Source organism: Hyalella azteca, unplaced genomic scaffold (genome assembly GCF_000764305.2).
Source record: "Hyalella azteca isolate HAZT.00-mixed unplaced genomic scaffold, Hazt_2.0.2 contig12009, whole genome shotgun sequence".
NCBI classification, from domain to species: domain Eukaryota; kingdom Metazoa; phylum Arthropoda; class Malacostraca; order Amphipoda; family Hyalellidae; genus Hyalella; species Hyalella azteca.
The window spans coordinates 536,552-597,499 of NW_025941981.1; the positions used below are offsets into that span (position 1 = coordinate 536,552).

The 60,948-nt window shown below is 39.9% G+C and overlaps 2 protein-coding genes across 2 annotated transcripts in view; both read right to left on the reverse strand.

Annotated features, from left to right (window-relative positions):
- LOC108675675 (fibrillin-1) overlaps nt 1–9,498 on the reverse strand; it is a 36,550-nt gene extending 27,052 nt beyond the window's left edge. Inside the window, exon 1 of the mRNA XM_047883096.1 lies at nt 9,178–9,498. Within this exon, the coding sequence (XP_047739052.1) occupies nt 9,178–9,498 (321 nt within the window). The remainder of the gene's footprint in view (nt 1–9,177) is intronic.
- A 21,017-nt stretch (nt 9,499–30,515) lies between these two features.
- LOC125178706 (histidine-rich protein PFHRP-II-like) lies at nt 30,516–47,096 on the reverse strand. The gene is made up of 3 exons (XM_047883097.1): nt 46,591–47,096; nt 32,866–32,924; nt 30,516–30,976 (listed from the first exon to the last, which is right to left on the reverse strand). The coding sequence occupies exons 1-3, from the start codon at nt 47,094–47,096 to the stop codon at nt 30,516–30,518; spliced, it is 1,026 nt and encodes a 341-aa protein (XP_047739053.1).
- Between the last annotated feature and the right edge of the window lie 13,852 nt (nt 47,097–60,948).

Genomic DNA, 60,948 nt, shown 5'->3' on the forward strand with positions numbered 1-60,948 from the left:
CCGATGACCTTGTGGACCGCCCACTCCTTGGCGCTCTGCCCACGCATCGACTATCCTGTTCCGCCTCTGAGGTGACTAATCAGAACTGAACTCTGCCATAATCAGCTCGGCGGTAAGTGAATAATCAGAACTGAACTCTGCCATAATCAGCTCGGCTGTAGGTGACTAATCAGAACTGAACTCTGCCATAATCAGCTCGGCTGTAGGTGACTAAGCAGAACTGAACTCTGCCATAATCAGCTCGCCTGTAGGTGACTAATTAGAACTGAACTCTGCCATCTTCTGCTCATCTGTAGGCATCTCACGCCGAAGTTCCGCCACAGCAAAGCATAAGTTCTACCATCTTAAGGCAGTCCACAGGCAGATGAACTTAGGGAGGGAATAAAATTTGGAAGAACCACATACAAGTCTATATTTTTAAATGGAAGTTCTTTGAGTACGTAATATCAAATGGTGGCTAAAACACTCGTAGACTTCAAAATACAAAAAAGCAATATGCTCGCAATGCAGTAGGTACTGAGTATAAGTTGAATTCCTAGTCTCTGAAGTCAGAGGACGACCGGTAGTTAAGATCACATATATTAAAGCAGCTAGTTATAGGTTCGAAACTAGCGAATAGTTTGAAGAACTCTGGTCGAAATCGGCAAGGGGTCGGGTAGAAAAGAATCTGCGACAGACCAAAATAGCCCCTTCAAAGATGCTAACACTATATTGTTATTATTATTATTTTTAATTAATTTATATTATACGTACATTGTCATAATATGCCAATGACGATGTTGGAGATTTCTCAGTTCGATAGAAGATGGCTCCAATTTCTAATATCTGTACATTGGTTGCGTGTTGATTAGTTTGATTTCCACCACAAGAAATGTTATGTCCATTATATCTTTCTCAAAAAAATGTATTGTTAGGATAAAAGTAATGGCAGTAGTTAATGAACGACATAAAAAAATTTTGGTTAGATGGCAGGTTTAGCATGGCACTGATTTCCCTCTCATGTTACAGTACGCTTTGAGTTTGTAAGCAAGTGAATTTCAGCCGCCATCAGAAGAATTCTGAAGCCAGCGGCACAAGCTGGCAGTTAAATGAAACGCTTGAGTGCAGCGGCTCAATTATAACAAAAAGTGCGGCGACCTTGAGGCGAGTCCAGCACTGGAGGGTGAAGGGAAGCGTGTCTGCCCCGGGCACTGCAGAAGAGGTACCAATTTACCGAGCTGAACGATTTTGCCCCAGCATAGAGTGACCGCGTGTGACATCACAAACTTAAATAGTTCTATGTATTTGTGGTTCGTGGAGTATAGATACAAATTAATGTAGCTTTATATCAATAATGGGTGATATTATTGAGAATCTCACGTCTTTATTGATGGATATGAGTTTGGTTGGTTGATTTTTTCGAGCACACATATTTGCCTTCAAAGGATTTCGGCTTCAAAGTCATGACTCGACAGCATGCCAACTCGCTTCAAGAAAATGCAATTCACAAACCGCATCACGAAAAGAATAAGTCATCAGGACCTGATAGATTAAAATTATAATAGATCAAGAGGTCGCAAGCAAACACCAAAGTGGTAGAACCACCACCAGCGGAGCGCCTCTTGCATGTGCAAGGCCATCAGGAGTGCAGCCAGTCGGGCAAGTAAGGTTCAGACGCCTCCTCCTCGCAAGTGAAGACTGCGATCCTACCTCTCACAACTCATCAATAATCATGCTTGATATATTAGATGGTTTTCATATTTTTCGAATGTTACAAAATATGAAATCTTTATGTAATACCAAGCGTTAGGTCAAGTGAAGAGTCCAACGGTTATGTTTTATCGTAATGGCATTTTCAAAAATCATTTATATCATGCTAGCAAAAAAATTATACCCAGGGAAAAATCAATACAAGGCGTTAGTTACTCATACAAATAGAACGTCTAAACTCATTGGAACAAACGGCTAGTGAGAGTACGTATAGATCGGCCATTCAGAGTGTAGAGAAATCCATGTCAATTGCCTTTTTTCTGAAAAGTTTTATGTTTGTCGCTCGTTAACTCTATTCTAAACCTTCCAAAACCTAAAGAGACAAAAAACTAAATTGAAGTCTTCAAAAATACTGCGAGAGCAGATACGGTCGACCTTGAAGAAGGAAAACTCAACGACGAGCACGACCTCAAATACACGAAAAGAAAAAAACATCGCAGGCTGCTTCGCTTCGTGTCACGGATTCGTGAGATTCGTCCCTGCAGCGCATTGGAGTCGCCGAATTAAGAGTAGAAGATACGAACGGATTCTACTCTGACCCTGACTTCTACCCAATAACCTCAACGGCTCTACGAATAATTACGAGTAAGACAAGTATTGTTGAGAGTAGCTCGACTCATTCGTCAAGTTCATTATCGTACAAAATAGACGTGAATATCCCTGGACAGAGATAAATAATCGATGCCTTACTATGATTATACTGGGGAAAAATGCTGAATATTAAACCATCCCTGTAAACTGGAAATCACTAATTGGGGTAATATAGGTAAACAATTAAGTACAAAAACGAGTGGGAAAATTGACTTCTCGTCCTCGGTTGATTGCCCACGTTAAATGGCTGTACGACTGCAACACATTCGACGTCAGACAAATAAAATTGGCAGAAAAACCCTCTTGACTGCAACTATGCAGCTGCTCTAAAAATTATAGCTACTGGACCGAATAAATAGCTAGCAGTTGGGCATAATAAAAGGCATGTATACTTGCCTTCCAGGAAACATAATAATAATCGCATGAAATTCAATGTGAGGAATATTTTTTTAATAAAATATTCTTTAGAGGATATTTTTAATATTTTACAGACCGGACTGAAATATATTAGAAAAAATTCATGGAGTTTACTTTTAAATAATCAAACCATTACACACAATACAGCCCTGAAGGCAGCATAACCGTGAAATCACCAGCAGCCGATCAGGAATTTCAAGTAAACTTTTGCTCTGGCAAAAAGTCCGACTGGATTATGCGTAAATAAAGTTTTTGCCTCAATGTGGACCGTGACTCATTACCTGAACCTGCGTGCGTCTTCTGGAAGGTCAAAGTGTTCATAAATTCTCACGATTTACTCACACGATCACGTCGGCAAGTGGAAGATGGCCCACTCAAGAATGGTAATATAATACGAATAATAATTTGGCAACATGGACCGCAGTGTGAGTGGGAAATGTGCGCCAGACATGAGAACTAAAATGTTGCCGAGTCTATAAGGTTAAGCTGCGGATGTCCAATTTATTATTCCCTTGATAGAGGAAATAAATCAGTTTCTTAGAAATGCTAACAAGATATAAAAAAAATCGTTATGAAGGTTCGGCATCATAACTTAAATTTAGTGGTTGAAGTGTGGTTTATAGTCAGAAAAACATTTCAGGGTCATAAGAAGAATTATATACTGAAGCCTATAGGTAAATCGCACGCACGCGGGATCCTCTATCCTGACCAGGCTCCACGAACATTAATATTTAAGACGGGTTGTGCAGACCGCCTAGTGTCAAGGCCAGCAAGCAAGCAAGCAGGCACTGATGAACAAAATGTAGAAGAGAAAAAATATTTCAATTCAATTACAGGGTCCACTTATGCTCGGTGGGAACGCAGGTTCGATGGAGTCGGCTGTTAACGACTCAAGCAAAGGGGTTAAACATGCCAATTGATCCGGAAACTTATGGATCCTTGAAGTAAACTGCAAGCTGGTTCACAAGCACGAAGTTCCCCACGGTCTTTTTCAAAAAGTTTAATAAAATGAATAAAATATACATTCCTCGATTTTTTGATGATTATACACCATCATTTCTTTCGGCAGAACTCGGATAACACAAAGATGGAAGATTACGGGCTCCGCACGCTCGATGATTACCTTTTTTTCAAAGCGAGACCCAACATTTTCTCCTTAAAATGAAGCGATCGTAAAGACGACGCCTGCGATTAAAAGGTTTGAGGTGAGGAGCCACGACGCTGACGCTAAGTTTATAACGTCGAGCAAAGCCTATGTTTTTTCTTGGCTGTTATTCGAGGCAGGTCGTAAGCGCAGCCAAAAAACAGCATTCTGTACGTGTCCTTTGTATAGATCATCAAGGAACATTTCTAACCCAAGTAAAATAGCCTTAATCGTAAGGAAAAATACGTTTAATACAGTGGGATATGAGAATTCCTCTAATAACACAGGAAACCAAAAGTTCAAGCGACCGCAGCTCCCAATCATCTGTTCGGTAGCCTACGGTCACAAAAAATACATCCAGTAGCCAGAACGTGCGCAGGTATTGAAACACCGTCCCCCTTTGGAGGGACCGGCCTTGGGATGAGGCGATAATGAAGGTCTTCCTCAGTGACTCCCGCACTGCATATGATGCCCTTCCGGCTCGAACATTTCAGTCTCGTCACGCAGAACAATGCTCAATTCAGTCAGAGGGAAAAAACACTAGAGGGAAATACAGCGGCCTAAAAAAGGAGAATTGGAATTGAAACCAAACAATACATGATTAGCGTTTGGAAGGATCCTCTATATATCGATAAGAAATAATTTAAGGAGGAGCGTGCAGCAAAACATAAACACAGATGCATTCACACTCACACGTCGGTAATTGGTTCCTGAGATTGTGTGTGCGCTTCCTTTCTAGTTCTTTGTGGCTCAAAGTTCTTCATAAACGAGTAGCGATTGTCTACAACAAGTCAATTAAGTTAAACAATGCACTGATAAGCAGCGCTCAATGAGCTCCAAACCATGACATTACGAAAGAAATTATTCTTATAGCAAATGTATGCCTTCAGAAACCGTAAGCGCACATTAAAGAGTTAAACTGCTACTCGAAATTTTGGGTAGAATAAATGCTTTTCGAGATCAAACCTAAATGCTTTTCAAACGTCGTAGCAGAGGTGGAAGCCGCTTGCTTCTTGATTGCGTGGTAAAAGTAATACCCAGGCACCTAGAAGTCGTCCTGAGCGTCATATAATCAACGCCAGAGATGGATTATATTTTCCTAAAGCGACGATGACGCAACGCAGCCCAGCCGTTCCCACACTCGCGGGCTAATCAGGGTCTGCATGATAAACGTAATGAGTTCCCCTTCGCTTCCTGACCGCTTTGCTGGAGGGTAGCACAGACACGAACTGCATTAGTCGTTTAGGTAGACTTTTACTTAAACTCAAGGCAATTAAAACGTAAAATTATGCAGTCAGATAAAAATTAAGTAATTTCATGCATTCTGGAATCTTACGGCCATGAATGACTGATGATTTCGAGCTACCCAGTTATAAAAATGCTAGTAATAAAAATTGATTAAATAAGAAATAAATTACATAAAGTTTAGAATAAGGCATTTCAAGACAAGAAATTGAAGCACCCAGCGATACCAGTGTGCTGGTGAGTGATCACGTCACAACTCCGGGCAAAGAGGCAAGCAAAGCAAGCACCGGCACTATATGATAGTCACCCTTCGCCAGGCAGCAAGCTTCCGTGATCGATATCAGCTTCCAGCGCTCAATTGAGAACAAAAACATCAATCAATTATTAATTGTTCAAGTGATTTAAACATATTAAAGAAAATTTTTCCTCGCACTCCAACATGAGTTGAGATATTCACTTTCTGTGGCAAGCGTTATAAGCTTTGGAACTGCTACGATTTCTCTTGCCCTCGGCGGCAGTAAAATAAATAAAACTGAAAAAGTTGCCGCCCAAATCAGGAAGGGTTCGTGAGGCGAGGGCGGGCATCCACAACGGGCTTGGAATATCCGTGACGCGGCATATCGCCAGCGTTCCGCTTTCACGTGCTTGGGCGGCAATTTTTTTTAGGGAGCATGGAATGGCTGGTGACCCTGTGTTCTTTGTGAGGGAAGGCTCCTTGGGGCATAAAATGCAGCATGAAATGACGAACAGGACTTTCACCCAATCATGCGAGCGCATGCGCATTGACAAGATCTTGTCACGATCAAAAAGTGGACAAAAGTGTCACGATCAAAATTATTGCCAAGTTCTTTTAGGTGTGAAACTTGCATCGGCTAACATTTGATTGCACACTTTTTAACTTTAAACTTTCTTTTGAATGTACCAACTAATTGTTATTAAGGCACTCGGGAACATGTAATATGGCTTGGCCAGCAGATGGAGGAGTGAAATTTGATCACGCCCGTTAAGTTCCAAAAATTTGAAGATAAGATCAAAAAAGTAAAAATTTCTTTGATCGCAGTTCAAGATGTGAAGGATAGTAGAAAGTCTCAAATTAAATTATACAACAGATGTTGGGGCGCGGCTGCTGCGGATTGCGTCTACGTTTCTCAGCGTATTTTTCCTCCCTTCACAACTGAAGCAGAACGAATGAACCCTCGGCCGGACATACCAGGCATCGCAGCGCTGGCTTTCTGGAGCGGACCTTTTAATTTTAGTAGAAAATCTTGATATTAATTAAACTCAAACGTGAGCAGTGATCGGAAAGAAAAAAATATAGTAAGAGTTGGCAGAGTGGAGATGAGTGATAATAACAAAATGGAAAAGTGATCGATAGGAACCTTAATTTAAAGATGGAGGCGGAATTTTTGGCAAAATATTATAGTTTTTCAAAAAAATTTTTGCAAAACATTAAATGTTCTCAACAAATCTGAGGAGATTGTTAAACTGAACGAAGATACCCATCAGCATAAAGATGCCAATAAAAATTCTATTGCACAAGATAAAAGAAACCTGCGTAATAAAATATTTACTCGCTTCTGCCCTTAGTTAATCTAATAAAAGATCTGCAGACAAAACTCCTCACTCAGAAAAATGAATGTCCCATAGTCCTAATGGTGCTACACTTTCTTACCCACAACACGAACAGAGATAAAACATAGAAGTAATACGACCAATATTACAGGGGGCAAAACTGGTTCATGATGACCCATACAACGCAGAAACCGCATCGCTATTTGGCCAAAGTCCCACTCATTTATCTGAGTAGGTCTACGGCGGCTTGTGCCTGTACTAACAGCAGATTGTAGCGCCTGCAAAAACTCGCAACTGAGCCCAAGTGCCAACAGCGACCAGCACAACAAGGAGAGAAAAGCAAGGCGCGTGAACGCTTTCACTGCCCGCGAGTACAGCTGCCTTAAGACAGCTCCAGGTGGGACCAGGATATGTGATAAATACTAGTAGCTATAACCGAAATGGTGTGATGCTTGAGGGTGACAATGTAAGAGAAGTACGAAACAAAATATGTCACTTCATTGACCTTTTACGTAAGAGCTGCAGACCAAAATCATGTTTGTACATTATCCAGGAAAGTAAGAATAGTCATTCCGACTGCCCATTTTGCAGGTAGCAGATGTAATGCATACAAGGTGTGCTGTATAGTGAAACCGAATCAGTGAGCGCACGGCTGTACAGTGAGAATGAACCAGTGAGCGCACGGCTGTATAGTGAAAATGAACAAGTGAGCGCACAGCTGTACAGTGAAAATGAACAAGTGAGCGCACGGCTGTATAGTGAAACCGAATCAGTGAGCGCACGGCTGTACAATGAGAATGAACAAGTGAGCGCACGAGGCGGACAGTGAAACCGAATCAGTGAGCGCACGGCTGTATATAGTGAAACCGTTGACCCACATCGGGCCGCTGTCGCTGCAACGCAATGCGGCCAAGCGTGTCGCACAGCACGTGGGTATACATTTACCCGCGAATCAATCGAAAATTAATCAAACTTGAACGTTAACGAAATTTACGGTCATACTAAAGTATAAAGAAAATTTTGGAGTGTGCGGCTATTATGAACTTCCGTGCTGGAAATCAAATATTGTTATGCAATTATTAGTGTTTTCTATGGAAAACTCGCTAAACAACGAAGTATTAAACAAATAATCAAAACTTATATTTTACATTAATTTCAGCAAAAAGATGGATTGATTTCAGCGGAAAAGGATCAAAAACTTATTATACAAAATTCGCGAAAAAACACTTAATTTAAAAGGAGTCATACTTGAAATTATATCACGTGCAATGAAGTACGGTTGTCCACTGACTGCACGTCGGCTCCCTCTGCAGCAACCGTAATTTCGCCCCCAAAATGGAGCGGCTTAGGCTCGGTTTCTCCCGTCCTCGACTCGTAAACATTCCGGCGAGCAAAAACTAAAAATCTGACTCGTCTAGAAACTTTCCTTGCTGGAACGCGCTCAGTGGAAGAAAATTAAAGAGGATAAGAAACTGAAATGAAATGGCAGCTATATACACATTAAACGCAGAGAAAAATAATATACCAGGAGAAAAAGGCAGTGGGCACATTGATTGAGCGCGTGACTTAACCAAAAGTCAAGAAATTTGTGAGCGGGCAAGGAATACTTTTAAAATGAATAATTCTGAACCATATTTTTCCTACTGAAACATAGAAAAAATCTCTATTTCCCTGCAAAGCTTTTCATCGTAGTTATATTTTCAAAATTTAGAATATTCACGCATATCATCCTAAATATCAGCTTCCATATTTATTAAATAAATCTAAGTGATTAAAGTTCTAATTACGTTAATCGAAAGATAATGGTCAACTTTAATTGCATTCAAAGGACTTTAAGTCGTTGAAAGCAATTTGCATTGTTAAAATATAACTTTTTGCTCTTCAACCGATCCCGCGCAGGTTTTGTTTGCATTCTATGTTATTGCGAATAAATAAGGCAACAATGTTGCAATAAAGTGCGCAAGTATTTTGCTGGACGCAAATTTGGAACAATTCGAACAGCCTTTTTACTTAAGGAGAAATAAGTTTTTGGTAGGTACCTATAGGTAAGAAAGCTTCTATCTGAATTCAAGGATCATTACATAAACTATCGTTTAAATAATAGATTAATAAAATGCACAGTACAATTCAATGCAATATTACCGAAATGTTTTCCAGACATTAGGTCTGGTCTGGAAGAGCATCAGGTGATAAATAAATTTTATTATCAATGAGCCATTAGAAAATTCGCTTCCATATTCATGAAGGAAATGTTCTGAGCTAAACTAATCCAAATGAATTTTCAAATTCAATAGATAGCATCATTTAACTATGCGATTAATGAAGCTTAGAATAAACAAATTTTATATAAAAAAGAATAAAATAAAACGAAAAATACAAAAACAAGATCGACAAAAAGGTTATTTTTGCAAGTTCCGTGCGGCTTGCGTGCTCAGATGCATAAATGGAGCATCAAGTGCCTGAAACGACCACACAAGTGTCGAGACTCGGCTGGTCTGCCGAGGCTCTTGGCTGGTCTGCCGAGACTCTCTGCTGGTCTGCTGGGACTCTCTGCTGGTCTGCTGAGACTCTCTGCTGGTCTGCTGGGACTCTCTGCCGGTCTGCTGAGACTCTGCTGGTCTGCTGGGACTCTCTGCCGGTCTGCTGAGACTCTGCTGGTCTTGCAAAAACAGCGGTGCTACAGATCGGCTGGAAGTGCCGGCCACCTTGTGACCATCTTTCAGGTCCCAAAGAGTCAACTTCGGCTTGAGATCACAATAAAGTTGACCGAATATACTCATCTTGTTAACCTCATGTCGAGCAAGAATGAGCTCGATCGTGTTCCCTCCCAAATGTAGGAAAATGATTATTATGATCCTTTTCCTGATTATTATATCACCATCAGCCTAGATGACTCATAGGATCCTGCTCGATGAGATGAAGCCAATTTAATTTTGCCCTTCATTTCCTAGGTAAGGTCAACAATTGATTCGATAAGTTGATTATCAATTAAAATGGAGAAAAATAATGTTCCGATGGACATATTTTCCAAATATATCAGAATTATTCATGCTTAATAGAGCCAGCACTCAACCCTGTATGTTTCCTATAAAACTTGGGTACATCATCTTGATTAATGACACAATTTGAAGGCAGTGTGCAAGACATACACGAGTCTCATCTTTATTAAATAAATTGTAGTGACTAAAGTTCTAATTACGTAATTCGAAAAAGAATGGTAAACTTTAATTATATTCAATGGACTCATAGTTGTTGAAAGTAATTTGCAAAAAGTAAAGAAGAATTCACATCAACTCCCCCCGGCATCAGCGACAGTGCCGATTTGTCTTTGTGCATCTCTAATTTACTTACTGAATGTGAAACGCAATATTCCACAATCAAATATTCCTACAGTAACTGCATAATACTTGTGGAATTTCTTCGCCGAATGCGCATTCTTTTAAGTATAATGCACAAGAATTTTAGAAGAAGCTCTTTTCATCAGATAAATTATTTTATAAAGTGAGGTAATTGGAGAACATGGAAGCTGTCGGGGAGCTTGCATCAGGAAGGGATCTTCTCATCATGTATTCTGCCGGAGTACAGACCTTGAAGGCAAACAGACAGAAGCAAACTTCAAATAAGCTCCTCAAATTAACTCCACATCTGCACGACAAGCAAACTCCACATCAGCACGACAAGCAAACTCCAAATCAGCACGACAAGCAAACTCCAAATCAGCACGACAAGCAAACTCCACATCTGCACGACAAGCAAACTCCACATCAGCACGACAAGCAAACTCCACATCTGCACGACAAGCAAACTCCACATCAGCACGACAAGCAAACTCCACATCTGCACGACAAGCAAACTCCGCATCTGCACGACAAGCAAACTTGACATCTGCACGACAAGCAAACTTGACATCAGCACGACAAGCAAACTCCACATCTGCACGACAAGCAAACTCCACATCAGCACGACATGCAAACTCCACATCTGCACGACAAGCAAACTTGACATCAGTACGACAAGCAAACTTGACATCAGTACGACAAGCAAACTCCACATCTGCACGACAAGCAAACTCCACATCTGCACGACAAGCAAACTTGACATCAGTACGACAAGCAAACTCCACATCTGCGCGACAAGCAAACTTGACATCAGTACAACAAAGTCCTCGTCATTACATCAAGCAAATGTATACAAAATTCATTGAAATACTAATGAAAGATCTCAAGAACACACGTCGCGAACGCACAATTCGATATGTCACGACATAAAATTTCGGAGCGAATCTTAAATGAATTCTACCACTGATCAAAATAATTTTCTCACTTTAACACAGCTTGCACTCCGTATGTTGTTGTATTAACCAAAATTCTTATGCAGGGATGAAGACATCATACGACACCTATTTTTAGTAGGAACATGTTTTTTCGAATAGCCCAGAGAAGTGGCGAATTTTCGCACTGCAGGAGTCGTCGCCCTACAAATCATTGGAGCACAGAGCTGTAAACACAGCCTGGAGTAGACATACGATGTTTTAATCGCTGGTCCAGAAGACATGTCGTCAACCGCAAACTCCTAAGAAAAACTCGGGCAGATATAGGAGAGCTGGTGCAGCAACTACCTACATATACACATCCAGGCCTGATCCTCTCCTTCGGTCACACTATCTCTGGCATCTTGCAGGCTCGAGAACACCTATAATCAGCAAGCCCCTCATATCAGCAATTTGAAGGTCAAAACAGCTAGTTCAAAATGCGACGATAAACAGTAAATTCATTTTCGATGACATCTTTCTTCTGAAATGTGAGAACATTTATTAACTATCTTGCTCAAAAACAGATAAATATGAATTTAATCACAGAAACTGGCTAAATTCGAGACATGAATTTTTAACAACGCGGTTTCTTTCCTTAAATCGTGATACGTTGCTAGCCTCATCGAGACAAATGGCGGGAACCATGACCCTGAAACGTACGTGTTCAACGCCTGCGTCCTTGGGAAATCATCCTGAAGTTCGGCGAGCTGGAGAGCCGCAAACCAGGCGATGATGTCAGGCGAGTCTCCTTTTAAATGATCTTCATAACCCGACAGAATATAATGAATTACTCGCCCCACACGCAACATAAGACGCCGAGTTTGCTGGTGCTCCCCATAGAGCTGCTTCACTGAAATGCAATTTTTGCACACTTCGTCATCGTGATAATTATTTTCATCTATTGGAGCCAGACTAAATGATACAGTTCTCCGTAATCTTACATTGAATGACTTCTACTGAATGACGCGCGACTTTGTGTTTAAAAACGACTGAAAGATCCGAAATTTAAATACTACCACACTTCACTATCTTTAGCTAAACTAAAGAATGAACTTAACGTAACTGAACCATGTAAATTTATTTTTCACTTGTCATGAATTTAGGCTCGATTTTATAGGTTAGTTTTGAGCGACCTTGGTAGTACGACTCTTCAATGACTGACAAGTGCGACAGAAAAGAAAAAAATCACGGGCGCACAAATCAGTCGTAACGATCCCAGGCAGCACAAAAATTCCTGTAAATATGAAGGCTCGCAAAATTCATGGCTAGTCATTGCTCACTAATTGAATAAAGCGCTGTCAATCACTTCCTTTATAAATCTGCCAGCCGAGCAGCAAAATCGTTACCGAAGTACTCGGTGTTTGCGCTATAAAATGAGATTCTCAGTAACCTTAATTTCAGTTAAGTATGAGTTCTAATTACTGTCGGGTGCGGAAATGACATGAAACTGCAGCAGTGAACGTATATATAGGACTAGAATATTACGGAGGCGTAAAGACCTCGTCCCAATTTTTTGACAAAGCAGCTTTGCTATTGGAAATAGATTTAATCAATGCTCAGGCGTAATATCTTGGTAAATTAAGCGGAACGCGCCTAATTAATCTAGAATTCTAAACATGATTTGAAAATTGAATTAAATTAAAGGTAGTGCGTTCTTTTCATAGATGAGTGCTTCTATATGCCGGTAAAGTCGACATTGTTAAAGCTGAGTTAATACATCGCACTGCTTTGTCACGGGCCAGGTGCGCAGACGCGGCGCTCACTACAGGGAAGTTCTGGACGATAAAATCCTATACGAGGAATTAATTACCACCCTCGTCGTCAGTGAGCTGTCTGGGCCACACGGATGCAGTTAAAGAGGAGCAAAAAAGGAGCAAAATGCTTCCAGAAAACTCATTTCGTCCTTAATGCATTGGAAATACGGAGGAATGTGGGACTCATAGATCTGTTTTTTTGTGATCAAGTGTTAACTTGAAAATTGAACTTTGTCCAATTATAATTGAAAATTTTCAAGGTAAAAGCCTCGACGATCGAAGGCAATCAACTAATTCAGAAATGAACTGAAGTCGAAAAGCAGTGCTTAACATTAACTTAATATAACATAATCTAATATTATTGCAGTGTCTACCCAGACATCGATGATACAGGCCCTTGGGTTACAAGCTTTTATCCATTACGAGAGAACTAAATAATTCCGTAAGCCTCTTCTTCTCGGCACCACGTCACTGGCAACTCAAAGGACGTCGTGAGCGTTGACCTGCGGCTTCATGGAAGAACTTCTCGCTGGGTTAAAGTGACGTCCGAGAAGCGGCAGATCGGGGGCAAATTACTGCAGTTTTTAGACGCCGACTCATGGCGCTCGCGGCGGTATGAGCACCTTGCCGGAGGACCTGGCAGAGGCCCACCCGCAGCTATTCCTTACCCGCAGCCATTTTCCAACAGCCAGAATTACCCACCAGCACCAATTCCCCCCCCCCCCCCAGCCATTCAGCAACAGCCACAATTCCTCACCAGCACCAATTCTCACCTGCAGCCATTCCCCAACAGCCATAATTCCCCACCAGCATCAATTCCCACCCGTAGTAATTCCCCACCCGAAGCCACAATTCCCCACCCGCAACAATCAGCCACCAGCACCTGCCAATAAGCCGGTAACGAACAGCAAGAATGAGCTGAATTCCAAAGATTTGTGCCACTGGTCAGTGGCACCAACAATCAGTTACCAGATAATCAGATTGCAATCAGTTACCTACGGCAAATCATAATCTGTTAATCACAATCCTTGGCTACGAGTAACAGAGCAACCTAGTGTATACATACAAAGCTTTGGAGTGGCTTTGCAAGCACCAATCATGGTTGCGAATAAGCTCAATAGCCCCTAATTTACAGTACATTGCATCTTTTCACTCTGAGCTATAAAGATAGGTAGCTTGCAAGCATGATTCACCAGCACCTATGAGACTATATTGAAAAACATTCAAGTGGTTAACAGGTGTTCTCGCTGTGCAATAAATCCTGAGGAGCAAAGTGGAGATAAGATCCTCCATTGTATATAGAAGGTTAGCTTGTATAGAAGCCAAGGAGGATGAGGACTAACGGCCCCTGGACAGCGAGGTCACGCTGACGGGTCAGCCAGGTCAGCTTATCGCTGAGCGTGAAAGGGAGTCTACCAAGTAAAAGTTTGCTGAACATCTGCGATGCCAAGCAACTCCTTGCATCGAAAGTACAAGTGAGGGCTACATTATACCGATAAAATAAACATAAAGTGTTGTCAACAGCTGCCATCAATAAAGTAACGAACGGAAAATTTACTAACGCTTGGCTGTTGGCAAATGAGCAACTGTTTTGAATCGCAAAGAAAGCGATCGTCATGAGAATTTTAGGGATCCTGGAAGATTGATATATTGCGCTGACCAATCAAAGTTAGTACAAGCAATTACGAATTGAATTCGCAAAGCTTTATGTATTATCTTCTTTCTAGAAGCCTTGAACTTTTACGGTCACGTCTGGCATGCGCGCATCAGGGGGCAGGAGCGGCACGCCCGATCACATCCAACCCCCTAAGACATCTACTAACTACAGTAAAAGCAAATAACAAGCCAAATGGATAGTCTTTAAGAAGATAGTCTTAAAGAAAGACTTGCAATTAATATATAGTCTTTAGGAAGTAGTCTTAAATTAACAGTAGCATCTCGGAAGGCTGCTCGCAATCAATTGTAATTGGTTCATCAGCAGCCAGCGATCACGTGACGTCTCAACGATCGTGATGGTTGGAGTAAACCTCACAAAGACGCGCAGCTATTAATAACTTTGCGATAAGCCATCATTTACGAAAACAAGTGAATTGAATTTCACGTCAAACAATTCATTATCCGAGGCAAAATTAATTAATATCTTTTAAAATGAAAGGCAGGCTAAAAAAAATCTTCCCGGTAACTGTGATGAATCGCAGCAAGGAGGAATATTTGTCAATGCTTACAGAAAATTCTGCATTTGATGCTTCAAAAATTGTTCTATGTAGTTGGATAAATAATATTGATGATTGTTGATCAAACGTTTGGTTCAAGTTTATGAGTTGACAGAAAATTTACGAGAGCCCGTCGCGAGGTGATGTATAGCCTTGCAGGTGGTACAGTTGTAGGTGTATCAGCAAGTTACAAAGGGCTTGGTCCATTTCTCTACACAGAGAAAAATGAAAGGAGGGAACGCACCATCTGGAGGATGATGCAAGCCACACGTAAGAGATTTGCTCAGTTATTCCCAAACCTGAGAGAAGGAAACTAGGTCGTTTTAGTATCACTGTCGTCTCATTACGTACAAATTAAATGAAGCGCACAGGAAAAGAAGTTCATTAATAAAGCTGTAACAAGCTTCTGTCATCGGACACATCAGTCGTCTCTTATGTTATTCGTATGTGGAAGCCTGGTGACTAGGGTTACCGTCAGTACATAAAGAAATACGTCGTGATTTAAATTTCTTACATAAATGTGCACTTAATAAGTACGAGTGAATTATGTAAAAAATGACATAGGACCATGTAAGCTCATCGATACACATTTCGCCCTAGCTCTGCAACAGGTGATTCAAATCGAAGTCAACTCGTTCGCCGTGTGATTTTAACCCTGAACAGCTAAACGGTTGTGACACCAATCTGAGAAAAACTATTACAGTTATGAAAAACTGGAATACCTATTATAATAAATCTTCTATAAAATAGTTTATCTTTATAATTTCCAAAAATCACCTTAAAAAAATACGTGAGAGACATTTCAGTTGTGAGAAATATTAAAAATATCCTACTTATCACTGTGAAATCTCGCGTCTCTAAAGTGGAATATTTTCAATGAATTTCGAGTTTCGCAGCTCGATCATGCAATTTTTAAAATTTCATAGGAAACAATCCATCGAGCCGGAATCTCGTAGGTTTAAAGACGACAAACGAGCTCTAGTGAGAGTGAGTAGTGGCAACTTGAGAAGTGGGACCCGTGGGGGGTCGGGGGCTAGGGTAGTAGATATATTCCGCACCTGGTTGTAACTAGGCTTTCGTATAGCTAATCTTTTAGAAGGAATTTCTCACCTATGCATTTATAGTACATATATACAGGAATAAAAGACTTATTTCAACGACATGCAAATCACACCAATGTCGGAGAACCAGTTCAACCAGACCGCGCGCTGCAAGATGACCGCCTGACTAGGTCTCGATTAGGTTAGTCAAAGTGAAATAGTCACTCAATTCGTCAACGTTGCACTCCTAAATTATTCGGAACGACATCAAATGTAATCATTTAGCACTTTCCACCAGCGTTAAAATAGAGTTTGAAGAATTCATTTGCAGGCAACACTCCTTGATGAAGGTTAAACACGTACTGACATGTTTCAAGGCTCTGCGCCAAATTTTACCCTAAATTATATTAAACTCAAATTTAATACCCCTAAAATTACGAATTTTACCCGCTATATTTAATTTGAGATGAAAGTTTCATTTCCGAATATATTAGACTGACCAAGAATATTAATCATTCATTGGGTAGTTACCTGATATGTTTCGTTCTTATTAATTTAGAATTAATCGTTCATTACCCGAAGTCAGGTTTTCCCACTTGTCGTGCCTGAAACGGTGAACAAAAACGACATTTTTCGAGCTCTAGGGTTTTGCTGCTGTAATGCATCACGAAGTCAAGCTTGACGAAGTCACAGTCAAGGTCATGATGTCATTCTTACAATACCGAAAGACGGGTGTGCTTTGGATGATAATGATTTTGAGATGTGTTAATCTTGAAAGAAGGGTTCTCTCAATCCTTATTATCTAAGACTTACTTTCTATAACTACACGTTTTTATAGATAATTATTCAAAATTGAAAACAAAATAATTCATTTTAATTCAATGTTTGTAATTGAAAGATTTTCAATTTCTAAAGCAGGATGTTCAGACGAGCCTATCTTTAACACCAAGGTAGACGATGCCCAGGCTGGCGGAGGTGAGAGAGCACCTGATCACCTTGGCTGGCTTTTCCATGCGGAAGAGATGCCTTCCTCGATTTTACTTTAAGAGGATTCTGTTGGTTCTAACTATAAATGCATTTGTGAAATACACACTCTTTTGTAGCTGGGTGAAGATGTTAAAAATTGTAAATTAACTGGCAATAATATTTACTTCGAAATATTATGCGTGTTTACAGGTGATTATGAGTTGTTGAAAGACGTTCGATAGTAGACCATGAATATACTGACGGTAAAATTAGTCACCAAGCGTCGAGAATTGTTAATATATTCGTTAATATATTCGTGGCAAGAGATCACTTCGCTGGAGTTCCTTGAGCACTCCAATAATTTATATCAGAATTATTATTTCGTAATCAAAAACTATGATCGTTACCTGGCCACGCATTCACTTCTGTTGGTATTCTTGTATTCGATGCAACACAAAATTAGACTATTCAACATAATCAATTATTGAATGTAACCAAAGAAATATTCATCTGGAATGACCGAATTTTGAAAATCATCTCTACAAAACACACATTTATCTATGCGCTGACCGCCTAGTTTGAAAAATATACCATATATCAAATAGAGCGCAAATGCACTTTTGGCAAATGTATCTTCATGGCAATATATCGAATCGAAGTTTTTTAATATACAAGGAGCTTTCTTTATAGTAAATTGATTGAAATATTTCGCCCCAGATTCGCGTAACTATGACGGGGTTATATTTGTGCCTTGTACAATGTGCAGTGAAACTCGCATATCCTGGCGTCGTGTCTACAATGAGCAACAAAGTAACGTTCTCCGCTGAACGTGTCGAGCTGATCTTCTCAAAATATATTTAACCTCATTCAATAAAACTTAATTAATTCACTGTATTAGCCAAGTGACATGAAACTAAAAAACAGAATTTCGTGCATGTTGTGTTCATCAATGCATGAATAAATTGAAGATCAATTAGAACACTCGACTCACTATTATGTTTAAGAAATAATGAATGATTCCAGCAGGTAATTTAGCACAAGTTTGGGAACGTTTGCTTTCTGGAATCAAGGTCCGGGTTGTGGGGTGCTGCTTCCCACGAGAGGCGCGTGAGAGCCTCCCAGGCGACACAAGGCCGGCGGGGTGGTATTATGGTAATTTTATGGTGGTATTATGGTACCTTTATGGTGGTATTATGGTACCTTTATGGTGGTATTATGGTATCTTTATGGTGGTATTATGGTACCTTCATGGTGGTTTGATGGTAACTTTACATTCTTCGCAGCAAATTTGATCAGCGCTGAATTGTATTGATATTATAAGTGAATGATGTGAAATACGTTTATAAATTCTCGCTCTTAGTGATAAGACCCAGTACGGGTGTTAATGATTGAATGACTTCTCTTTTTCTAGGGAAAAATTTAGTTGAATAAGCTACATTCTAGAAAAACGCTGTTTGAAACATTCACACTATTTGGGTTCACTTTAGAAGGCAAAACTGCTGGTTTAATAAAATTCCGCTGCTTTTGTTGACAGGGAAAGTAAATGAGAAAGGTTGCCAGATAAATAAACAGGCCAATAGCCAGTCGGCCTTAAAAGATCGAACATTAAGAAAACGAGGGAAACTGTGCATTTTATGTATGAAAATGTTGTTATTATGAATGCATGAAGCGACTAGAGATGTCGGGCACATTTGTCATGAGCGCTACACGGTCTCCGGATGTCGAAGTGAACGCCTGTAAACAACGAACACCTGTAGCGGGGTGACAGAGAAAGGCTTCGGCGGAAATGCTACATAACTCAGTCCATATGCCGGTAGAAAATTTTCTATTCACGTCATTAATATTATAACAGATGGATAATAAAGTATAACAATAGCATAACCGTGAAGCGGGTTCAGTATGGTGCAGCAATCAAGCTGCGGCCGTCGACCTGACATAATACATTCTGTAAGGTCATTAATAACGTTCATTATACTTACATTACTATTTTATTCAAACGAACGTTTACCGGCATTTAGGAGTGAATATTTTCACGATTATTGGTGTCTGTAGAAATATTGTGACAATGTTGCATGTATTTACTTATGCCAAGATAATCAACATCTTTTTTCAGAAGAAAGCATTTATGTAATTATAGTGTTAGGATGATACCATAGGATGATATCAAACATTTTGAATTATTTTTTGTAATTAGAGAAAATTTTGGTGTAAAGATCATGCATCAAGCTAAGTGATAATCATCATGTTTCACAGATAAATCATACTATTTGGCCTTTCATTAGATTCTCATGATGATATTCCATATTTTGAGACCTCGAATTAAAAAAAGGCCGGTAAGCCCATTAAGTCAATGAATATTCATGCAGTCGTAGAGTTGCCAGCTATGGCAGCACAGAGCCTACATTATGGACGCTTTATTCAAAGCGAGCTTCTCGGCTGCGACCCAGCCGGCTTCACGCTAATATTTAGCATGGCATGTTATACGTGAGATCTCAACACGTTACTGAATTAAGATTAGAATTACTGTGCGTCAAGTAACATCAGAATATAAGACATCCTGTCGCAAGGAGCCCGAACTCAACCACAACACTAACTTGTGCTGATGAACAAACTTCGACGGTTCGCGCTTCTGTGTCGGGACTTGTGAAGCGGTGAGGGTTGTGGAAGGGAGCATTACGACCTATTAAAATAACTAACCATCTTTTGGTATTGCATTGCTACTGATTTGTATTTTAAATAGGGTTAAAATGAATTTCTGTTTAGTTCGAAATTGACATAAAATCGATTTCGGTCGGTTCATTCGAGCCTCCTTCCCATTTGCGGAGATTGACGCTTGTTAGCAATATGAATGAATTTAATCTGTTTCTCGTACCCGAGACTGGCTTGCCGCAGCTGCTCTAGCTGCGCCGCGTAAGCATGACCATTTAAACGCTCACGACGATGGAGTCATACAGACAGGCAACTCCCATAAAGCCTTTGTTTCGCAGTCACAAGAAGTGGAAACAAACTTTCCATTTTTGAAGGTTAACCCAACAATGCAATCAGTGTGGTGTTGTCTGACGTGATTGCCTACCGCTCTAGTGTCGGTCACATAATGAGATGTACCTCAAGAAAGATGATTTCGGTTTTCGAAAATGAAAATGGAATCGATATATTTTTTGCAATTAATTTCAGAAATTGATCGTGGACGAACGAGCAAATAACGAAAAATGATATTGAACTTTTATGAATCTCTGAATAATGATTTCTGTTGTGAACACTGGCATAGGGAGCACAATTTTACGTTATCGCAAGCTTGCTATACATTTCTGTACTTTATAAGTATAGATAGCATTCTTTACAAAGAACTGCCTTAGAAAGATGTACAAATCAGCTAGTAAAACTATGTCGCGACGCAGAACAATTGAAGCTAGTGAAAGGATGACTTCATTTGAAGAGTTTGGTGCGATTGCGTGAGATCTGCCGTACTTGGTCACACCGCAAGGTTGCTCGCATCATAATGAATCCGCCCACGCAGACATGGGCGGAGTATCTCAACTCTACAGCACGAAAAAAGCAGTGCTGCTGAACGAGGAAGGGTCATTTATATTGTTTGGATCTACGAGCAAAATCACCTCTGACTCTGGTAGCTAAGAACATTAGTTTTCCGTATGATATTTATAAATAAATTCATCTCGACTGATGCCAGGCCCTATACTAAAAAGTTATGTTTTTCAAAACATCTCATTACCATCAAAGAAATGGCAATCAAAGTTTTAGTCATAATGTAATTTACTGTTAAGTGTTACTGCCACAGTGAAAAATTTCCCAAAAAATTGAATTAACATTTTACTAACTTGCAAGTGACTAGCCTGAGGGTAGCGTGTCAGATTGATCACATGAGGTCCCATCAGCTGACACTCACTCTACACGCAGGGTCAACTGCTGCCCACGCACCACGCGACTTTCCCTTTCTCTTGCAGCTTCATAACCGCGCTTTGCTTCCTTGCCCAACTGTTGTTCTTATCAAACCTCTAAGTTATAATAAAACAAAAATGCTCGAAATTTCGTCAGAGTTGCGATCCATGACTGTGGAATTACTATGTTGTCACTTAATTTGAAATTAATGAACTAAACATTACGGGAAATCTGACTTGAAACCGAATTCAGCATGTAAATTTAGTAATTCAATTATAAAATAAATTTAAACATGATTCTCTAAACAGTAACAGTAAGCTCCCAACACAACAAACACGTTTACAATCAGTGGCCGAATAATAGCTCTGTTCCTTAATTAACATTCCCGACTCGTGATTCTAGGCATCCTGAATAATTCCTGCAAAATAAAGACATTTGCATTCCTGTAGCAACGAAGCATCTGCCTGGGACTGAATGGTCCTTTCTGAGTGTCAAGGGAGACCAGTTGCAATCGAAATAAATTTCTCTCAAGTATCCAGAAACATGCTTAGGCCCACACAGAGCTGCGATTTATTTGCAGTTAGCACGTGCGATTATTTTGGGCAAAGCAACGTGATTCATCTAAAATAATTTTTTTAGGGAGCGTGTTGGATTGAGAAAAAAAATTTTAACACCATCACTGATCAATATTTGTCATGAAAATCTTAAACACTCTTTAACAAAGATCTAAACTCGTTTAAAGAATTTGTTGGCGAAAAAACAATGCGAAGTTAACAGTGATAAAAATTAAACTTCTGCATTAAAGAATCAGTTAATGTGAAAATATATTCTATTTTGAGCAATGAATTTACAAGACTAGAATATTATTGTCGCTCGTTTTATCTCAAGGCTACAGTCGACATTATTTTGGTAAGTTTGGTTGTTAATTAGGATTCTGAAACACGTTAAACTTATTTGATGTTTTGGCTACGATGATGCCCAGCAGCCTTCTGAAGAATGCCGTAAGAAGGTTCTGCATTACGCAAGTTCCAGAGGCCAACCTCTCTGATCTGCAGCTCAGTGGACATTAATTTCTGGTATTTCGTTAATGGTTCTTAAGAAACGTCACCAGCAACGCTGAGCTCCCGATGATGCAATGAGAAATGTCCGAGTAGAAATTGTTTGTGAACCCCAGGAGAGTTGTTGATGGCTTAAATTATAACGCCGTTTTGGATAAACAATATTGCATTGGAAATAAAAGCTGAAATCAATATCGAATGAATTCGTGCGAAGCGAAACGAGCTGAACGTGAGTAGGATCAAGATAAATGCAGGCGAAATAAAAGGTCAATCGGATGATCGTGTTTCGCACATTTTTCAAATTATTTTCTTTTGAAAATATTCCAAACTCGCTGCCTCGTCCCACGATCATCCAACACATATCACGAAATGTTAAAGGCGAGAAGAGGCCAAGTTGCATCTTGAAGTGCGTTCGGGTACATAGATGCAATCAGAACAAGAGAAAAGTGTTGTGGCATGAGCGACGAAAGAATAACGTTAAAACCTCACACGAGGTAACGACCCAATAAATCTGTGTTCACTAGCATAATTAATGCCTCCTGATCACTGGATTTCTTTATCATAGTAATTATAGAATGGTTGGATCAGTTTACATTAAAAGTAATCATTTGTATACTTAGGAGTTGGTTCAGATAATATCAACCATATCATGCATCCTCTTTTAGGCCGTGTTCTTCATTCCTTGTTCTTCTATAGCCATAGAGGTAAAAGATAAAGAAGTGGTGCAGATAAACTAGAAAAAGGATAAGTGAATGAAATAATAGAGTAGGTAATGTGAAACACTCGACTCAACATAGGGTTGAAGTTCTTTGGGTATACAGGATGAGACCGTCACGAGGGGTGCTAGGTAGTCTGGAATGCTGCGATCGAGGCTCGTGGGTCGGTGGCTCATACCAATTCATTGAAGGAACTTTCACTCCATGCCAGACGCGCAGAGAGGAGGTAGATGCTGCGGCTGCCATAGGCGGTTGACGTAGAAAACTTGATTATTTATTGCGTGGGTCGGATTTTCCGAATTTTAAGATGATCGTTGGTCCTATACGATGATCGTAAGCTTTGCGGTACGATCCTAAATGATATCAAGTTGTTCAAAAGTAGTGCGATGAACCTAATTCATGTGTTGAGATGAACGTAAGTATTTGAGATTACTCGAGTTCACGACTACAGTAATATTAAACACTTCAATAAGGTACGCAATTTGTCACAGGTATCGTCAAAAAGTTCTGTTATAGTCAGGGATTGAATCCAAAAATGACATAACACAATAATTATTATTATTCCAGTACGATGAGCTCATTCTGTGTTGATGGGAATCATTTCGAATATAGAGTTGAGTAATTGAAGATAATTGTAAATTTTTGGGCTTTTTCTAAGTATAATAGGAAATATCAGCTAAATCGAGAATATTTTTTGCTTCAATTATTCAGAATTAAAACCGATCTTTATGTTATGTTCTAATTAAGGCGAAAAGCACATATTGCGGCATCTGATTCGTTCTCAATCCTCTAAGTCTATCAATAGCTTCGCAACAAAATGGGCTCACACCATCGAAAGAAGGATGCAATGTTATAATTCTCATGCATAAATTCATAGAAAACGAAACTGAACTTCCTTTTAAGCGGTCGAGCGTCCAGTAAAACCGAGGACGGGCCAGCCGAATGAGGCGAGAAAGTCCGGCGATCTCATTAGTAGGACCGACACACACGCTCTACTGCAGTACACTCAGAGAAATTAGGAGAATTTGTCCAAATAGTGATGCAATCTTTGCCCTTGTAAGGGTCATCCTACTCATTTTGGTCAGGCAAAATATGTATCAGTGCCACGTCCGCTTTTCACTCGTTCTGTGGTCTAGAATGTGGATCAATATTTAGAAAATATGAATTTTTTTAGTTTAAGCCATGCTATACTTTCCTTTTGCCAGCTCCTGGTGCATACAATGGGCACTGAGCAAACGTGGGAAGGTCAACGAACGTCGTGAGCAGGGAGCTGCATGTAGGTCCCGTTGCGCACTGCATGCCACTTTTTAACGTATAAACTTCGCTTTCGAGGTCAAATGCTCGAGCTGGGCATCAATGCTACATTCACCTCCATAGTCACTGTCTTAAATCTATTCGGGTTTGTCAGGCACCTTCGTACAGCTGGTGATGACAAGCTTGACAAGTATTATATCTATTTGGCTTTGTCAGACACCGAAATGAAAGGCGTTCATTAAATTTTTTTTCTTACTGCTGTATCACCTATAACAAAATAGGTTGATTTTATTAGTAAGACATGATAATTTGTATACATATCAAGTCATTTTGAGCTGATAGAACATCACTTACAAACATGGAATAAGTTTCTACTAAAACATTTTAAAATGAATTTCGTCAGAGAAAACACAACGACAATTAAAGTTCGATCAATCAGTATGTGGTTGAAAACCTACTGTTTATTACGCAAGCATTTAAGCTTCAGTTGACAGTGAAATGCTATTCTAATTGACAGTCAGATGAGTTGACGGACTTTAAGCCGATGGCAGCGTCGTTGCTGACGAAGATATGCATGCATGATGTTGCACGTCTGTAGGCCGATGCCTCGTCATGCGGTCTCGTCGTAGCAGGTGGAACATGCATAGCACATGAGTTGCATTTCCGAAGTTGTACACAGTACAGTTCTTTTCTTTTGTATACGTAGTATAGCTCTTTTCTTTTGTTGCGAGGTGCAGCCAAAGTGTAGGGAAAGCTCACTAGGCAGCCGCGCTCAACGCGTTGCCCACTTCAATATTTATTTAAGAGAGTGCGAGAGTTGAAAATTCTCTAGTGGCTCACTGTAGGACTTTCTCTTTAACGATTAAATATAACTCAGAACTTGAACTAGAGATGAGGAATCTGACATTTAAATACGAGTTATAGGACATCTGTTTGCAGGCGATGCACAGCTGGAGGTCATAAACCTTTAATTCGGTTCACTAGAGCAAACTAAAAAATGTTTACTTCAAGTTGAGAAAATGTCAAGGCTTCAGCTGGCCGCAAACATGGAAGAATATTTGGTGATGAGCGCTTTTGTGCTGACGCGCTCACAACGGCCACGTTTCTAATTAGTCAGTTTACTTATTAAATCATTTAATACGAGAAAGGGACCACACTGAACACAAATAATATTTTTAATTCAGGTAAAATAATAGATATGAATTAACAGATCTTGCCAAGCTGCGATGCTAAATTTAAGAAGAATTGATCTTAAGAAGAATTGATTTTTTTAGGCTGCCTATTAAAAGCTCGGCGCTGCGGACACTCCTGAGACGATGACCATTGTTCCTGGCGAGGTCGTGCGCTCTTCCAAGTCTTGAAGTGTCCATTGAACGATCCCAGCTTCTGTATAGCTTTCTGATCCGCTATTCCATGTGAAAGAATAAAGGATTTCTCAATTAAATGGTATCATGAAACTTCGTGATACTGATCGATTAGTCACAATTGTGAATATCGTCGAATAATTCCGTTAGAACTTTGCTCACGAGTCTCCAAATCATTATGAACGCTGAATAAGGTTTCTCTTTATAAATTTAAACAATTGCACAATTGCATTGAACAATCTATGCAGGTCGGGGACGCAATTAATCGTTCAGTATGGATAAGCATACGAAGCCACTATAGAGACTTTCTTTGATAGTAATAGTAAAATTCTGTAAGCCCACGGCATGTCGTCATTCGGAAAATTACGACAAAAGAAAGCAGGGAGAAAGGAAGGAAGAGGAAGAGAAGGAAGGAGCAAAGCTCGGAGAGCAAAGGTCTGCGAGCGAACTGGAGAGTTTGACTTCAAGGCTCCCATTTGCTCAGTCAAAGAATCTGCTGGCGATAAAAGTTTCGAACAATTGCGCTCACGAGGAAGTCGTTAAAGACATCGGTCAGCGTGACTGATGCTTAAGTGATGTGGGTCACATAACGACCTGTCCAGCCTGACATTAAATGTCACTTGAGCCAGCGAGGCGGAGACTTCATTTAACTACATTAACTCAACTCCAATCCTTGATGAAATACTCACAATGTTCTATAAATATATTATTTCCTATTCCACGAAAATTGTATCTCCTCGGAATTACATTTTAAATATTCCTCATTTGTTTGATTACTGGCTGCGCAAAATTTCTGGACCAGAAAAACGTTGCTTCGTGTATTTTAATATCCAGAACTAGCGGAAGACAAAGCCAAACTTCCACCAGCATACTCTTCCTTGGATCTATGGGCCACAACATCCATCAACAGCGGCGCTTTAAGCGCACTCTAGCTTTTATGGAATAATGCGCACGGTGGATACATTTTTCCAAACTCAATAAAAGAAAATTCACTGAAGCATCGAAAATTTCTTCTGACATTAAAAGTTCTGCGACGATCAGCTAATTAGAATGGGCTTTCAAAGTTGATTGTTCAGATCATTTTCATAAATTTTCTGAAATGAGACTGGTCGAATCTCGACACTAGTATCTAGTATCTGACTAAAATAACATCTCTCTTGAGTTCTTTCAACTTGTTCCAGTGGATGATTCAAGTTTGTGCGTCAACCCTTCGTTGCGGTCGATTAAGTATCGCCGGTCAGGTGCCCCAGTCTTTTTGACCTATCGTGTCTCAAAAACATTTCTGACGCAGACCAAATGTCAAAACCTACAGCTACATGCTATTACAACCTACAGCTATCAGCTGTTACAACCCACAGCTACCAGCTGTTACAACCTGCAGCAATCAGCTGTTACAACCCACAGCTACCAGCCGTTACAACCTACAGCTACCAGCTGTTACAACCTACAGCTACCAGCTGTTACAACCTACAGCTATCACCTGCAGCTACCAGCTGTTACAACCTACAGCTACCAGCTGTTACAACCTACAGCTACCAGCTGTTACAACCTGCAGCTACCAGCTGTTACAACCTGCAGCTACCAGCTGTTACAACCCACAGCTACCAGCTGTTACAACCTTCAGCTACCAGCTGTTACAACCTACAGCTACCAACTGTCACAACCATTTTGAAGGCTTCAGAATGGAAGATTTTTAGTACTGCTACTGTAATTTTATTTGAGCGGAAATTCAACGTGTGTCTTGCACCACACCCACATCGTTGCAGTTCGGTTATCCAATATTGGGAAATAAGTTACGAAACGGAAAGGGTGCATGGGTCAGAGGGCAACTTGTTCGCTCCTGTGACCCAAAGCCTGCGGTAACCGTGACCGCGCCATCTGATTCCCATGCAAACACAGAAATCCGACATGCAAATTCTATGACGAAGAACCAAAGCCTTATAAAGACACTCCCTTTGCAAACACAAATTGAAGGAGCACTTTTTAGAGTAGAAACTTTTTTAAATGCTTCGCTAAGCAAGACTTCGGATAAGCTAGAATAGCAGACGATAGTCGTGAGTAAAAACGAGTCTCCGTTTTCCTTTAACTTTGAAACGCAATCGATATGGGTCAATTCCAAATTTGAGCAATATCAGTTGCAAATGAATTAATCAAGTTTCCAAGCTTAGGATGCTATATAGGCTAGGTCAAGTGTCAGAGTTTTGGATGCTATCGTAGGTCAAGAGCCTCAGCTGAAGGTGCATATAGGTTGGATAAAGTGTCACAGCTTAGGATGCTAGGGTAGGTCAAATGAACGAGCTTAGAATGCTAGGGTAGGTCAAGTGTCACAGCTTTAGGTTATAATGCTAAATGAATCATGCCCTTGTGCTCTAGCCACGCCCCACAAGCGGTAACATGGGGCCAACCTATTTCACTTGTTAATGCCCTGCCCATCTGCAGCTCCAAGCCGCCCTTTAAACTGATATGCCAGGGCCTAGAAAGCCAAGTGAAGTCATTAGCATGTTTCAAGAACATTGTTGTTCAGTGAGATATCTCAAGTATAATATAATAAGGCTTCTGGAAGAGGTAAAATATCGACATAAACAAGAGGTCACTGGATTACACCAACTTGAGTAGAGAAGAACGTCCAATTTCATTCATAAGCGATTGTTATTCCCGATTTACGATGATTGAAGAGTAGATGAGTAATACTAGTCTGGTAGCTGGTAATCTGGTAGTAATAGTCTGGTAGCTGTTAACGTGGAAGACTATTGTGGTAGCCGGTAATCCCTGAAAATGATATTTTTGCTGGACGGGCTTCCGCACGACGTCGTTCATATAAAACGCGGTTTAGATACTCATGTCCAAGCCTGGCCTCCAAACTCGCCATTGCCGAGAGGGAAACGACTATAAATTCCTGGACGCAGCAAAAAACTGGAGCATGAAAGAATGTGTTCATAACGCGCCGCTGTATACATGCGAGTTCATACGATGTGAATATGGATGTCGATGCGTAAAATATAAAAAAAAATTTATGTGTTTTCAATTAAACTCGTTCAGCTTAATGTACAGTACTGTACTTGATGAATTTAAATCTTCAGGGCAGACTTCATTTATATTACTGACGCGAATAAATGCATGGCTTACTTGCTAACAAGTGAATGAGATTAAATGTCTTCAAAATAATTCAAGAAAATGATAAAGGAACATCAGGCGAAAGCAAAGATCCAGCATAATCCCGAAGGCAAAGAAAGAAAATACGATAATATATTTGCAAAAAATATTGCTGCGAAATAGCCTATACTTATAGTCTGGTACGCAGAAGGCCCGAGGATATCACATAGCTTCACTCTCACTGACCTTGAGCAATCTTTCACACCGCAACTCTAGCTTGCTCGGTCTGATTCGCCGCTGGTCCAGCTTAGCTTTAAACGTCAAAACCTTACCAAAGCCGCCAGGCTATAAACGCGGGGTGTTGTATTAAAGCCTATAGAAACTGCGGTATAAATTTTAATGTAAATAGCTACCGCCGGATCGTTATTTCGGCTTATATTATTGGTGAGAGTCGGGTGAGAGGCGCGGGTTAGTGAGAGGAGCGGGTGAGTGAGAGGCGCTGGTGAGTGAGAGGCGCGGGTGAGTGGGAGGCGTGGGTGAATGATTGAAGTTTAGATAGAACATAGAATAAAATAGAATGAAATATTCTTATTCAGACGACCGTCGGCCAAACGTCGGGCAGCCGCGCAAAATATTCATATTATCGAAGAAAAGGTTGCACTAGTTCTGAAGGCTTCTGGTAAAGGCTTTTAATGTAACCTAGAGTTTACTGACCACAAGTTGATTGCCTCAGAGTAGACACAAACTGAAGCTCATCTGTAGATGAGTCTTGCTTGCTATTTTTTCACCATATGGGCGATATTTATAACGGACATCAACAAAGGTGGCGTGAAATGATAAATTTAAATTTTTAAATTATTATTAATTTTGGCTCTATTAGGAAAGAGCGAATGCAAGGTTAGGTTAGGCTCAATGATGAAAATGTTCAATGATGACGCAATATGTTCACGTTGCGTTCTTACTGTTTAACAACTTAGAGAATATTTTTGTCATATCTTTAAACATCTTTACGACATTGCACATCCGAGTTCAGTGTTCATCCTAACCATGCAACATTTTACGTTCAGGAATACAGCATCGAGGCATGTGTAACATGTTATACAGTGATAGAACTGTAACAACATGAACATATGTTCAGTTATCCCGCGTCGTAGCATATGCAACATGATACACGGTGACCAAACTGTAAACATGAGCAACATGTTCAGTTGTCCTGCTTTGTTGTATGCGCAGCATATTACATAGAGATAGAAATGTAACGCAACATTAGTAACACGAGCAACATGTTCATTAGTACCACATCACATGATATTACCACGTCACATAATGGGCACGAGAGTAGCGTGCCTGGAGGGGCGGAGGGAGCTTCTAGGCGCAGGCCTCCGAGCTGCAGTAGAAACCGAGAGAGAAAGTCCGTGCGGCGAGCGAGAAGAAAGTGAGAAGTTAAACTCAGCAGCATACCTGCCCTGCCACCTGGGCCAGAGCTGCTCCAGCCTGGGCATCCTAAGCCCGCATACTGGAAAATTATTGCGCTGATTTTGTGATGGTATTAAGCTATGAAATGGTTATTTGTTTTTGTGATGTTCATGGATGAGGTCCGTGATGATGTGAGTCTTAGGAAAGAGCATCTCCACGATAAGAAACCGATTTCATATAGGATTTAAAGAAGTCTGATTATTTTATGGAATCGTCTTAATTGGGTCTTTGATCGTAAGTCAACATTGACGATGAATTCTATATTTGTTAGGTAAGCAGCTTTACGTAGCGGCTTCCTACGACGGCGCGTCTATAAACCTAGTCCGACACCAACTCAGCGTTAGCGTAGATTATTTTTACATGTTATTCAATTCATGAAACTATTACAATCGAAGATAGAATGAAGTGAATGTTTTGACAAGACTCAGGTCCTCATGGCCAGTCACTTAGTAAAATCACTCAGTGGGTTCGATTTAGTATAAGTGGGCAACAAGAGGGCTCTAGCCTACCTACTCTAAAAGAGGATATGACTTCTGTAGATAACCTCAACCCACTCATCAAAAAGATGAAGTGAACTAGGTAACTCGAACCCACTTTTTAGTAAGATGATGCGGGTGGCCCACTCATGATGATGGTGTAACTGAGGTGGGTTCGTTACGTTGTTACGTGTAGCAGCGCTCGAGGCAGCAGCGACGGTGACGCTAGAGGCCCTAGTTGAACGATCCACCGAAACTGGTTTGGGTGGAAAAGATGAGACTTGCATGCCCGCACTGACGATACGACGTGCACTGACGCTGCGACGTGCACTGACGATGCGACGTGCACTGATGATGCGACGTGCACTGTCGATGCGACGTGCACTGATGATGCGACGTGCACTGTCGATGCGACGTGCACTGACGATGCGACGTGCACTGATGATGCGACGTGCACTGTCGATGCGACGTGCACTGATGATGTGATGTGCACTGACGATGCGACGTGCACTGACGATTCGACGTGCACTGACGATGCGACGTGCACTGATGATGCGACGTGCACTGTCGTGGTGGGCACGAGAACGAAGACGACTGCTGTGCGAGCTTTTAGGTTACAGTAGGAGTAGCGCACGATCACTTAGGCATTATTGACATTTATATAAACAATTATTTTTATTAGTCTGAGAATGATTGAGTACAAAGGATCCGTGTAAATATTAGCTTGATTGATAGAGAATTTTTATTTCCATTTTTTATTGGATTATATTTTCGATATCATTGACTGATTGACCATCGCTAGCTGCCATTTCTTGTGTTTCGAAAAAGCACTGAAATTAAAAGTTTTAAATTAGTCACTCATAATTAAAAAAAAATTCTTGCACAAGAGCTCATTCCTGCAGAGGCTGTGGGAACATTGCTGAGCACAGCAGCCATCCGTCTCCTAGCAAACTTTGGGCCGCGGACACTGGCTTTACAGACGCAAAGTGAGACTTGCACTCGCATGACGCAATGTGAAAGGTTGCATGCGCTTCAAAACAATCAATATAACCTCGCATGTTGACAGCATTCGCATTGAGAAATTCGGGTGTGGTGACAGATCGCCTCTATATCCATGAACTTCATGATGAAAAATTTCCTTTTTTTTTTTCCTTTCGTCACTGGAAAAATTTTAAATTGGCAGTGAGAAATATTGAAATATTTATATTGTGGTGAGACTTAGACTGCAATGTCAACTTTGTTTAAATATCAACTCCCATTTCAATTTGTATCAGTTCAGCCGGAAATATACGAGAAGATTGTACGGCAACAAAATATGAATAAATTGCGGTATTACCGAATACATTATTTGTCACTCAATTATCATTGCACGTGATTATCCAGCAATGAAGAAAAAGTTCACTCCTAGTGAGGCTAACCCGTCTTGGTGAAAGTGGTCGCGTGGTTCGCTGGTCAAAAGAAGAGGTGCAGCACTGGGCCTCACCTCTCATAATGAATGGAGATAAACCACGCATAAGTCATTCATTTTAGCTAGACAAAGACGTGTAGGCTATCTCATTCACATGACATTTCGTTATTGGTGTAGACACTAAGAAGATGTTTTTCTTACGAGATATCCATTTTCATAAACAGCTAGAAAATTCATCAAGTAGTTCGTTCGGCAATTCGAAGTTCGGCAATTGCCCTCATTGGATACTTGGTCTTGATTAAGTTCGAAGCAGTATTAATGAACTTTTTAAAAATACAAGCATTATGAATGAAGCACTTGAATATGATCCAGGATTTTGCAAATCTATATTTACTCTTAATGAAGTAATTAAAATGAACCTAGAGTTTGATGAAGTTAAGGATAGTTTCACGCCTCCAGCAGTTCTAAGCAACTCTCCTGCATTACTATCCCGCGATGCAGGTCTCGCTGGGAGCAATTTAGTTTTTTTCTCGCCGGGTAAATTAATTCTGAGCGACGGGTTCCCACGGTTCGACCAGAACCGGTGCACCGAGATATCGCCGGACACTCATCCTCTGATCCCTCGCAAAGTGCCAGGAAAAAAAGATCCGTTCCCAAGATTCACAATTCCTACTAAACCTTCTACATTTTGTCGGAATCAACTGGACCGGACTTTACAAATGACCAATAGTTAACACCAATATTTAATATACGGTGATTTATATTTAATATAAATCATAAATATATCATTTATAATAATATTTTTTTAATATACGGTATATACCGGACTGGACGACCGTGAGTTTAAAAAATTACTTAAAATACGGTCAAAGAAGAAGAGATTTGAATTACAATTTATGGAATTATGAGACAGGCGGATGGGGAATAAGAGGATTTCCTCCAAATTTATGCTAATTGAACAAGGAGGTTCTTGTGCGAATTGATACGAATAGTATGGTAATTTTTGATAGAAGGTCGACATGAATCATTGATGAACTAGCTGCTCTTCATCCTGTAATGATCAAGACACCTCAGGATCTACAGTTTTCTGGAATTTGTAGCAAAAGCTGGCGGTACTCACCACTGAGACTAGTGACAGCCAGAAGAGGAAGCCAAGCGGCAGAGGTGGCTTCATCTTGGCTGCAGAGGGAAATTAATAGAATTAGTTAACAAATAAACATATTATATGCATGAACATGAATACGTTTAATTTTTACAAGAAAAAATCTCAGAAACAATCTGACATAAAAATACATTTAATGCTCACAAATTAATTTAATTGCACAAAATAACAAACAAAATATGAAAAAGCAGCTAGTTGAAACTAAAGTCATTTCATTTACAAGCAGTATTCAGCACTCATTGAAACAGATGCAGTATCACTGATCGCAGTCAAGTAAGAAATCTCATGATCTCAATTGGCGTGTAAAATTCTATTGTCTATAACGTCAAATATCAATATTTTCAAATTTCTTCATGGCAAAGGCAAAAGTTTATAAATCATACAACTTCGAGCGGTTGTATTTTAGAGTGATCATATCATTACTAATTGTGTACTGGATTTGCCGCACTGCCTAGATAACACAGAAAGTAAATTTTCTAGCGATCATCTTACGAATTATCCTCAATCCTTAATTTTATAAGCATAAACATGAAAGAGTTTGATTTTTAGGATCTTTGAGTGTCAAATTTATTTACTTCTACTCAAAAAACTCAAAGATTTTTTACAAAGCACAAATTTCTTTCTTGACATCACTCCATCTTCCATCCGTGAATGCTTGTTCCCTCAAGCTGTTGTGGCTGTGTTCTTGATAAGTTTTGAAACACTTGATTGGATTTACTGATTCTTGTCAGATTAGGATTTTATTCAGTAAAAGAATTCGTCCGCCTACACAAACAAACATCAGGAAGCATAAGAGACGTGAAGGGCCGCTAAGGCACCAGGAAGCTACGGAGTCCTCGTTGCAAAAAAACCGAGACCGCGCATAAAACTGATCTACACTGACAACACTCATATATTAGGCAGGAAAAACAGGTGTCTGCAACGACCCAGCCAAAACATGCAAAGAAAACGGACAAAAATAGGATTACGCAATGAAATTGATTAGTCATGCGTGCACCTCTTTTCCCCCTGCAGAGATCGATCAAAGAATCCTTATTTACACAGGAAACAGAGACAGACACTAGAATAATAGTCGCAATAAAGTAGAATGTCATAGATAAGATGATTTTTCAGACGCTGCCACGCATTCATGCAATTTTAATGATGAAGTTATAGTTGGTTGTTCTATTGAGGTAGTGGCTCCCCTCACTACGCACGTGAATTTTTTGGTGCAAGCATTTAATATTGATATTTCATTACTAATGAACATATTGAGTTGAAAATTCGCCGTTATGTACTTCCGGGCATGTTGTCCTCTGCAATCTTGAACGACATTCAAGTCCCACATAAAAAAAGCTTGAGAAATGTTGTGCCTGGAATTGGCGTGTCGTCCGTCCAAGTGCAAACTTGAACGAAAAATCTTGCCTTCTTCCCAGCACCTGCAGTAATCATGACGCAGCAAATTAAAACCGAAATCACAACGCCCAGGCTTAATCCTGAGTCTTTGCGAAGGATAAATGCTGAGCAGAACATGACTTTTCGGGCCCACAGTGGCTCGGTTGCGACCTGTGCCAGCAAGGTCCTGAGTAACGCATTCGAGATACATGGCTGTTCATCCTTCAGAAAAAATTACCGGCGCGCAGTGAAAAAGTTGACCCGCTAAAATTACGAGTCGTGATCAATATTTCCGCGTTGATGGGAAGATGTCGCCTAGCAAAAATTTTTAAGCTGTTATGCCAGCGAGTTGATCTCCTCAATCGTCAAACAGTTCGGAAGCCTAGTGGATCTCGAATAATGGAATGCGCTTCTAAACTTCTTGGATCGGTGGAAGGTTAAAAGAGCCATGCTTCTCGTCTGTGAACGGAAGCTACACTTACATCCTAAATGCCGATTGGCTGGTGAAATTTCGATCGGTCAATTGTTCTTAAAAAAAGTCTGGATATTGTTCTAGGTATCGTGTAATGACAACCTTTCTGAACCAATAAAATTACATTAAATTTATTAATGACATTTATTTAAAAAATAATAATAATTACGATAGTGAATCAAGACTTTTGGGTTCGCAGTGCAAGGTCATCGCCCGGACCAGGAGGAGGCGTCAGGACGTCGATGCATTGACGTGTGAATTTCGGTTCGGTCGCGCCAGGCCTTGTGAGCCGCAGCGGCGTGAGACCTCGCGAGAAAAGAGCTCAAAGGCTTATAGCTTTCTTTGCCTCGACCGCTGCAACCACTTCCGTTGAATCTCTGCTATCAGGCGCTGAGAATCCCGGAGCACTGACTTCTTCTGGTCCTGTCACTACAGCTACGATGTGCATTGCAGTGAGCGGTACTATGAGCCTCAACATTTTATTAAATTGAGGCTTATTATTGCTTTCGATGGCAAACGGAACAGAACAGAGAGCTCGGAACATGGGGATTTAGATAAGCGAATGCAGAAATATATTGAGAAAGATTCGGAGCACACTTCAAGGAAGCGAGCAATAAACATATTCAATGCTAAGTGTTTGAACTTTTATAAGCAGTGAGCATGCTAAGTAACCTATAACTCATCATTCTCAGGAGACGAGCACGTAGTGACTGGTCCGGTTATTGAACAGTTGAAGCTTCCGGTAACTTCAGACTTGGGGAGTATGAAGCCTAAAGAGCAACGAGAATTATACATGAGCCGCAATGTGGACTGAAATTGAGCTGCAATTTAAATGGCAATAATGATCAATGTAATGTGAAGGGTTCTTGAGCTGTAATGTGAATAGTTCTTGAGCTGCAATGTGAATTTACCTAAGCCGCCAGAGCACCCGATGCACCAGCTCACGCTCGTCCACACTTCCTCTCGGCTCACTGCCGGAGGTCAAAGAACCTCCCGGCAGCGCGCGTTAACGGCCGCGTTAGGCGCGTACTGAACAAGCAAGCACCGCATGAGCAAACACAAAAGTCTTAAGTGCGCGTTAATTGAATTGAAGTGTTTTGTAAGCCGATAATATAAAGTTGAAGTTCAATTGCAGTACTCTGGGATTTTTGCGGAGAAACTAAAGTTAAGGTCGAATTAGATCACAGTACCAATATCAACCTATGTGTAGAAAACCATTCCCGAATCTCTGCAAGCAATTTTGTGCAGTAAATTTGAAATGGTAAAAACCAGCTCGCACAAAGTTATTCAAGCAAGTCGAGTCAATTGACAATTAAGAAGCTCTAAATTTTATATACGCATTTGAACTTCAAGCATGACCGCGCATTTAACAAGTTTTGTTCTTAGGAAAAACGTCAAGGCTGTCGGGCAGATACAAAGCGTAATTCTGCATGATGCAAGACGGATGCTCGCAGGTTTGCAGCTTCTGTCCACTCAGGAATGCACTGAACTCATCACCACGTGCTTAACTAAACGGAAACATGGCTCGAGTCACGCTCGGGCAGCCATGCGGATCTTTACAAATCCAGCATCATGAGTTCCTCGACCCAAACTGCTCACATGTGCGCTCTACTCGCCGAAGATCTCACACATTATGTACATCGCTTCCCGTACGCGCTGAGTCAGATCTGCCTGATCGTTTGCTCTAGTTCATGTCATCGCAGACGTGAAAATACTGCATCTCGTCTTCAAGCTTTGTTTATGATAAAGTAAGAATGAAAATAATATGTGAAACAACATTGGTTGGAGTTTTAGTTTTGAGAATTATATGTATATACATCTTTTCGGCTTTGCAGTGAAGAAGACAACTTTTTTTCGTTTCACACAGAAACCTCTGCAAGATCGACCATACCCTATGAAACAATTGCATTATTTTGTACCCGTCTGATTTATGTGATGGGTGAAGCAGAAAACTCCGTGCCGCATATCGTGTTCAGTTGTGGGCAGAATTTTGGGCAGTGCAACAACGATGCACAGCTTTGTTGCTGGAGCCATCGCTCGCTACTGCCGCGCCAGAAAATTATGTGCAATTGTTCGGATGTTGCCGTAGCCTAATTCCAAGTCCTTATATAGCCGTACAGTATATGACTTCAAGTCCGGATATTGGGGTGCAGTATCTATTCCGGAAATTGCGTATAGTATATCAATTGCCGCACGTTATCTCGCAGAGATATCTTCCATGTCGGACCAATAACGTCAGGAATCTTCGATAACGACTCGTATTCTGTTAGCTAAACATCCTCTTATTTTGCTGTGACACAATAATTCATATTGCATAAGTAAACAATTGCAAGAACACTCGCGCTGACAATTCATTTGTGTAGAACGGCTGAGCACAACAGATGGAGGAGAACTAAACGACAAATGTTAACCGCCTTGCGGAGACTGTGGTATCGAACTCTAAGCTTCCGGTCACGGAATTTCCTCACGGATGCTGACTGATTTCCAGTCAGGCAGGAATTTCTTGACTTGCCGTCACGATCAACGATCTAGCAGGTTGATGGACCTCGTGACGACGAAAGCAGGAAGGACAAAGAGAATATATGGATTTTCAAGGGCAGATATTAACAGGAGCAAAGTCATAAGCGTGTGGTAGTTAAAACATACAGTAAGAAAGCTCACAGATTTATTGCCTGGAGAGCTGAGTTAAATCATCAATCCTCATCATACAATATAGGAATTATTTGCACAAATTTATGCATAAAATGTGAAATAACTTACGCTAAATTAGCTCTGTAAGTTTTTTTATACAATTGAAGAGAAAGCTATTGATTTTCCCCTTATTTCTACGTTTAGCATATAGTTTAGAATTACAACGAATTGCAAAGTAATCTTTCATGATGAACTGGTTTGGAGCTCAGAGTGAAAGCAAGAGCTTTAATACTCGTCATATGCGTCAGCAATCATACAGTCCCCGAAATACTGCGCCGAAATACAGTGGCTTCTGATAGCAGACTTTCGTTCTCAGGGCCGGTCAGGTTTCACTTCGCTCAGCTACCGGCTATGCTTCATGAGAAGCAGCGGTCAATTCATCGAGCTGAATTGAATCAGTTTCACGGCGACGGGGGGAAGAGAGCTGAATCATGCAGGATTCATTCTAATTTAAATCTACAGTAACAACCGTTAAAAATCCTGAAGTCTGAAATCTTACCCTTCACAAAAAACCCGGCTTCCTAGCAAAAATCAACATTAGAACTAACGCTTGTTTGAATAAATAACAGTTTAACAATGGAAGCTTCATAGATAATCAGGGCCTTAGCACTGTGAAAGACTGTATACCGCGTTAAGCATGCGACACTAAGGCCATAGGAACAAATTGCCATAGGGTCAAGACTTGTTGAGTCGTGACCTCTTCATATTGCTGGCTGCGACCCGTGCTTTGGGTCGCACGCATTTCCCGGCAATCCATGAGAATCGCACGCGAGGCGCCGCTGACACCACCACGACCGTGTCAAGGCTTCTGGGCCTGCAGCTGTCAGAGACGGAGTGGACGGTTTTGACAGAGATGTCCTCCAGTCTCAGAGAGAGATGTTAGTTCTGTCATAGATGTCCTGCAGTCTCAGATAGAGAGATGTTAGTTTTGACAGAGATGTCCTCCAGTCTCAGAGAGAGATGTTAGTTCTGTCATAGATGTCCTGCAGTCTCAGATAGAGAGATGTTAGTTTTGACAGAGATGTCCTCCAGTCACAGATAGAGAGAGATGTTGGTTTTGACAGAAATGCCCTTCAGTCTCAGAGAGAGAGAGAGAGAGATGCTAGTTTTGACAGAGAAGTCTTCCAGTCTCAGAGAGAGATGTTAATTTTGACAAAGATATCCTCCAGTCTCAGAGAGAGAGATGTTAGTTTTGACAGAGATGTCCTCCAGTCTCAGAGAGAGAGATGTTAGTTTTGACAGAGATGTCCTCCAGTCTCAGAGAGAGAGATGTTAGTTTTGGCAGAGATGTCTTCCAGTCTCAGAGAGAGAGAGATGTTGGTTTTGACAGAGATGTCCTCCAGTCTCAGAGAGAGAGATGTTAGTTTTGACAGAGATGTCCTCCAGTCTCAGAGAGAGATGTTAGTTTTGACAGAGATGTCCTCCAGTCTCGGTGGTCAAGCAAACTCCCTCATCATCGTCGCAAACGAAGGCATTGTTCACCAGAATGCAACTAGAGTTGGGAAATTTCCTTCCAAATGAATGGTGATAATTAGCGAAAGACGAATATCAGGAGATATCATCCATGACTGAGGGGCTAAGGGCTAATGATTTAATGATTTGATGACAATCCATGAGGAATTGACGATTTGATGAACAACTCCAAGTTGAGTCACAATGAACGGTCATAATGAATGGCGATGAGATCAATGCAGGAAAGAAGATTTAATTAATAATATTGTGAAATACTTTTTGTGTATCTGTTAGTGCAAAAAATAATGAAGATAAAAATTAGCCTTCCTCGTTTGCGATGGCGTATAGTACATTCAATAACAAGCACCAAAACCGCATGTTTACTGTTGTCTGAAATCCAAAACTATTAAATAGATGTGAGCAAATAATTTCCCATTATTCAACCCATTATTTTTCCAAAACATTTTTTTTTTGGAACTGGTTTAAGTGGTTTTAATTTTGATGGAAATATAATTTCCACTATACATATTCGGAGCAATGTCGACTTATAAATGAAGATGGCATGAATTGTAAATACTAACGAAATGTGATACCTATTAAGATGTTATTTCTTCTCTCTCTGATATACTCTTACTGCCTCTATTTCATAACTACAAGCTTGTTATCTAAGCACTGTTACAGAGCACGTCACCGAATAAGGAACTAATGACTACCAGAAGCATCTTTGAAATTAGAGCGCAATGAGAGTGAGCAGTCAAGCCCCAGGAATATGGCAATTACTTCACTCTAATAACAGTGGTCGGTGCGAGCATTAGTCTCGGCATGCCCGCTAGCCAACGCGGCGATACAAAGACAACGACGTCCTTGCGCAACGATTGTCAAGTGACATTTGCTGTGACTGTACACACCAGCGTTGTTTTGGGACCCTACTATCAGAACACGCTAGTACACGTAGCGTTCTGTGAACACGTAGCGGCCTAAGTACAGGTATAGCCGCCTCAAGTACAAGTAGTGGCTTGAGTACACGTAGCGGCCTAAGTACACGTAGTGGCATAAGTACACGTAGCCGACGAAGCACAAGTAGCACTCTATATACACTTAGTGGCCTAAGTAAACGTAGCGGCTTGAGTACAAGTAGCGGCCTAAGTACAGGAAGCGGCCTAAGTACACGTAGCGGCTTGAGTACACGTAGCAGCCTAAGTACAGGTATAGCCGCCTCAGTAAAAGTAGCTCTCTATATGCACGTGGCAGCCTAAGTATACGTAGCGGCTTGAGTACGCGGAGCGGCCTAAGTACACGAAGTGGCTCAGTACAAGTAGCGTTATAAATACAGACTAAGCCATTCGATCAAAATTTCTGCTCGCCCTTAACATTTCCTGTTGTCCAAAACGACCTCCTCGAGCAAGAATTCGAAGAAATTCTCAGAGCGGAAACTCAACGTCATAGAAACTGTCACTGTTATTTTTTATCCAAAACAATGCAGGTTTTTCACTATGCAATAATACAACTTTTCGACAGTGCACCGTGCTATTTTGATAAGAACCTCTCAATAACAGGCATGGAGAAACGATTGAAACGTAATGAATATACACTAAATCATATTGCATTGGGTGAAGTCACGACGTGTTTCACTAACTGTCTTCGCCAATCCTGCACGCATTGTTGTACAATTGAATTGAAGTAAAGCAGCGATGAAGATTATAACTGCAGCAATGAACGTTGCCATCTTTCCTGCCTCGCATGAAGTTTCAAGGTGAACACGTTGCTGAAGTGTGAGTGATCTTCAACACCAGCAGGCATCGATACCGCACTGCTTGAGCTGCAATGCCAAATACCACTGAAGTAACTCCTACGCAGGTAATTCCTACAAGAGTAATTCCTACGCAGGTAATTTCTACAAAAGTAATTCCTACGCAAGTAATTGCTACACGAATAATTCCCACACAAGTTATTCCTACGCGAGTAAGTATTACGTGGATCGTAGGTTGGGTAACTTATTTTCAACTGTCAGCTAATTTGATAATTAGATCATCAATGACTGTCGACTGTTGAACTTCAGCTTCAGGTCTGAGTTATTTTGTTTTTACTTGTCTTCGCTGGTAATAATTTAATTATTTAATAAGGAGGAATATTCAAAGAAATTTTCAAAAAAAAACACATCAATTTAGAATTCCGATTTACTCGGGATGGCCCAAAAAAAATGATTTCAGCCACCGCCTCTGTTTAATAATACGTCGGAACCTGTAGAGTTATTGTATTTTATGCGTAGATACTTTCAACAATAGTATAAAGTACTGCATGGCGCAAAAACACACATATATTCTATGGAATCTGGACATTAGTAACTTATTTAAAAGTGAACAAGGCACAAGTTCCATCTATAAATTGCTACACTTCATTACTCAGAGCTCACAAATTTCCACACTACGTTGAGCCACACGGGCCAAACAAGGAGACCAGTTAATATACTAGCAATGTTACGTCAGTTGTGTTAGCTTCAATAACTTGAGCTTCAACGCTGCACGCATACTAATCTTCCGATGATTCTTGTTTTTAAAACATGATTACAAAGTTCCAATTTACTATTTATAACCCAGGTGCCCATTTGTAAATTGTATTTTTGATCCCTTAATTCATTTTAATTGTTATGAGTTTTGCACTTAATGAGGTCTTAATAGCACCACCTATTAGCATCCGTTGGAGAAATAAATTCTTACATTTAATTAACAAATATTTCATGAATAACGTTGGGATAATTTATAAACTCTGAGATTCTGACAGGCGGGGTTGCCGAAGTGCATGCACACTGTGCAGGGCACCGGGAGCTGCTAGCGCGGCGTGAAAGTGGCGAGGGGGCGCGGGGTGGAGCAAGGTTAGGAGCGTCTGACGTCACCGTTACTTGCGTTGACAAGATGACAAGACTGAATATATAGACATACTGGGGAAAACCAACCATCTGTTTAAATTTATAACCAAGAAATAAATTCTTAAAAGCGATTAAGTGTGACTCTTAATATATTTTCATGTTGTGAGTCTGCAACATGAATTGAATGCATTTCATTCAATGCATTCATTTGAATGCATTGAATGCATTCAATGCAGACATTGAATGCATGTCTCTGAAACTATGCTCTAAATTGCAGTACATCTGGCAATGCAGGTTCACTACCTAATCTCAGTAATTTAACATAAGCAAGCCTAATTTATTAGCACCCGATGCGATGCGGTTCACCAACACGCACGTCGATTGTCGGCACGTTGCTCGCAATAAGCGCTAGTGACGTCGTACAACAATTATGAGAAGCGTTCGCGTTTCGTCAGCGAAGTTTCTTGCGGGTCGTCGCTATAGAGAACTTTCGCTGTCACTGTAGCTCCTGGGAACTCCTACGTTACTAGGAAGCTTCCCTGCACTTCATGCGCCGTATAAAAGTGCCTTCTTACAGAGAAATTCAAGTTCATTACCAAGAAATTTGCCAACTGCACGCTTTATAGCGTTTTCTATGCTCGAAATATTCTTGAAATAATTGATATAATAAGGATTTGAAAGGAATACGAAAGATTTCACCTTTAATATCACCAGCAGGTGATTAGCTCAAGATATCAATTTATGATCTACGCAGCTCATATCCAACTAAAATACTAGATTTTAAGATTATGTATGATATTGTAACGAACTATATGCGTTCACTTACATGCTTGATGCACACAACTCGCGTTCTTCAAAAATTATTTCACGATGAGTGTGCGAGCAAACGGTCTATTATGAGTGAAATTTACAAGACGCTCTTGAATTTTCGTTTTTCGCTTCGAAGAACAAAGTGCAACGAAGGTCTAGTAGCACAGCCGGTGCAGCATAGTATGCAGTTAATGCCACGCACCATATTCAGCCTACATGACATTTCCCTGCCTCTGCAGCAAGAGTTCACTTCTAGTAAAGGCTATCGGTGGCTATCCTTGTATGTCTTTAATATGCAACCTAAATATCTAAATAAAAAGATATTGTTGATAATTAACCCCTCTGTCGTTCTACTTCGTTTTGTTGGATAGATGTTCACAACAAAATTAAGTTTGAATGCCTGGGCTTCCCCTGGAAAGTTTTGCCGTTGAATCATGCATCCCATAGGACGCTGAGTGATCAGGTATATTATATAGAAGCACGTGAATCTATTTCCTAAATGCAGTCCATAATTTAGTATATACGCCATTGTGGTGTCTGTTTAACCATTGCTTTGAAAGATTATATGTAATGGAATGCATTAATCAAGTTCATTTATCCAATCATAACTTTTTCGATATTTATTGTTTTTATGGTGAAAAAAAGGTGCAATGGGCACCCACTGAATTACGTAACCAGCTCTGCGTGCGGTACTGAATCACGTGAAGATAAATCGTTTTAAACAGACTTTTGAAGCCACCAAGCTGCATTTGGGGAGTGAAAACATCTATGAGTGCAAATGATGAACAAGTAAAATCGATCAGTACCTATAAACGCAAAAAATGTGAAATTTAAGTTTAAAAATTTATATGTTGAATTACTGATAAAGGATAAGGGATCTTAGAGATTTGGAACAGAAAAACTTAATCCCCACTGATATGAAATTAACCTACTAATACCCATTAATAGAAACGAGGCCAACATCGCTCTAATAAAAGTGATAGTTGGAGAGTATTTGGCCGCCCCAGATGCGCGTGTGGGCCGCGGTGTAGGTGTCTTCACAAGGCCTTCCTAAGCGGGGCCGAGAAGCTGCCCTTGCTATTTAGGCGCCCTTCATGCGGTCGCCCACGCTATGTACACGCTCATTGCATGCATTCTTTACCGATTTGTTACGCATATATGTATAATTTACCATTAAAAATTGTTAAATGGAAAATACGTTGGACCGTTCCACTAAAATATAAAAATTAATCTTATTTTGGAGATTTATTTACATTAATAAAAGAACTACGCTTATACTATTTTATCGATAACCACGTTTGCGTTATTTTTATTGAAAGCATAATAGATAGTTGAAGTTTACATTGGAATGTGTCCTAAATAGTTTGCACACAATATGTTTTTTTTAATTCTAGCTTGAGGTTATGCGAAAGGATTTTAAATAACTGAAAAATATTTAAATTTGGGAAAAATCAATCTTGCCAATCTGAAAAAATGTCCCGTGCAACGGACACTCAATGAGTTACGCAACAAGTTCAAATTACGGATGGAATTTACGACTTTTAAAGTAAAAAAGCTGGCCTGGCTTGCCAAACCCCCCCCCCCTTTTCCCCACAACGAAGCAGGTGGCTCTACTTCAAAATTCAATCCATTGATTCTTGGGTTTTGCTGAAAATCTGGGGTTTTGCTGAACATGTTCGCAAATCTTCCTGCGCAAAATAACAAAATGAAACTTTTCGCTGCAATGCATGTTTGAAATTTATTATAATCTGATCAATCGTTTATTTTAACGAATTATTAATCCTTTGTAGATTTTGGTTTGAGATCACCAATGATCAACCCCGACACTGCTGCTCTGTATTCAAGAATCATGGGGTGGCTTAGAAGTATCTATCAAGGATGAAGCGAATGTAATAATATTCGATAAATGCATACAGCTTAATGAATTCGTTTTGCGAATTTAGTTGTTATACAAAGTAAATTAATTTGTTGGTTTAATAATGCGCCATGGCAATTATGAGGACCTGACAGTTCAATTTAAAAATCAGCGAAGAATTGAAGGATTAGAAGACTAATGAATTGACCGCTAACCTATTTTTGTTAATGTATAGTAGTTAGTGGGGGAATAGATGAACTGCTGATTACTCACTCAGACTACTAAAATGATGGTTTTATTGAAACAGACAATAAAATTACTTCTAATAAAGTGGGATGTTATATCGGGTTAGAGTTTGATCAAAATAAATTATTTGTTTAAGAATTTTGCAAAGAATTAACATCGATTTTGTGTACTGTAACATGAGTAATTTCCAGGCGCTGAACATTCTGTACAGCGACTTCAATGCACAGTAGAGAGGTATCCTTGATATGAAATTCTGTAAACAAATACCAGACGTAGAAACTTTTTCAGATGACCTCTTCATTTTGATACTGCCAATGAATACATCGAACAAATTGATTATTTAACACCTAATTATGAGAAAGACAAAAAAGATTCCGGTAGAAAGGTGACCCGTTAATGAGAATACAAAGAAGGGATAAGTAGTCGTTAGAAGTAATGAGCATGCAGTGACGTGCAACAGATGGCAAACAGGACTCAGGACATCCGATGCATCATCCTTTGCTCAACAGCGCAAGAGAAATTAAGAAACTTTCAGTTTCGTCGGATGCCCCAAGACTTGAGTGAGTCGGAGCTGTGATGCGTGTATATACTTGCGATTGCCGGGGCTCGTTGAACGCGTTATAAGTCCTTAGATGTCATCACTCACAATCACTTTCTTGGGTACTTCCATGCTATTAATTATTTCCCGACAGGCGATTACTGAGGGCAATTCACTTTCTTGCATAATTATTGGAAACATAAAAAACACGTTTTTACGGTTATTTTCAGGCAAAACTCGCTTTTTAAAAACACAGACATATTTATTTAAATAACTTATTAGTGGTGATCACTTCATAAGATGAACTTACCCGTAGCCATTTGAAGAGACGGCTACAGCCTCGAAACAAAACACCCCGTCTACTCCCTCACACACACTACAGTCCCTTGTGCGCACCGAGGCTGCTAGTCTCACACTGACGTGGGGTTGCCTGCCCTGCCTCAGCGTCGCCGCTCCCACTGTCTTTCGCTCGCTTAGAATTGATCCAGTATGGCGTAAGTTACATAAGATCAGAGATATTATTATCAATGCTGAAATGCTATATAAATATTTGAAGGAAACTGTGGCGTTTACCGGCTTTACATAATTAAGCTGACAATAAAAATAAAAATTCCGGGTTAAATTCCAGCAGTTGTGTTCCGTCTGAGGTGACGTCATCACTCAGCCCCGGAGAGGATTGGCTCCGTTGGGAACGGGGAGGTGGAGTCTATCTGATCAAATTTGATGCTAATTTTTGTATGAATTATCAAAATATGACCTTTTTCAATTTTGTAACTTAAATCTAAGGCAAAGAATGGCCTTAAAGTTACCAATAGATTGCCTAGCGAGCTGTGGTCGGTGAACATGCGTGGTCGTGCCCCATGTGCATGCCTCAGCGCCGACAGGTGTAAACCTTTGGGCTGCGCTGACAAGTGCTCTGGTTGACCTCAGAGGGCGAGCTGAGTGACCTCTGAGAGCGAGCTGAGGGACCTCAGAGGGCGAGCTGAGTGACCTCTGAGAGCGAGCTGAGTGACCTCAGAGGGCGAGCTGAGTGACCTCTGAGAGCGAGCTGAGTGAACTCTAAGCTGGGTGATTTTTAGTTTTCAGGTACTTGGCTCAGCCCAGTTCTAAAACTTGTTAATTTATATGAAACTGCTCTGAGTGCGTGCTGAATGATTCTGAGCTGAGTGACCTCTGAAAGCGAGCTGAGTGACATCTAAGCTGAGTGATTTTGAGTTTAGTGGTACCTAGCTCAGTTCAACTCTGAACTTGTTAATTTATATGAAGCTCCGCTGGGTGCGATTTTGGGCATTCTAAATGATTCTGGGCGGAATGCCCCCTGAGAGCGACTTAAGTGACTGTGAGCTGAGTGACCTCTGAGAGCGTGCTGAGTGACTGACTGTGAGCTGAGTGACCTCTGAGAGCGAGCTGAGTGGCTGTGAGCTGTGTGACCACTGAGAGCAGCTGAGTGGTTGTGAGCTGTGTGACCACTGAGAGCAGCTGAGTGGTTGTGAGCAGAGTGACCTCTGAGAGCAGCTGAGTGGTTGTGAGCTGAGTGACCTCTGAGAGCAGCTGAGTGGTTGTGAGCTGAGTGACCTCTGAGAGCAGCTGAGTGGCTGTGAGCTGAGTGACCTCTGAGAGCGAGCTGAGTGGCTGTGAGCTGATTGACCTCTGAGAGCGAGCTGAGTGGTTGTGAGCTGAGTGACCTCTGAGAGCGAGCTGAGTGACCTCTGAGAGCGAGCTGAGTGACTCTCACACAAGAGTGCTCGCCGCAACGGTACTCTCCTGGAGCGGATGCTCCCCGAACTGAACGCCTAAGCCACTGACGTCCCCCGCCTCGGCTGCTGTCAGCCTCAACTCTCAAGTCTTTGTCCTTCCTTTGCTTCCATTGCGGGCATCCCGCCATTCTTGGAGAAAAGTGCCATAAAATTCATGTAACATTCGGGTAGAATAATTGTTATTTTGGTTTCAAACACACGACATGGAGAATAAAGGTAAGCAAAAATTATTTTCAATTATATTTAATTTTAAAAGTTGATGTAAAATGTACTTCAAGGTGGAGTAATATATAACATGAGGTGGAATCTTGACGTCTTAATTTTCAGAGATTTGTACCAGCATTTCCGGTGCATTAATTTATATTAATATTACTAATATTTTATATTATTAAATATTTTACTTTGTTATATTTATGTTTTTTGAAACAATAAAACCGTACAAGGTTAGTTGACCACTTGCACATTGCGCTGCTATCGCATCGCCAATTTTCGGTTCCTAGAAAGCCAGCGTCACGCCATCTAAGGTCCCGTTTATTCCATGAAGTCCGCGCACCGTCGAAGATTGAGCCAAAGAAACTCATCTTCTTTGGCGTGAAAAAAGCTTTTCACTAAAGGTAGTTTGCGTAGAATAAATCAGGGTTTCTTCTTCACTCGTCTTTCTTCAAGCATCTAAGAAAAAATTGATGACTTGGTGGATGTTTATCAGAGAAGCTCATCATGCACGACGGAACCGAACGGTGCTGCGTTGGCTACGCACTGCGATGTACGGTGCACAACGACTTTTATTAATGAAACGCGATCAAATGGAAACAACTCGAATATAAGTTCTGATGTAGATAATTACTGTTCCTTATCAAACTCGCATAATTTTTTGTTCGCACCAGAAAAATGCTACTCATTTCTTTAGAGTTACAGGCTCCAATAACCAGGTAATATGAGCCGCAGGTTAGGAGTACACTTAAACGCTCACGTCACAGGATAACGCAGCATTTAAGGACCATCTTGAGGGGTGTGCACTTCAGGCTCTAGTTATTGCCTCATCATCAGCGATCCAGTTACGCTCGTTAGACCTTGTGTCAAGCTAGTAGGTAGAGGCTTTCTTGGTACTATTCTTGAGCTAGTTCATTAGACCTTGGGTCAGGTATGACTCAAGCTGGAGGCTTCGTTTGTACTTTTTTAAGCTTGTTGTCGTGTCTCAAGGAGGTCTCCAGCAGGCGCCTTGTTTGGTACTTGGTTAAAGCTGAAGGATCGAAGCACAAGCAAATGTAAGCCATTTGGAGGATATAGCCATGAGCCATTATTTATCAGTGGGAAAAAAGTTTAAACAATTTTGCTTCATAAGTAACTAGCCTATCGTTCTGATCACATGGGTTACAAGCAAACTAACTAGGTTTATTGAACAATCTAAATCTAACTTTAAAATTTTTTTTCTAAAATTTAACTTCTCTTACTTTTAAAGTTTAACCATCACTAAGGAACTTCCAACCAAATATGTTGAGAACGTACAATATATAGAATCCAATAAAGGATCGTCATGATATCGTGGTCGAAGCTAAGACTATACAACCTTCAGGCATCCACGAGGACCCATATCAGCACAAACGACCCGGGCCTTATCGCTGCACCCACGAAAACTGCCACTCAAGGCCAACACAATAAAAATTTTATCCCCATGCATGCCTGATAAAATGAAAAATTCAGGAAACAAAAATAATTTACCCCTGAATAATGTATGAAATAACAAAGCAGGGTTTTGTTTGCGACTTTTCTGGAGTTGCTCAGTTGTAATGTGGCGACAATTTCTTCGTTTCACCAATAGAGTTGCCTTCTTTCCATCTCGCGGTTTATTGAATGTGTACATGGTTGGATGAACATGATTAAATTTGTACAATTAAAGTATATCGAGGTATATAAAGTTAGTCTGAAAATTTTCAAGATATATCTATTCTCATGTACAACAGCGGATTCAGACAGACAAAAAGTATCAAGCTAGGTTAAGTGTGAGGCAGAATTGATATAACTTTTGCTCATTGTAGTGTTGAAGTTACTCTTCAAATTTTCATGATGTATCTATTCTCCAGGTCCAACTGGGAATACCAGACAGACGAAGCATACATCCATGACAGGGTGTGTGTGGCTTTAGAGCCTCCCCGCCATATCAGGGAGCAAGAATGTACTCTTGGTATACCCTCGCACCTTTAAAGGATTACCTGCCATGGCTGGAAAAAAACATGAAGAAGACACACTAATGCTGCGGCCTATCATAGCTCTTGTTCGTTAAATCTGCAATAAATAAAGTTGTTGATCGACGTCACGTTAATGTTTAGCTGCTACTCCGTACCAGTTTGATTTGCTTGCATGAAATACACCGCATTCCTGTGATGAATATTTCCGCAGAATTTGATCACATAGGTAAATCCTAGCGAGTTATTCCCTCTGGGTCACTCAGTACATACAACTAACAATATCCATTTGGGGAATTAGTGTGTTCATAACTGAAGCCCAAAATTCAACAGGCGCCCGGAATCCATTGTCAAATAATTAAATTTATGAACAGAGATAATTTGAAGATTGTATGAATCTTGAAGCTGCAGTTTTATCGCGAGGCTGTAGCAACATTGCAAGGAATAGACCTGATCCATACCTCAGAAATTGAACGTTGCTCAGACCAGACGTCGTTTGCGAGGTGCCATACCACAGCACAAAGAAACCCGGTTACTATAGGGTGGAAAATCTCAATTTGGAGAAATTTAATCGTTTATTATTGTTGTTTATGCTGTTATGAATGGAACGATTCGGCATTGAACTCTTTGCAATTAGATGAAATTAAAAACAAAAAAGAAATAAATTTTGCCACTTTTACCTTCAACAAACGATCTGCAGCTTTATCGTAAAATTCCTTTCATTGTAAAAAAGATACTTCAGATTAACTTACATAATGACCTTCAACAGCGATTGCCGCATGACATGAATGTTTCAATTCCTATGCATTTCGAAAGAGAACACCAATTTTTTCTCCATCAGTGCGCTACGATAGCAAAGGAGTCTTTGTACAAAGTCAAAGTTTTTTTCATCACTAATTGAGAAAAGGATGAATTTTCTGGCCCTGGCGGGAAGGTAACAGAGGCGATCTGTTGACTCGCGACTGGCGAGCCAACAACGAGCCAACAAACGGCGGTCGATGCTCCTTGCAGCTGCCTGATGAATCTATTGAAATTTATCGCCGGAGGATCGACGGTAATGAGACGGCCCACGGTCGGCCTACTAAGATGCGGCGAAAGCTTTTAATTGGAAAATTAATGTTTGTGTTAGTGCAGAGGCGGGCTGATGAACTCCGAGCCTACAATTCTGAAAAAGGGTTATAGCTTCGCTCAAAGTGATGCTCTTCGTCACCTCCTTGAAACCATTAGAAATAAATTTAATGAAATATTTGAATATCTGGTTAGACTCATGAAAACTGATACCGCACCCTAAGTATAACTGTATGAGACTCTTTCTAACGTGGAATAATTTCAACCTTTTGAAAGCTAGGCAATGCAATAATTTTTCGACTGAATACGCACTGAGTAAATACACTGTGGTATAGCGCAGCTACCGCTAACAGAAGAACGAGTAATTGCAATGTATTCATTTCTGTGTCCGGAAGAATCCTAAGTGGGTAGCTCCATGACCTCAGGAGCAAACCCAGCCTGAGAAAAAACTCCTTCAATACCTGGCTCCTTATTTGAAATTCGTTTCGCCCGCTACGATTTGTTTGTCAACCACTGCTATTTTAGGTCATAATCATGGGTACGACAATATTGAATACAGTTGCACTTACTGCATGCAGAGCGAAAAATAATAATCATACAGCAATTATAATGATATGGGTCGTGACTTCCATGTCGTTTTGTGAATAGCAGAATATTTTATTTAGCTGGTGTGAAATGGAGATAGTTCACGTTATGAAAATTTGCATAAATATGATTTAGAAGTAAAATAAATCAAAATACGATTAAAGATAAACGAATTTACAAAAAAATAAAAAAATGTCTCCTTTAAAAGTAAGAAATTATTGTGATACATTTCGAACTTCTGTCTGAGAACATTTCAGTTGATCTTAATTGAATGAACCATTTAGAATCCTGCCAAAATTGTGTATTGGACGTTTTGAGGCAGGCCAAATTATATAAATAATTTTTTTCGGGCGTATTGTGATTCACTGAGGGTGATACACAGCCACGTGTCTGAATAAAGGCCGATGCCAAACTCAAGCATCATTCTTTGGCAATGTAGCATCCTTTTCTCTCTTTCTATATCACGTGAAATCTAGCATTTCTAGATAACTTTGTATCACTATAACCGATAACATCAATTACGGCAATAAATTTGATTCATCTTCATTCTCACAGGATATATAGCAGCATAACATAACTTCATCATTATATTTTGTAATCGTGGGTACCAACTGCATTAGGTGTACGTATATTGCGTACGCACAACTGCATTAGGTGTACGTATATTGCGTACGCACAACTGCATTAGGTGTACGTACATTGCGTGACGAATGTACAAAGAAATTTGCTCGTCAGCCCATGCAGGACTTTGCCTTTGACGCGCTGTTGAACGTCTCCGCCCTGCAGACGACGAACTTTCAGGACCTGCCCATCATAACTGCGCTCGCAAGCAGTAATTTGAAATGACAATATTTTCAGCTGCGTGCCATGACCTTATATTTACATTACATCAGATGTCAACGATCTTTCTACTATTTGTCAACGATCTCTACAAACTGCAAACTATCCTTCTAACAGGTGCCAATAAATATTTTTACCAGTTGTCAACGATCGTTCTACCAACTGCAAACTATCCTAACAGTTGCCAACGATCTTTCTACCCGTGGTCAACTATACTTTCTGCCAGTGGCCGCAACAATTCACGGCAATGCTACCCCAAGAATTCCAGTTAATAATATTGATAATATCCACTAAGGGTTTATAAAATTCCCCACTGTATAAAATTGTTTAAGATTTATGGAAAATACGTGCTTATACAAAAATTATTATAGATATTAATTAGAAATATTGTTATAATATACTATGTTCATAACATTCAAAACTGCAAATTTTGATTTTAAAAACTGATATTTATTCTAAAATCGACCACTTGAGATCATTTCCCATGGTAAGTGAGTTGGCATTCTCAGGCATATTGAGGAGACGCCCAATCGACCTACAAAAACTTGACTTAATCATGCCTGGTGCTTGAAACCAGGAAGAAGGCTAACTTAAGAAACTGAAATAGCTAGACATCCTTATACATGTATTTTAATATGTGTGTGTTAAGAGCCTTTATTAGAAATAGATTCTTACGAGATATAATGTATTTTTGATCTTGTTTTCTGTTATTTTAATCATGATGATGCATATGATTTTCTCGAAAACGAGTAAAGTATTATTGGGCTAGCACTTTTAGTCGAAAATTAACCTAATTAACTCGAGTAAGGGTGAGAGAATCAAATATTTAATCTACGCTAGTTACCCTAATTTGTAGCTCCATTGCGTTTAGGTGTTGCAGTCAGATCTTGTAGAAACTGATATGATTGAGGCATTCTTACTAGGCTATTTTAACATAATATCAATTTATTAATTTATTTGTAATAATTATGTATGCAGTTTATTTGGATCAGCACCCTAGACGAAATATATCTATAGTTATATAATATGATGCCTTCTTTGGACCCTGTCACAGCAACAAAGTTTTCAGAATTAGGTATAATAATAAAAGTTATTCAAGTCGCCATATCTCACTAATGCACGTTTAGATCAGCTCTTGACTTATTTCTTCTATGTTCTCGGAGTGTAAAAGTTATAGTGTAAAAGGTAAGTGTAGTTATATGTAAAATGTAAGTGAAAAAGTTATAGTGTAAAAGTTATATGGGCGGCACCGCTTGGGCGTGGGGATCAGGAGGGCGTCCTTGCCGCCGTCCCACGCGGCGTCTCGACGCCCCACGCCGGCGGTGCTGCTGCGCTGACACGTCGCTGGTAATGTCAGGGTATCTCGCGGTATTTTGGATACCCACAACCCTCAGAGGTCTGGGTGGAAAATAAGATATTAAAATATTAAATATTTTATATATTAAATTATAAAAATTATTTAAAAATAGAGAACTTTCTACTGATGTTAGATATAGGACAAGAGTTCCGGGCCAAGATCCACAATTAAAAAGGCAGTTGTCAAATTATCCTAATTGGAACATACTCTCTGCTCGTAGTATAGAAACGCCTATTAGCGTGGCCAAGCTAGTCAGTATGACCCAGACAATGGCAAAAAGTGCAGTTCTAATTGGACTAAATCGTATTCACTTCTCTGAACATGAGGGCTTCATAGCCTGGTCATAAATGACAGTTTGCCCTTAGAGTCTTAAAAGATTGTCTTACCCTATCTGTCATCCTTGAAAGATTTGTATTACCCTGTTTTTCAGTCTTATACGATCAGCCTTACTCTTAACCTCAGCCTAAAGGGGAGCATCTACCCTAAAATTGAAAATTTTTACTTTTTCGGTTTTCATACTAATTTTAAAGCTGACATTCTGCCCTATCCAACGGTACCACTGCCATCTCTCTACGTTGATTTATGATTTCACGACATTTCATGAAAGAGTTCTTTAAGTAATTAGATAGGAACTAATTAGCTGGTGAGCTCCTTATACATATATAGTGTCTACTTGAGTTGTGCTACAGTTACGTGTTTAGTCTCATCTTAAAGCTGACATTCTGGCCTATCCAATGGTACCACTACCATCTCTGTACGTCGATTTTTACGTACACGACACTTCATGAAAGGGGGGCGGGGGGAAAGTTATTTCAGTAATTAGATATGAGATAATTCGCTGTCCACCACTACAAATATAGTGTTTTTGTGAGGTCTGACTCAGTGTGCCTCCGGGCTTTGTAGGGAGAGATGCGCATGTAGTTGCTCCCATCATCCTTGAGTGGAATCAAGCTCCAGAAACGTTTAGTTTGGTATCTATGCTACATTGAGCGCATATTGTGGTGCGCGCGGGACTTAATTTGTCGCGCTCTCCTCAACATTCACACTTATTGTCACGGAAAACCTATCTCCTCCTAGAGTTTTGAAGCTACAACAATGAGACATATACCGTTCGATTTGCAAAAGAAAGATCTACAATTCATCGTAAACGTTTTTCCAATTTCGTTATAGTTTGGATTTTATTCCGCCAAAAGGGGGGGTGTGGGGGGAAAATCGAAAAATTTCCGAAAAATTTACAAAAAATGCCGCCACACCAACAAAAATGAGAATTTCAAAAAACGTTCATGATGAATTATAGATATGGTCTTTACGCATCGAATGATATGTGTTTCAATGTTGTAGCTCTAAAACCCTAGGAGGAGTAGGATTTCTACGGTACCCCCTTTTTTGGCCGTTTACTAAGAATTTCACGTTTTTTTTAATTTTGTTCGAAAAATTCACACGAACAAAAAAGTCTTATAGTTCTGTTTTACATATGTGTACCAAATTTCAAAGTGATCTGTCTGTAAATAGCCGAGATAAATTTTAGGGTAGACGCTCCCCTTAAACAATCAGTTTTACTCTTAACCTCAGTTTTAAAAAATCTGTCTTAGTCTCAACCTCAGTCTTAAAAAATCAGCCTTAGTCTTAACCCCAGTCTTAATCTTAACCTCAGTCTTAAACGATCAGTTGTAGTCTTAATCTCAGTTTTAAACGATCAGTTTTAGTATTAAGTTCAGTCCTAAACGATCAGTCGTAGTCTTAATCTCAGTCTTAAACGATCAGTCGTAGTCTTAATCTCAGTCTTAAACGATCAGTTTTAGTCTTAACCTCAGTCCCAAACGATCAGTTGTAGTCTTAATCTCAGTCTTAAACGATCAGTCTTACCCTTAACCTCAGTGTCAAACGATCAGTCTTACCCTTAACCTCAGTCTTAAACGATCAGTCTTAATCTTTTACTGCCAGTCATTGCATTGGGCAGCAACCTCAGGTACGACGTCGGCTCGTCTTTATAGTTCCGTGAATGTGGTATCCAAGAATTTAAACACAAACTCCAATATAAGATAATGAAACAGCTAGCAAGACAATGAAATAATAAATAAGATGATAAATTTAAAAAAGCATCGAAGCAGATATAAGTAGCTCCGCCGCAATATGGAGTGACTCTCAGTGTTTGCTCCAGTTGAACAAGTTTCAGGATAACTACTTAACACGCGTTGCAGTTGCCGGTACACGGTAATAACATAACTAGCACGAAGTGAAATTATATGAAAATAATATATTTATTATGTTTAAAATCACCGATCGACTTAGAATTTGGCGCACAGAGCGGATATTAGAGAACAACGGAAATAATGGAAAAGGAAATAATGGAAATAAAAGAAAATGAAAACAATTATGACATATTTTAGTACCATCTCACAGACAGGAATTATATAGCGAGGGTTCCTTCAGCTAAGATTAAAATTTGAGAAAAATTTACCCGCGTCAGTTTTTCGAAAATCAAAGTCGATTTTGTTATGCAACATTGGTCGGGGGCTGCGGCTTTAGGAGGTACGTGGGTAGTTAAGCCTTGACTTCACATCGCAGAAATGATGGATAATTTAAACATGAACTTTATATTAGGCGATAAATATTTGAGTGACCGACAGTAAAAAAATATACGTTTATCGCTTTACATTAAGAGACGTTTGTTTAAAATTAAAAATGAAAGTGAACGGGCATTTGATTTATCTGGACGTGTCAATTTGGGTTTATTTAGCCTGATATTGTAGTAATTAAACTTATTTTCATAAATTATGGATTATATTGAAATATTAAAATAGGCCTGAGACTTTTCTGATGACGTCATAGATCAGACGGCGGCGGTGAATGAAGACTAGAGAGCATCAAACGCAAACAAAAATTTTTTTCCTCATGGTCTACAAATTGTGTGGGTTCTCAAGATCTACGTATGCCTGCAAATTCAAATCGTAGCGTTCGAACAGCCCTAATGTTTCTCAGTGTACACAGATATATCACTGCGACGAGTTTACTCCCTCTAGTGTCATGGCCGTTACATATGTGGGCTGAATGTCTGATTATTAAAAACGTTCGTGTAAACCCAATTATATTTTCGCCATAATTAGAACGATAGCTTTACCATTACATAGTTTGGAATTTTACAGTCAAAATTACGTTCGCACTGAGATAAATTTTAATGCGTTGTGTTAAATTGCAATGTGCGCAGCGATGACAGCTTATCTCTGTTGCAAGACCGACTCTGTCTTCTCGTAACGCTTTATTAATGTCCCTACAAGTCCTTCTTTGGCGCTCGATACGTTGACCTCCCGGTCGTATATTCCATTTTATGAAGACGATTACAGGCATTGTGTTGCGACACCAATCATGGCTGATCATGACTTGCTTGCATGTCTCCATTGGCAGAAGAGGGCGTCGCTCCTGCGTCTCTCCGCAGACTGCGCCGTATTGTGCGTATTGTTCTTCGTCTGGAGGTTCCACTGACGCTTCCCTAACATGGATCGCCCTCCTCGACAGATGCACATCGAGGATTCGGTATTGCGGTCTTCCTATGTCACGTATGAGCTTCAGCGGATGTCTTGCAAGTCGAGGATGCTCGGATGATTCATCATCGTTTGTTCACCTATCTTTCACAAGAGTTGATGACATAACTAATCACTTTCATTTATTAGCAATTTGTCCTGGGCGTTTCAAGATAGACAATTTTAAGTTAATGTTATGTTATACATAAAATTCATATACGTATGAACATAAATAGATTTTAGCTTAGGAAAGTATAATAGGACTTCATCAACTCGTAAGTAGCAGCAAATAAGAACCTACATAAGGGATGTATTGTTGCTCATGAGAAAGGTAAACAAATGCTTTCAAATGAATATAGACTGAAATCAAATAGTGATATTCAAATTCCATGTTGAAATGTTACACGGCTTTGCGCAATTGTAAATGCGCGTTTCCGAGCAATAACTTGCTGTATGAGGCTCGGGGACTTTTTGTTCACTGTAAGGATCAATTTTTCTTAATCGATTTGGAATTAGAAAGTCTCTACGCAATTGCACTGGAAAGAATGGGAAATGCAAGCCCAATGACTGAATCAAGAATTGCTTTCAATAAAGCTGTCCGCTGCATTAACCAAGAAATGAATTGAAGAAAGTCAATTGGAAACATTACGGTCTGTGTATACAAGAATGATGCCACTGTGCATCAAGTCATACATTAATTCAGTCTAACATATGGAAGCTTTATTAGCTTTCCAATACTTTGAGGGACCAGGCAGGATAGTGAAGTGGACAACCGCGCTAGTGAAAGTTCGATGCCTTTGATGGAACTTCCTTACGCCTGGACCACGCAATAGCCAACATGTTGCTGGTGCGCACTTGGTAGTTGAAGCTTCCTTGTGAGTTGACAACACTGAAATAATATCAAGGCTGTAATAATATCAAACAAATCGTGTACACCAGGGATAAAAAATAGTAAAGTAAATAAAAATAAATGCCAGTAATATTTTATTGGCTTTAAATGCGGAAGTGACAATTAATCGAAAAAGAATGAATTTCATTTTGTATAACTAGCTATAAAAACAAACTAAGGCTAAATAATATGTCAAAAACAATAACATGAATGAATGATATGTGTACGAAAATTAGTTGCTACTAAGTTATAAATATGCTCTTGTGATATGGTAACGTAATTGTAAAATAGATGAATCTGCATTATTCCATTGTAGGACAATAAATGTAAACAACAGTTAAGTTGAGGAAAAGAATACGGTCCTTCAAAGTGCAGAATTCCACTTAAATAAGAGAAACATGGCCATTTACTTACGCCGATATTGCTTTTATTTTATAATAGTTTGAAAGCCGCGCGTTCGGTAACTGCAAACCAACATTTATAACTTATTAAAGACAGGGTCTAATGAATCTATTAATTAATAAGGCACAAAGCCCCACTATGGGCAGTGCTTGATAATGAGAAGATAGGGTGCCAGGTGCATGTGGGCAGCGGTGCAGTGAAAGGTCGGGCCACGTGGGAGACAAACAAGGGGCAGAAGTGCGCGAGTTGAGGCGAAATAGTCCGTAGATTTCTTTCATTTTTGTGCCCTTCTAGCCCAATAAAACGGAAATTGATGACTGTATAAGAATACATGTTTCGGCAATAGATGAAATTTAAACGCTAAAAATAGTCGAGTCATTTATTGATGTTGAATCAATAAAAGCCGTATCATAAGGTATTAAGGAAAAATTTTTGATACATGCATTAGTGCGTCTTATCAAAATTAGACTGGGCATGTGAGTGGGAAGAAGCAGGCAGGGAAGGGACTGAGAATTCTTCAGAATGTCAGATAGGCTACGACCTCCCAACTTACCCTGCGCGCTCTATGCTGTGGAGAGTTTGATATAGACTTGTTTTGATTGATATTTGATGCTGGCTATTTCTTCAAAAATATTCTGATAATATTCCGATCACTAGAAATGCTGGTGATGTGAAACAATCGCTGCTATGATGGGGTAGTGATAACTAAGATGAATAATGAAAAATGTATTTAATGTATTAAAGTTGTTACGTTATTACTATTACTATTTATATTATTACTATTATAGCTGTAGTTTGGGCAATGTTTCTCTCTATGTTTCCATGAGACAAGCGTTTTGTTTTTTCTTCCTGCTTAATTCGTGGAAGCGACCGCGTCATGTGGATATAGCATTAATAATTATTTGCATTTCGGAATTATTAGAATACAGTAAAACTAAAACGATGTGGTGAATCTGCCACAAGAAATCAAGTTTATACAGAGCAAATATCAGAAACGATTGCAACTGTCCATTGAATGGCGGTCTCGAGAATCAAAGAGCAACCAAGTTTCCCTGCGGCAACTAACCTTTAGGCGCCGCCCTCTCGCTTTATTTTCGAGTTTTTGACCCAAAAGAGAAGGTATTTATTATCGTGATGCACGTGAAGGGTGGACTGCAAGCACTTCTTTGGAGGCTCGCTGCTGTCTCGAGAAGTGGTCCCCGCGTGGGCAGCAAGGCGATCGGCGACACGAAGTCTTCGGCAAATGAATACAAGTTGTAAAAACAGAACTTTATGCAGAGCAAACTTTTTTATGCTGGAAAAATTGTTCACTGTGATGAAAAAACGGAGGCGCGTGCTTAAATAACATTCGAAATCCTACTCGAAAAATATTTACCGCTTTCAGGTATTTATTTCGTGAAATTTAATAATTTATAAATAATAGACTTGATTGGATTGAAATCTTATACCATTTTTAGCGCATTTTCACATTTATGGAAAAAATGCACTATTATGCTCGCCATGTCCATCTGTCCGTCCGTCCGTCCGTCTGTCTGTCCGTCCGTCACTTCACGTTTTCGTCGACGAGAAAATGCGCTCTCTGTCACTCACTGCAGTGAGTACTGAGTTACATTTTTTATATTTATTAGAATAAGGACATTGATATCCTAAATTCCTGCAAATCTCAGTAATTGTACGAATATTTTTTTCAAACCCATTTTAAATGATTAAATGAAAGTTGTCGGAAATATCAAAACCTTTGCCAGATGAAATTCTATACAGACGATATTTTCTGTGAGGTTAGGCACTTGTCCCCCATAGCTATAATTTTCAGGGCCAAGCCAACTACTGGCACAGTGAAAGTTGCATTTTTTATAGGATTGAAGAGCTTCTTTTCCTTCTCAGTATCAAGGTTGAAGGAAAGTTCCAACCTGAGGTTACGGAAAGGCGTGATGCTTGTTCCACCATTAAAGGAAAACAACGGAAAAGGTGTTGACACGCAGGTTCTTGTTTGCTTTGACTTAAGCTTGACAAGAAGAGGTGAAAGCACCATAAGGAGGAGTAGATGTGATGGACTTTGTTGTATGTGTCGAAACTTTACCGTATATATATACGGCATCATTTAAGGCCCATTTTAGATTTGCAGAGCATTTGAAATTGGTTTCATTAGGTTGAAGGTGTGTGTAACTAATAACTCTTGAATATCGTCATTTGAAGGCCAGACGTAGATCAAGATGTGGAGCTCCACCTTGACTCGATGTCGAGACTGGAAAAATCTAGTCCGGTCAACCTGATGATTCGATAAAGTGCAGTTTATTTCTAAAACACTTTTTTAATGAAACTTAACAACTAGAAGCTTCAAGATGTCACAATGAATTCTAAAAATGCCGTTTTTTAAAAAGTTTATCCAGAGACATTAAATTCACACGATTAAGAGCGTCCGCTGGAAAAATTTACGACTTTACGAACACATATGCTTCGATTGTATAAAAATGTTAATATGTTAATTAGTGAGTTCATAATCCAACAATATCATAACTATTTATGATGGTCCAACAACTTTGGCAAATGTAATTTATTTCGTTGGTGAGCATCAGTAGTATAGCCTCCCGACGTGAATATCATGGGATTTAATCATCCAGTTCTTTTCTGTTGTCCTGCAGGCACGCTCAGCTAGAATTATTGCAACAATTTTGCTAATTGATATTCACCGCATGCATTAAATAAATTTCCGACAATTCACATTACAATCGCAAAAATTCGCCGTTCCTAATTAGTAACGTTACTTTAGTTAACATATGATACAACGAAAGTGAATGAAAATCAAAATATTTATAGGATCGATAGATTTACTCTGTCAAGCCAAGTCGCGTACTCTAGAAATCGAAATGAATATTCAACGGCACATGTAAATTCAGTTAGCGAAAACCGACTTCGCAGCGGTGCCAGTCACGTTATTAGCAAAGAAAAAATTACGTTTGAGTCTCAGATCTTACTACCGACTTAAGAGTGGGCGGACTTTGAGACTTAAGAGGCTGACTTCCATGGATTTTTGTTGAAGGGAAGTCATTTGGAGGTCATATTAATGTTTTACTCATCGTCGCAACTCTTAGGTGCACGCGGTCAAATGAAGGAGGAGTCTATCGCTTGCGCTGT

What these genes read in the sequence shown, in the direction of transcription:
- LOC125178706 (XM_047883097.1), bottom strand. Translation starts at nt 47,096, where the DNA reads ATGGCGGGATGCCCGCAATGGAAGCAAAGGAAGGACAAAGACTTGAGA. An exon ending in CAGAGGTCACTCAGCTCACA is followed by an intron (nt 32,925 to 46,590) that starts GTCAGTCACTCA and finishes TTCCCTCTGCAG; the next exon opens with CCAAGATGAAGCCACCTCTG. An exon ending in GGCTGTCACTAGTCTCAGTG is followed by an intron (nt 30,977 to 32,865) that starts GTGAGTACCGCC and finishes ATAATGCCTAAG; the next exon opens with TGATCGTGCGCTACTCCTAC.